This window comes from Galeopterus variegatus, unplaced genomic scaffold, assembly GCF_000696425.1.
Source record: "Galeopterus variegatus unplaced genomic scaffold, G_variegatus-3.0.2 Scaffold634, whole genome shotgun sequence".
Lineage (NCBI taxonomy): Eukaryota > Metazoa > Chordata > Mammalia > Dermoptera > Cynocephalidae > Galeopterus > Galeopterus variegatus.
In genome coordinates this window covers 328,982-401,070 of record NW_007726745.1, presented here as the reverse complement: position 1 = coordinate 401,070, position 72,089 = coordinate 328,982, and the positions used below count along the sequence as shown (strand labels likewise).

Genomic DNA, 72,089 nt, shown 5'->3' with positions numbered 1-72,089 from the left:
AGAAGCAACTCAAATACAATATAAACATTAGAGCATAATGCTTCTCATGGCTAGTAATAGGGCGGGACCATTTTTCATGGAGGCTGCATAGCCAAAGAAGCCAGAAATTAGAGAGATGTCGGCCTCCAAGTTTAAGATTTTTTAGAATAGCTAAATGCTTCCAAATGTGCAAGTTTACCCAGAGCTACTTTGATTTTATTCTGTTCCTATACTAGGAGAATAAGTTTCCAAGGATAGATTAACCCTTTCTTGTGAAAATTCCAATCATCATGCTAAATATCAGGTAAAAAGTATTCTTTAAAAGAGATGGGGTGGTAGTAATATTCTTGAATGTGAGGAACATGAAAATACAAGACAGATCTAATGAACTATTAAACGAACACGTAATAAACAATGTGTTTGAATTGAGAAAATATATTTTACTATCTTTTCGATCTAGACTGATTCAAATGGTAACCTATCAAGAAAGAACAAATAAGTTTAAGAACCGTACAACAAGGGAATTAAGATATAAACCAGAAATTATAGGTAGTGCTGATTGTTTAATGCTGGAATCAGCACTAAGCATTTCTCATGGGTCTTTTTGCAGTGGGTCAAATGCTTGTCTCAAATGGATCACTTCTTTGGCCTTTGTCTTCACATCACTAATATGTGGGGACTCAACTAGTCAGGGACAACAGACTCAAATATCATTATTCTATTATTCTAAGATATTTAATCTAAGTATAGAATAACAAGCCAGATGACATCAAGGTATTGCTTTCAATTATAAGATTGAAATTGTTTGATTTTGTTTTATTTCAACATTGAGACGAAATCATAAAGAATATAAGCAGCAAATTCACAGGAAACAGAGCATTCAATAAGGATGGCTACTGCTCCTTAGTCATCTTACACCACCCCCCATCACCAACCCCTGCAAATAAATTAAATCAGGAAAGGAAAGGATAAAGTGGAAAGAAGATTATTATTTTTCAGCTCTGATTCCCTATCCTTTCCTATTTAATGTTAACAGTACTAAATAACTGGAAATTTTTAAAAAATACGTAAGGAAGGATGTGGTTGTATAAATCGGTTCCACCACTTTGGAGAGTAATTTAGCTCGATGACAAATATCTCTAAAATATTATATTGAGAAAAAAATAGAAATTGCAGGGAGATATGCTTGCTGTGATACCATTTTTATGGTTGAAAACATATGAAACTATGTTATATCTTTTTTTACTGGGTACAAACAAATGCAAGAATAAAAACATGCATGTAAACAATAAACATGAGGGCCGGCCTGGTGGCGCACTGGATAGTGCACCGCTTGGGAAGCGCGGCGGCACTCCCGCCCGAGGGTTCGGATCCCACATACAGACCGGTTCCCGCTCACTGGCTGAGCGAGGCGCAGGAGCAGCACCGAGGGTTGCAATCCCGTTGCCGGTCCCCGGTCCGGTACGGGGGCAACACTGAGGGTTGCGATCCGTTGCCGGACACGGAAAAAGACAAAAGACAAAAACAAAAACAAAAACAAAACAAAAAAAACAATAAACATGAAATCAGAATAGTGGTTATTTTGGAGGAGAGAGAAAAGAGAAGAGTATCCAGAGAGACAAAAGCATAGAAATATTCATTTATGTTTGTAATGACTAATATTTTTACAACAAGGGGTAGGTTTTTGGGTGTTTATCACATTTCTCTACCTTTTGGCATTTCTGAAATGTTCCATAGTCAGAAAGTTTAAGGAAAGCAAGACTATTCAGCTTGAAGCTAGAAAAATGATTTAGTTTTTATGTGAAGCTTGAGAACCAACTGTTTTCGGCATCCATAAATATAATTGAAAATTGGGGTTAAATATAGGCTTACCTTCCCAATTTAACAAGTTCTTAAATATTGCCATAGGTTACAAAGAAAGTTTATGTGGCTCTTTATGAACATCGTGACAGTGACATTGGATTCTTATCTTTCTCAAGGAGCTTGGGTGGCCCTGCCTTAGACTATATCACCTCCCTCCTTCCGTCTGGCTTTTCAGTTCTTATTGTAAGATAATAACAGTTTAAGATTAAGAAGCAGAAGAGGGAGGAAAGAACATTTACGAGGATAAATAGAGTTTAGAGCCCAAAAAGCAGGCCAAATAATAAATATCATAGAGAAATGGTCTCTTCTTTTAGTTTTGTCCTTCATGACTACAAATTTCTAAGCTAACTAGATATATCTTCACTGTCATTTCATTCTGCGTTTTAAATTTTTTGTTTGTGTAGGGAGTCTTCTGGAAAAGACCTTAAAAATATCTCTAAATATTCATCCAAATAGTAGTCAGCAGAAGAGATCTCAATGTTTCACTTTTCCATTTCTATGTCAAATCAAGATTGTCGCAGACTACCCGTGTTCATTACCTCTTTTACTAAGCCAAGATTTATCCTGACCCCACATCTGGAAAAGTGACTTAGATTAGACCTTTTACTTTTGGTATTTCTGGATGAGGAACCACATTCGCAGAATCTATTTTCTAAATATAGAAAGAGCAAGCATTTCTTCAATACCATTTATCAGTTGTTTGTGTTTAAATATATGTCGTGGTGTGACATTCCTAAAATACTGCCTCTTCTATTACATGTTTAGGAATCAATCTAATCGTGTCTATATAGACGGGATGAAATTTGGTTTATTTCTTTCCTCACGAATATTTGCTTACTAGGGCTGCTAGGGGACCTGCCAGTTAGAGAAAGTAGCAATTATGAATCTAAGGCTTTTTACATCGATCCCTTTATATGGACACACTTCCCAGGAATCACTTGTGCCAACTCTGACTAGGGAACTATGGAAACCCCATGGCTGCCAGGATTTTTTTGTTTTGTTCCATGTTATGTTCCTGCTGCCCAAAGTTGGTGTTTAAAACATATTTGTTGATTACGTGAATGGACACATAGTTGCTGTTCATTGATTTATATAGAAACGAACATCCTTTTGTTCTTTTTTAATGTAAATATACAATTTAAATAAAATTACCAGTGGCAAATGGTGATGGCAAAATCAGAACCCTAAATCCAGCACGGAAAACAATCCACCTATGCACGTACTATCTTGTCCCTCACTCGCACTCACACTTTACTGACATTGAAAAGACATAATATTAAATGAGGATGGACTAATTATTCTCACATGCACAGAGCATGGTAGCCTCCTGCCTGGGTCCGACATACTGAAGACATGATTAAGTAGCACGAGCTCTAGCCCAGAAGCCAGAACATATGGTTCTGGCCCTTGCTTTACACATCTCAGGGTTATCAAGAGCAAGATGCTTAATCTTTTGGCATCTCGGTTTACCCATCTATAAAACCTGGCTAACAATATATGTCCTTGTTACTCAAAGGCTGTAGTAAGAATCCAATCTAATTACATATTTTAAAATTCTAAAATGTATAAAATACCAAACAAATGCTAGGCACTGCAACATATGTTTTTTACACAATTTCATGGGGAAAAAGAGTCCCACATAATGAATTCATTTTATAAACCCCTTTGTTTTCAAAACTAAGTGGACACATTTAATCTCAATTTTCTCAGTTTGCTTTTTATTGTCATTGAAAGAAAATGAGCTGAGATGCCAGGTACCGAGCAGGCTTTATTTTTTTATTTTATTTTATTTTTATTTGTTGTTGTTGTTGTTGTTTTTATTTTTATTTTTATTTTTTTTTATTTTGTCAATATACAATGTAGTTAGTTATTGTGTCCCATCACCAAAACCTCCCTCCCTCCTCCCTCTCTCCCCTCCCACCCAGATGTGTCCCCTCCATTTTCTCGTTGTAAGAGCTTCAAAAAAAAAAAAAAAGTTGAGGTTGGTAAGCCAACCGAGCAGGCTTTATTAAAGGAAAAGAATCTGCCAGGCTGAGCTCAAAGTGGAGAGCAGCTGGGGCTGCCCTCAAAATGGAGGACAGCAGTAGGTGTGGAGGTGGGAAAGCTTATATGGACTGTAGGGCACCAAGGGCTGGCTGATACTCTCAAGGAAGGGCATTATGTTAATGTGGAAGCTATGCGACCAGGGTGGAGAACCGCGCTCTTGCAGAAGCAAAAGGGTTAATGTTTCTCAGAAATCATGAGGTTTCTTATAAAGGAAAGGGGGGAGGTGTTGGGGCCATTTTGTGCTTGGCCTTGCCTAAAGTGGTGTCGGTTATGTTCAGAACCTATCAGTCATCACATGTACAAAAAGTTGACCTGTTTTAACTAATTGAAGAAATATAAATAATTAAAGAAATAGAAACACATGTTTTTGCTCACATCTGCTTTGAATCTAGTATAATGCAGGGCTCACTCAGACTATCAAACCAATTCTACAGGTTGAAAAAAAAAATCTCCACTAGTTGATTATGCCAATATTGAGAGAGAGTCTGTATGTTGTGAAGACTACATATTCAAGGACTACTACCTATTTCACTAACAAATAGGGATTTCTTCACAATGTGTTCCCATCACAGATCAATTACATTTATGGTTAACATACTTCTCAATGGTAAATATTTTTTCCTGGCTTCTTAGGTCATATGTCATAATATTTGTTTCTATTTCTGGCTAGAAAACATAATAATTATATTCAATAAGACTACGGCATTTTTTTCAAAACACATATAAATACGTATTTGCAGAAGAGTTATCAAAATAATGAATTCTAAAAATTAGTAATTTATTTTCTGTATATCAATTTTATAGTCAGCTGGGTTTTGGTTAGCTGTGTTTAGCTATGCAAAATTATAACAAACAGAATCATAATACAATATTAGCATGTCTTAATCTATTGATTTATTCCCTCAAAATAACATATTTTCAAGAATGTCTATTACTCTGCTAGTTAATGCTTAATTATTTATTAATGAAAAATTCTGTATAATCTGATTTTTTGTATTTGCATTTTAAGGCAATAAAACTTTATTGCATAGTAACTCACTATGAAATGCCACTAAATATTCTCATTAATGTAACTCATAGTTTGTCTGTAATAAAAATAGTGAATTCTAAAATTATCCCAGGTATCATAAACATTTGTTGAACATACAGAACAAGGGAGCTGCAGATTTCTGTAAGCACGAAGACAAGAGAAATTTGCTTTAGAAGATTGGTCTTCTATATATTTATTCAAACAGAAACATGAGTGTGGTAGCAAGACAAAAACTTTTTCTTATGACTGGTGATTTAATTGCATTTTTAATGTTTCAGAATAATATGGGACAGTTTTCCTTTAAATTAATATAAATTATAAAATGTATGAAAATCTCTTTACATGCTTTGTTTTTTTCTCCTTCAGAGCACAGTATTTCACAGCAATTGAGTTCTTGGAAATTCATATGAAGCATATAATTCTTTTAAAAACAATAAAAGGATTATCTATACAAAAATGATTTTTTTAAACCCATTGAAAAATAGCATTACCTTTTTCTCAGAACTAATAAGCAGATAAAACTAGCTGAAATTACAATTATTGGATGTAAAAATTCTAATCGTAGAGGATTTGAAGACGAATATTTTCCCAAAAGCGTAAGAATAGTGTATCCAAATGTTCTTTCCAGCAGAGAAGAATGAAATAAAGCTACATTCTATAAACCTGAGTACAGGATGTGTTAACTCAAGGATTAGTATGTATTTCAGAAAATAATATTAAAATCAGTGTTTTTATTATTTAGAAAAATTCTCTTCCATAAGTTAAATTTATTCATATCTTTTTATTTATTAAATGCTAAAAGACTTCTCATTAACATCACCACAAATATTTAGCCAAGAGTGCCAGCTGTTGATTATAGGCCTAGGACAGAAAACTTGGCATATTTCCAATCAGATGTCTCTACTGTATCCAAAACAGAGCATTTTCAAATACAGTGCTTCTCTGCTAAAGGATGTTAAATCCCCAAATGAGCATATTTGAGAAAATGCAATCTAAATATTGATGCAAAACCACTAGACCAGGGTGTTAACATGAAGCAGTAAGGCAAGGACATCTCCTGGTGATGTGGCGCCTTTAAAGACCAGAGAAGGTCGCAGATGCACACACAGAAACTCACATGTACTCACACCCAGAATAATGATAGCTAACATTTTTGAGTGCTTGCTCTGTCTAGGCTAAGTGATTTACATAGATTAGCTCATTTAATCCTACGAAGCAGGAACTATTCTTATAACCATGAAATGAAAAAAAAAAATATTGTGGTACATTAGATGTCACATTATTTGTCCAAGATCTCAAAGGCATTCTGATTTTTGAGCCCACACTTTAAATCACTGTACTATGCATTGCTATCTCGCACTCACGCTGGGATGCCAGGAATAAAGATTCCGATCAGACAATAATAACTTCAGATTAGGCATATGTTACTCAGGGAGTGCTCCCTCCAGCATGAAATCAGAAAGTACATTGAATGGCCTTTATCCCACCTAGCCTTTGTCTTTTGCTTAAGCATCACTGTGCCTAGAGTTGACATTTATCATATGGCCACATTTAACTATACAAAACTATCATCCTTTTTTCAATACACAAAAACCTAAAAGCTCAAAGTTGTCTCCAAAAGGTGCTTGTTTTTAAGAAATAGTACTAAAGTCTTTAGGGATAAAGGGCCATTATGTCTGCAACTTATTCTCAAAGTCAGAAAGATTACACACACACACACACACACACACACACAGAGCAAATCTGATAAAATATTAATTTGGGAAATCTGAGTGAAAGTATATGACAATTCTTTGTACTACTTTTGTACTTTTTCTGTAAGTCTTAAATTATTTTTTTGAAATAAAATTTTAATTTAAAACTAAAAAAAAAAATTAATTGAAAGATGCTTGGAAGCTCAAACAATCAAAAATATTTATTATGGAACAGCAACAGGAAAACAAATACTAAGGATACAAACATACCTAGGATGGCATGCCCAAGGTAAAACTTTATTCATTTTTCCTCTGTATGTAGGAGGCTGTTTAACACCACTTTCCTGGAGAACCATTTTAGACACGTATCTTCTTTGCAACTGTAGGGATAAAGGAAATTTTTCCCTTCACCTTCTGAAGGTCTACATTTTTAAGTCTGCTGGAATAAACTGGCAATAGACAGATTAACAGGACAAAAAGCCTATAGATTTGTTAATGTGCACATGTGCGCTGAAGGCACAAAAAATATGACACTCAAAGAAGGGCCAGATAGTTGAAGCTTAAATACCCTCTTCACAGGGGAGAGGGTAGTGGGGGATGTAGACAAATTTAGAGGAAGGGTAGATAATTGGGAGGGGAGATGAGTGGGCTCAAAGAGCAGACTATAGCCTGGGACAAAGTTCCTCTGGGCTCTGGGGGAGGTGGCCACAAGTTATAGCAAGGTGAGGGGCAGAACTGCACTGTGGACAAAGGTTGTCTTATTATGCAGATAAAATCTCTCAGGTAACAGGCCTTGCAAGAACAGTTGAAAGAATAGGTGAAAAGTCTGCCTGGGCATGGTAACCTGGGCATAGAGACTTCTAGTTTCTTCTGCCATACAGGTTAATCTTCTCTGGCTAATGTAGATTCCAGGGAGGGGGTCCCAGACAATTGCATTCCTTATGGGTGAACTTCCCTCGGTCAGATAAGGGAACTTTAGAGAGAGGCTCTTGATGGATTTTGGATGTGACCAACGCCACTGTGCACACAATAAGCACAAAATAGCTGCAGTCCTCATCTTCCACTCCAGCACCAAGCCCCTCCCCCCTTCCCTTTACAAGAAGCCTCCTGACTTAAACAGAAACCCTTTTGCTTCAGCAAGGACACAGTTCTCCACCCTTATCCACATTAGCATAATGCCCCTCCTTGATGGTAGCAGCCAGCCCTCGGCACACTATATAAGCTCCACCACCCCCACACCTGGTGCTGCCCTCCATTTTCAGGGCAGCCCCAGGCTGTCCCCCCCACTTTCAGTGCAGCCCCGCAGATTCTTTTCCTTTAATAAAGCTTGAACAGTACCCTGCATCTTGGCTCCCTTTCTTTCACCTCTCTCTGTGCTTTGGAAGGAAAGGGGGCAGGGGAGGAGAGGTCAGAGAGAAATCTTGGTTCTGAGGCTTATTTCTGGGGCATTTCAATCTCCTTTTGTTCAAAGCACTCGACATGCCAAAGTGCCATATTTCGGGGTATTACTCTCTGAATCCCAACATAATCTAAACTGGAAGAGAAATTAAGACATAGATTATATCTTCCTTTCTATCTAAAGCCTGTATCTCAGCTCTAGTTTTCTCTCTGGGGATTTTTTCCTTCTAGGTCACTCCATCTCTTTTCCACAGGACTGAGTTGCTCTTGAAAGGTTTCACAGAATAAACAAATCAGAACACAAATAGCCCCAAATATCCACAAAAGAAATATAATAGATTCACATTTTACATTGGGGCTAAAATTGAGCTTCAGCACATTAGGTGAATTAGTGTGTAGTTAAAATTATCCTACAACAACTTTTAAATATCCCATTAAGTAGAGGATCATGGATTTGTATAGTAATTCTTATGCACAGTAAATGTTGACATCTGCTGAGCTGAACAAAAGGAACAAAATGAAAATTTACATGCAAATGTCTGAGCATTCAAATGATTTTGCTTTTAAGATAACCATCAAACCCTGAGTAGTATGGGGCCTGTCAGGGGTAGGGTGGGGGATGGTGAGAAAAGAATTTTAAGTGATTCTGCTAGGTGTGGAGTTCATTCCATCTGGTTTAATGTTAAGCCTCTAAAAACATAATAAATGTAAATAGATTTTTGTTGTCAGGATTAAACAAGAGTAGAGCAAATAAATTCTGCTTCCAGCCATGATGGAGGAACTCATATTACAGAAGTTCCCCTGCCATGAGCAACTATAAAACTAGGAAAATACATGGAATCAATGCTTTTAGCCATTGAACAAAACGCAACACATGACTGTGCTAGGAAAAGAACAAATACAGAAAAACTGTGAGTTGAACCCCCAGAGCTAGATGGAGCAGGGAGACATTTGCCTTCTGACCTGCCAAAGTGAAGGGGCCTTATTAAGCATTGCAGACTCAGCAGAAACTCCACCAAGGCCATACCTTAGAAGTAGGGCTGATATAGTCCTAGAGAAGAGGTTACTTTTGACCTACATTAACAACAAAGCTTGAAAAATGTCAAGCTCATCTGCAGGTGAGTTAACTGCCTATGGAATAAAACTCAACACTCTATTAAGGAAGATAATAAAATCTAGTTAACAACGAAGCATCTATACTGTCCAGTGTATAATAAAAAACTACTAAGCATACAGAGAGGTAGGAAAATGGGACCCGCAATCAGAATAAGAATAGTCAATAACAACAGACTCAGAAATGACATAAACGATAAAATGGACCATGTCTTCGAAAGAGCTATTATAAAAATATTGAAGGATTTTGGGCTGGCCCGGTGGCACACTGGAGAGTGCGCCGCTTGGGAGCGCGGCGGCGCTCCCGTGGAGGGTTCGGATCCCATGTGGAGACCGGTTCCCGCTCACTGGCTGAGCGTGGTGCGGGCGCAACACCGAGGGTTGCGATCCCGTTGCCGGTCCCCGGTACGGGCGCGACAGTGAGGGTTGCAGTCCCGTTACCGGTCAGTAAAAAAGAGACAAAAATGAAAAAATATATATATATTGAAGGATTTAAAAGAAGAAAAGAAGATAAAGAAGGGAAAATAGGAAATAACAGGGAAACAAAAACTGTAAAAAAAGGAAATGCTAGAGATAAAAAATATAATACTAAACACTAAAAATTCACCAAATTGGGCTTATCAGCAGATTAGATGTTGCAAAAGAAACTATCAGTAAACTTGAAGATAGAGCAGTGGAAATTATCCAAACTGGAAGCACAGGAAGGAAAAACAGCTGGAAAAAAAAATCTCATTAACTTATGGTACAATTTCAAGCTGATCCAAGAAGCTCAATAAAGCCTAAGCAGCCCACCCTTTGAAAGACCACCCAACGAGGCCCTGACCTATGGCCTTCCGTGTTCATCTTTGCATTGCCCAGTTTTAGCAAAAATCTTGTCAAATCTGTTTAGCCAGAATCCCCCACCCGATCATCTTTGATATTTGATTAAATTCCTCATCCCCTCTCACCCCAGGTGATCTCATTCCCACCTCACCCTTGGTGATGTCTGATCATCCTGGCCTGCCTTCAGCAAAAATCCTGTCTGTTTAACCAGAATCCCCACTTATCTCTGACGTTTCCCTCTTAGTAATTTTCTGTCCACTGACCCCTACCTTGCTTCTTGCTGTGTTCAGAATTGAGCCCAGTTCTATAGTGAGGTTCCTTTTTCCCTGTTGCAATAGTTCCTCAGTTTGTGTTTTTACCACTTTATCTGTTGTCCAGCTCTGGTTTTCTGTGACACTACTCATCAATATAAAGAACTAACTACTGATACATGCAATTATATGGATAAACCTCAAAAAATTATGCTGAGTGAAAGAAGCCAGGCACAAAAAAGTACATGCTATATGATTCTGCTCATCTATGGTGAAAGATATCAGAATAGTGGTTATCTCTGCGTGAAGGGTGTGGATATTGACTGGGAACATTCTGAGGTTATAGGTATGTGCTATATCTCAATAGGGATGTGAGTTTCATGGGTATATACAATTGTCAAGATTCACACTGAATAGGCATTTCACCTGATCTTTGTCATTTTATAGTGCGTAATTGTACTTCTGTGGGTCATCACAGAATACATGCTAGAATTTTTGCTAAATTTGAAACATTTATTTCTTCTTATTTTTTATTTATGCACGCTTTTTCTTAAAAGTTGTAATCTGGGCTGGCTGGTTAGCTCAGTTGGTTAGAGTGCTGCCTTGTAACACGAAGGTCAACAGTTCAGATCCCCATACAAGGACAGCCACCAAAAAGCAAACAAGCCCAAAAAAATAAAAAAGCTGTGAACTGTCTTCAGCAGCTGTTTCCTGTCTTTATAAGTCAGACTTTCCTGTCCAGGCCATACTGAACAGTTCCTATTCTCATGTCCTTGAGCATTTGTTTTGGGACCGCTTACGGCTCTCACTGGGCTCTTCTGATTGATGATGCATTCCAGGGTAAGGGAAGTTACAGAGGTCAGAAAAGTCAAAATGGTCCATAGGATGCATATGCACAACTGCTGCTCAAGTTCACCTACTTGCTAAGTTAAACTGTCTCCTACCAGGCTAAATTCCTAACTTGGCAGTAAAAGTCATCATTTGCAAACAGCCAAGCAGACCTGCGTGAATTATCTAGCACTCATCCTCATCAGCTGAAAGATTCCTTTTGCAGTGGTTGTAAGTTTTACTCCCTGAAGCAGACTAAGAGTTTGGCTTCACGTCCTACTTCCTTTGGCTGCAATCGATGTCCACTAGTCTGAGAGGGGCTGTGAGGGGCTGTCAAATTTCAGAATATCTAATTCTGCCTATAGGTGCCCATAATGTCTCCTTTGCTATTCTTATTTAACCAGTCAATGAAATCAACTTCTATGGCAACAAACAAAAATTGCAGTACTTCAAAGAAAAAATAGTGAGAGGGCTAAATAAAGCAAAAACATTTTTAAAAGAACAAAAACAAAAAAGAAAATTAAAAAGCTAAAAAGAAAGAAGATAGAACTTGTGTGCACATGCATGCACACATATACATTATGAAGGCACCAAAATATCTACTCAAACTTTTTCATTACAAGGTGACTTTGAATAGTTACATTGAATTTTTCTTAAAACATTACTGACTCTTATCCACACTGAGAAATTTAAGCCTATAAAACATACTTCTATGTTTTCACTTCTTTCATTCAAAAAACTTTCTCAAGGGCCGGCCTGGTGGCGCCACTCGGTAGAGTGCGGCTCTTGGGAGTGCGGCAGCGCTCCCGCCGAGGGTTCGGATCCCATATACAGACCGGTCCACTCACTGGTTGAGCACGGTGCGGGCGCGACACCGAGGGTTGCTATCCCGTTGCCGGTCGCGGTGTGGGCGCAACACTGAGGGTTGCGATCCCGTTACCAGTCACGAAAAAAGACAAAAAGGAAAAAAATAAATAAATAAACTTTCTCAAAAACATAGATCTTTCTGCAGAGTCAAGCTTATTAGTAATACATTGAATAAGAATATATTTAAATCATGGCTCTATGTCTTCTTTTAAGACTTTTAGTAAGCCAAAATTTTTGGTGGCTACAGTTATGAGTTTTCAAAAATTCCTAATTCATTTATTTAAATTCATTTGGAATATTTGTATATCCTGTAGCTAGTCCTTGGTAGCATGGGGACCATTCTTACTAAATGCCTCCCAACCAAACTTCTTCTGAACCAGATATTTGTTATTTAAAAATACATAGTTTGAATTTACTAGGTGGGAGGTTTCCATTAGGAAATAAGATGAATCATTTTCCAAATGTCTCCAGGTTTTTTCATTTTCTGAAGTACAATTGACCCTGAACTGTGGTCTTCTTTCTGTTTTGTTCTGTCACTCCTACAACTTAACCTCGTAGTATTGCATTCATTTATAGCTCCACTAAGCTAGAGCTACTCATAACTTTCCCCTTCCATTTGTTTATTAATCTAATAGATGGTCATTGAGTGCTTACTGTTGTAGGTGCTGGGGACACAGCTGCGAATGAGGCAGATGTAGCCCCACCCCAATGAAGTTTAGAGCCTCTTGTCATATAAGTAATTACACAAATGATTGCTTAATTGCAAATACGACAATGTCATGAAGAAAAAGCAAAGGTATGCATGTCAATATATCATTTTACAAATTAATCTGATTGGGAAGTAAAATGTCAATTTAATCAAGGTCTATTCTAGTGCCAGGAATTAGTTTGAATTTTGCAGATATACTATTTCCAGGAACTGATATGTTTTAGTCACATTGACTCCAGTCCATCCTCTTGGTGTTGAACAAGTACTATATTGATTTAATACTTTTGCCCAATATGGAAATATTCTAGTTTTTTTTGGTCTGTATTAAAAATATTTAAAATTTGATCTATTAGTTTAAAGGTTTTTTTCCTCAATAATTGTATACAAAATTAAACTTTTTCTATCGTTTCTATTTTATGAATCAAAAAGTTCACAGTTAAAATACATAATTATTAAATATTAATTAATTTTTGAAAGACAGTATCTTAAGACCTCATGAAAATTGTGATTTTCATTCTTTGGGGGCAAGAAGAATGGAAAAAAAATTATTGGATAAAGTGCTAGAGATTGATATAGTTCTGAGTTTTATAACAATCAACTAATTTTTATTTTCTTATCAAATGAATCATTATTCTTGGAAGTTTTGTTTGATGTCTTTTCGCTGCAATGCAAATTATATGGCAAATGCTTAATTTGAAGCGTAGTACAGTATATAAATTATTTAATTCACTTAATTCTGTTGCCTAACCATATAACTGTATTGCTTAATTATGCAACTATATAGTTAACATTTAACAACAATTTTAGAAAAAAATATTAAAAAGCAAGATTTCACTTTATAAACTGTGTAGAATTCATGAATTTTTCTTCACTTTCAATTTCTATAGTTCTATATATGACAAAGAAGTTGAGTGTCGTATCTAATCTGAGGTATGCCTTGATTAGTAGTTTTAAGTGGCTTTTAGTGAGATTTCAATAGTCATATTCATTTTATGTGGAATTTCAAAGAGAAAAACTTGTAGCATAAAGTGACCACAATTTTTAAATACCCCAATATTGAAATTTATTTTAGAAAACTCAAGATTGCATTATCTTTATTTAACATTGACAAATTCAAGAATAACTAGCTAAACTGTCTCCAGAAAATAGGTTAGTCATTGTATTAGTCTGCTGGGGCTGCCATAACAAAATATTATAGATTAGGTGGCTTAAACAACTCACAGTTCTGGAGGCTAGAAGTCCAAGCAGGATTGGATTGAGGAGGTGGGTTGGGGGTGGAGAGCACTGAAGCTCAAGTCACCTCAGTTGTCACTGCTTATAAAGACACTAATCCTATCGGATCAGGGCCCCAGCCTTAAGACCTCATTTAACCTTAATTACTTCCTTAGATGCCCATCTCCACGTATAGCCACATAAGGGGTTAGGGCTTCAACATGAGAATTTGGGGGAGGACACAAACATTCAGTCCCTAACAGTCATGTACGTGTCAGTTTGGTTTAACTCCACAATCAACAATGCATCGCTTTACTTAACAAAAATGAACCAATCTCTCTCAAAGCTTGAGTTCTCATTGGCAAACTGGGCCATTGGGTCAAACAGAAGTAATGGCATGTTCAAGATGTTATCTAAATATGAACCAAGTTGAATGTCTGAGTAACTATCAATAGAATCTTGTCTTGTTAATAGTACTTATAAAAAGATACTTTAGTACCTTTTGTGCAATACCCAATATGTTAAGGACTTGTTATTAAAGGAGGTGTAATGATGTGATATATAACAATGAGGTCTAACAAGCCATCTTATTAAAGATGGCTTTCACTCACTGTTCTGCAGGAAGAGCAAAAAAAAAAAAGCACTGTATAAAAATTTTGGCATTGTCAACATCAAGTAGCTACTTGAAGCAATTTTATAGACATATCAATAGAAAACTTGTTAAATAGGTAAAGTTGGTTTTAGAGTGAATTAACTTCATAATGATTTCAGCTTGTGCTTTAACCAAGTCCCAGCACAGCTACGGTAAAGTACCAAGGAAGCACAAGTCTCAAAAAGAGAGCAATGGGATGTCCAAACACAGAAGACAAAAACAAGCCTGAAAAATACTGCCCTTGGAGAAATTAGAACTACAAAGAGTTGCTTTCCAAAGTTAAAATTTCTGTGGTAGAATAAGCACCTCATTTTCATGAAAATGATAACTTCTTAGAATGGATACCAAAAAAATAGCAACTGGGTCTAGCTGGACTGCTGCCTGGTTTTTAGTGCAGGAGTCCTGATGCTTTTCAAACAAGAGGCCAGTTGTCATTAAGTTCCACAGAGAAAGAGCTCCCCGGTTCTGGTAGATTCCTCACCCACTTGTGTATGCGCACATTCTAAGTGTAGCTCTGCTCTGTAATTGAGAGCGTCACACAGTCATAACTCTCCTGGAAGGAGGACGAGAAAAGTAAAAAGGAAGAGAACATTGCCTGACAAGTGGATCATCAGTCCAGGCAGCCTTCAGCAGGATTTAACAATGGGCATGCGCACAGGGCCAAATGCGCTAGGTGACTAATTTAGGCATCAAAGGGACGTAAATCAAGAGAATGAAGTGGTCAAAGTCAAATTTTAAAAAGAGGACATTTGCTCACTAATGGCATATTTTCTAGTAGGGAAAGGATATTAAGGATTTTTTTTAACTGATAGCCATTACAAGGAGTTTACATAACCTGGATTGCCAGACTTCTACCTAAAACTTTAGTGCCAGAGCTAGGGTATAATTTTTGTTTGTTTTTCAAAGAGAGCTTCAGTTAGGTAGATCTGGAGGAATGAGAGCTGTAGAAAAGTCAGTAGTGGTTTGATCCAGCCTTCAAACAGCAGTTCCTGAAGTAAAAAGTAGAGTTCTTAACCATAATTATTAGCCAAATTATGAATTATAAGTGTCACTATATGTGAGTCAGCGTCTCATCCTTTTTGACAAAAGTGTCATAAAAATAAATGAATCCAATAAAGAATGATCTTTAAAAAATTGACTGGTACTGCTAGTATGTCATTTAACATAACATTTAATATTTTATGATAGGTAGCCACAGCATAGGAATGCTGCAAAGTTTATAAGACACTTAATAGGAAAGATGACACTCATAAAGCAAGGCAGCCACATGGCAAATTCCTAGACCATGCCTGTCACACAATAGTTTCCCTATAAAGATTTGTTGACACATTGACTGCTTGGCTTAAAGGCCATAATAGTACAGCACTAATTTTTTATGAGGTATTTTCTAAATATTTTGCATTTGTCTTCTAAATTTAACTTTTGCCATATTATCAGACTGACTCTTCTTTTATTGTATTATAACTAACAGAGACACACAGAGTTATTAGCTTAGCTTTGCTCTGCTTTGTCTATTTTCTCTTAAATCTTTACAAGGAGTAGCATGGAAACACCCAAGTTTGCCTCTAAGCCCAACCTATGTTAAAGGTTGGTGGAGAAAGAGCAACAGGAAACTTCATGAAGTATGCCTTCAGCTCAGAGCCAGAGCCTGCATTCAGAACTTTGCTGGGGGTAACAGAAAGACCAAAACTGCAGAGGGAAATGAGACAGGTAAGAAACCTGCAGATCCATATGAAGAAAGCTGTAAGTCTTTGGGCTCTCAAAGACAGACAGACTTGTGTTCTCTGGCTCTCCTGTTTAACCTAAATGAGCCTCAGTTTTTTAATAAAGTGTGGTTGATGATGAGTATGAAGATTCTAGGTTTTAGAATATGGTAGGGGCTCAAAAATGTTACTATTATTATTATTACATTATTATTATTGTTACTACTATTATTATTATTCCAAATAACTTTTAGTGGTGTAAACACATAAGGATACATATCATTCAGGAAATAGAAAGCATTCTGGGTAGCTGATAGTCTAAACCCCACTCCCACAGCTAACCCATGAGCAATTCCCATTGGAGAAAATAAAAGCTAGGAGCCGTTGAGGGCTTGAGTTCTAAGGAAGTAGTGGGAAGCTGGTCTTCCACAGGTCCTACGCTTTGCCAGATCTCTCTGTTGTTCTCAGCATCCCCTGGCTGAGGTCCACATTCAAATTGGGTGGCTCGCTACACCTGTGACACCAGCACCCACCTCGGATTCTCACCACAGTTTAGCAAGTCCCACTACCACATTCAAGCACCTAAATTCCAGATCCCTTGGGGACACAGTGATTTGCACTCCTGGGCACACTTTCCCAATGGAAGAGTATGGCAGTTGGTACAATAGAGCACAAAAGGTAGAGAAAGACTCCCAGCCTTTCAACAAGCTTACTCTCCCAGCCCCATCACTTGTAGTTTTCTCCATCCCTGCACCCCTCCCCCATTGACTCTCCAAGTCTCATGAATTTGGCTAAGGGACTCAGGAAAATTCTCATTGCTGGTGCCCTAAATCTCTCTTTTGTCTGCCAGCAATCTTCTATCTAGAGTTGGAAAAATTTCAATCTCTTTCTAAATGGATTATATTAAACATGAAAATTAGGTTAGTTGCCCACCCTGCAGGTTTAAGAAGGACCCTCACCTATGGGTGTTTAGGTTTCACATCCTAAAGCCCACATTTCTACCTCCAGCAGGTACATGTAATGCTTGTTCCACAATTCAGAATAACCGAACTTTTAGCTGGTTGGCGGTGGAGCTGGAGCTCACATGGGCAGCCTGCTCTGGGGTCTACAGTCTTATTCCCATGCTGGGCCACTTCCTTCTTAAGTGGGGAGAGAAGGGGGCATGGGAGGAGATGAAGCTGGAAAGGTAGGTTGAAGTTGGACTGTAGAGAGTCTTGAAAGCTAAACCAAGGAATTAGAAGCTTTCTATGCAGGCAGTGGGAAATCAAAGAGATTGAACAATTTAATAAAAGTGGCTTTTGAGGAAAATTAATCTGTTGGCAGACTACAGGATTGAGTAGAAGAAGGAAGATATTAGAAGACTGAAAGAATTTCTAGGAGGGTATTGCATTAATCCAGGTTCAACAGGCATAAAGCAAAAACAGGGACACTGGAGATAAAAGTAAGAATGATAGCTATCCTTTCTAGAACTCTCATGCATCTACCTCTGTGCTGAGCTCCTTGCATGTGTTGTTCATTTAATGCCTACAACAAACCTATGAAATACGTGATATTATTATCTCCATTTTGTAGGGGAGGAGGCTGAGGCTTGGAGGAGGATGGGAAGTTGCTAAAGGTCATAGAGTCTGAAAGGCATCAGAATATATCACACCAAAATATGCCACTTTGGCATAAGGATTATTTTGAGCTCAAGGCAATTGAGAAAAAGCAGACACAGGAAGAGCTCTTTGCCTTCCCCTATCTGCCTAAAGCAGGGCATAATTTCCCCTTGTTAAGGTGCCCCCATTCTTCCATATCAAGAAGGGAAAAGTAATCCTTGTCATTGGATATGGAGACAGCACCTAAATTAGTCTATATAAATGAACCTTACTAAATAACCCTTATCTACCATTGAGTTTCCCCCATATATTTACCTCCCCACAATTTAGAAGCCCAGACCCCTTTTCTTTGTTTAGTCACTTTTCTCTTTGTTGAAATGGTATATAAGTCCCCAAGTCTAACTGCTTCTTTGACTTTTTTACTTCTTTATCTGTGAAGCCCCTGTACATGTACAAATATTAAAATCAAATAAAATTTTTATGCTTTTCTTCTGTTAATCCATTTTTAAAATACACAGGTCCCAATTACAGAATATAAGAAGGTATAGAAAAATATTTCCTCCCCTACAAGCCAAAAGTGACAAAGCCAGTATTATATTCCCTTACCATCTCCTCCAAAGCCCATATTCTTAACCTCTATTGACAATGGTATAGTAATGAATTCTAAATTTATTTTTAAAAATCTCCCACTTGGGAAGAGAAGTGAGGAAAAGTCTGACATTGTCTTTCATATAGTGGCTTATTTATTGCTGTAATTTACTTGTCAAGCAGGAATGTTGCTGTGGGTTTATTTATTTGGTATGTGATCCAAAGACGGTTGTCACACATTAATGTATTAAAACGTGAATGCAACGTATTTCCTATAAAAGAGAATTTGCTGTGATTTAGAAAATCTTGAAACCCATCTAAAAAAAAATTTTTTATCCCAAATATAAAGGAAAAGTAGTTTCAAGGTGTAAACTCTTGTACAGAATGTCAGTTTATTATGGCACACTCCATAAAGAGGTCTGACTGTATAAGACAATTATTTTATGCCCAATTAAAGAAAGAAGTTAAAACAAACTAACAGGCCACAGTTATGTCAATCAGAAATGAGTGCCTAGAGTTCATTAATTTGAAGAAACCATCTCAAAAGCATGGTGATTGGTATGCTTGCTTTGGGTGAATGATTTTCACATTATCATTAATCAACTTTGCATTTGAAAAACCCACAGGAGAGAATTATTGGAAGAGTAGGTATCACATTTAATTTCTTCTAAAATATCTTTCCTAGTTTCAAACATGTCTTTTAATTCTGGCCTTCAAGGTTGCTACTACTTTCTAATAACATCAACAACAGGCTAATGAGAATCCTAAGTGGCACTTACTCAGTGGAGTAATTGGAAGCTGTAATGGCTATGCAAATAAATGTCCCTCTGTGGGAAGAAGGAAAGATTTGCTGAAACTGAAGCTATGAAAAGCTGGTGCTGGTAAGTGGAGATGCAGAGACTAGAAGACAGAGAATGGGAATTAAGGTAGAAATAACTAGCAAAGGTTGAGTGTGCATAGCTGTGTTGATGTTCAGAGGAGATATTCGAGTTTGTGTGTGTAGCAGGTACAAATCTTAATCCACAAAATAAAGTGAAGATGAAATGTATTTTAACTTTTTAAATGAAGTACCTTTTAATTTCTATTATGAGCTCTCATTCCACCAAAACAGAAGCATGGTCAGTTGACTGGGCAAAAAGAGCATTCCAGATGCCCGTGTCTAGAAGTCCTGCAGGGGTGTCAGGCTCATTGCTAACTTCACACTCCCCAGGCCATCAGTATTTTACTTATTACCTCTTTAATGGTTTTCAGCTCTTTTTTTTATGCTAATGCTTTTTTACTTGTTACCACCCTCTTGTAAGTGATTTTCAAATAAAAACACATTAATGAAAAAGTTTGATTCATTTGCAAGGCAGAGTTTATGGATTTCTTTTTGCTGTTCATCTTGCATTTTCAGTAGAACAAACAGTGCAATTTTTATCCCTTCTGTTTTTAGAGCAGCAGCTGTAAAAGTAATTAATGGCTAAAGAAGTTCTACCACGTCCTACAGAAGCCACTGTGTTCAGCATGAGCTTGCCTCTGCGTGCTTGCAGTCCTTGAGACATCCTGGGGAATGTTGAAGGACTCCTCTCCCAAACTTGGGATTTCCTCAGCACCCTGATTTATTTTGGCTGCTGATAAAATATAAAATAGTTTTTATATTGTTTCCAATGATGACTTTGGTGCATAGATTTTTTTTTTTAAATATCTGGAATCAACAATGATGTCCTTAGACTTTTGCTGTGATTTAAATGTCCCCCAAAGCTCATTTTGGAACTTAACTCTCTATATGGTGGTGGAAGGTGGAGCCTTTAAAAGGTGATTGGATCTCAAGGACTGTGAATGGATTGATCCACTCATGGAGCAATGGGTTGATGGTTTAGTGGGCATGGCTCTGACAGCTTTATAAGGAGAGCAAGTGAGAAAGTTATTCTCTTGCTCGGCCTATTCTTGACACTGCATCACTGTAGGGAGTCACCACCAAGAAGGCCCTCACAAGATGTGCCCCCGGGACCTTGGATTGCCCAGACTTCAAAATTATGAGAAATTAAATTAATTTATTTATAAATTACCCAGTTTCAGGTATCCATTATAAGCAACAGAAACTGACTGACACAACTTTCTATATATAATTGGTAAAGAAGTGAGACTAGTCATGAATTTTGTAAAAGGATGAGCATCTCTCCCTGATTATTTTTTCTCTTCCTTTTCAATCTTCAGTTTCTTCTTTTTGTCTCTCTACCTTCCTTTCAAATACATTTGGACAAAAAGCATCCCTGCAGTTAGATCATTTCAGGTATAATGAAGAAGCCTTCTACGGGTGCCATCTGCATAGTCAGTGGACCTGATGTGGGACTGAAACCCAGGCCTGGCAAGTTCTTGCTACCTGTGATTTTGAGGAAGAATCTCTTGACCCTCTGAATCCTCAGTTTTCTGATCTATATAAGAAGGCTAAAAATACCTGCCAGTTCTACCTCAAAGTGTCCTTGAGGGCTAACGAAAGTGAATGTGCTTTGTAAACTGTGACATTCTCAACAGATATAAGGAATGATGGTACTGTTGATTTTGATGGAAAAAGACTCTCCAAAAACGGTGATCAGAGAGAAGAAACAGTCTGGATTCCTTTGTTTTATCTCATTGTCCCATCTAATAACACTGAGGCAGAGTCTTTATGAAGCATATTCCCTGGTAGACTGGAAGAACATGCATTTGCCAAATATGGAAGGGAAGATGAGCTTTCTGAACTCCTTCCCATGTCTGCTCTGGAGCTGAGCCCGGCTGCATCTCCAGGAGAGGTCACTGATCTAAGAACAGTCAGACTGTCTTCATTCTGCCTCAGCTTTGCTGCTGCTCCTCCAAAATGCTCAGGGAAGTGGTGTTAGGTTGTTATGTCTGTTGCCCCACCCTTGGGAGGATGCCCAGGGGATGTGGCCCGCCCCCAGGCAGCCACAGGAAGCTGGACCAGAAAGTGCAGAGTCACTGTGTGCCCAAGTGCCAGCGGGCAGGTCTTTCTCCACTACATACATTTTCAGTGGGCTCTCTTATAAATGACTACTGTTTGACATTTGAGAAAGTCGGGAAGATATTTTTTTTTTATTTTATTCACCACTGTAAGAAGATAACATTTATCCAACAGATATTGGGAAAAATTGGTAAAACTTATGACTGCACTGTAGACCTAAGGCCTAAAATTATTCTGATCATGGCCAAGTAAAAACAGTAAAAGTGGGAAATAGCATTCAAGATATTGGTGAAGTTTCATTTTAGGTTTAATTTTATTTCCCCTCCCTTACAAATTTGGGTATGGGAAGAATTAAAGAATTCTATAAAAACTGTAAGAATGCATCTTCTAAACTGATTAATAACAATATTAATGTCACAAAAATGTCTTAAGTTTGTAATGCCTCTAAAACAGCAGTTCTCACACTTCTTGGTGTCAAGACCCAAAAGAATTTTTGTTAATGTGTATTATGTCAATATATATTTATTGTATTCAAAGCTAAACTTGGGAAGTTTAAGAAATATTTATTAATTAACTCATTCAAAATTGACAAAAATAAACCCATTGTCTGTTAACATCAGAGTAATATTGTCATATGTCACAGGGCTACTGAGAAACTCTATCGTACACTCATGAGGGAATGAGAGTGAGAAAGGCAAATAACTTCTTAGTATTTGCTTTTGGAGAACTTTTGCTGTAACATTCTTTGATCTCCATAAAAAAGTATCAAATCAAAATAAGGAACTATAGTTTATTATACTTAGGATTTTTAAGTTAGTTGATCTGAAGAAGTATATTTGCATTGTTAAGATTGTGGGCAATGAGTTTGGATCCTCATCCTGCCACAAATTGGTTGAATGACCTTAAACAAGCTGTTTAAGCTTCTGCGCCTCAGTGTCCTCATCTGTAAAGTAAAGGTGAAAGGAATATACCTATCCCTTGGGGTTGTTGTGATGAGCAAACAACTTAATACATATATATTAGTCAGGGTTCCCTAGAGAAACAGAACCAAAGGGTGTGTGTGCGTGCATGTGTGTTGTGTGTGTGTGCGTGCGTGTGTGTGTAAAATTTATTTCAAGGAATTGGCTCACATTGTTGATGCTGGCAAATCCAAAATCTGCAGTATAAACCGACAGGCTGGAGACCCAGGGAAGAACCAATGTTGCAGTTCAAGTCCAAAAGCCATCTGCTGGCCGAATTCCCTCTCACTCTAGGGAAGTTCAGTCTTTTGTTCTGTAAGGACTTCAGCTGATTAGACGAAGCCCACCCTCATTATGGAGGGCAATCTGTTTTACTCAGAGTCCACCCATTTAAATGTCAATCTCATCCAAAAACACCTTTAGAGAAACATGTGGGTTAATGTTTGATCATGTATTTGGGAACTGTGACCCAGTTGAGTTGACACATAAAATTAGCTATATAAAACACTTTGAATAGGATCGAGCATATACAAACTCTCAACAAATGTTATGTATTGTTAGTATTGTATTGAATGTATTGTTTGTTTTAGGTATTTTTGCATAAAAAATCAAGTAAAACATAAAGCAAAATTTTATTTTTTGTAAAAAACCCATAAAACCCATATGAGAAACATATATGTATATATACACGTACATAAAAGTTTTGAAAAAATTAATAAAGGTTAACTTGGCTTTTTATACTTAAAAATACTTCTTATTTCTGTGTCAATGTATAAGAAGATTCAGACAAATCAATGGAGATAAATATGTATAGCTCAGAAACAGATCTTATGTATATAGTGATATGATATAAGTTGGCAAGACAAACCAATGTGAAAGGTGAGTCAATTATTCAGTAAAATGTTGAAGAAAAGTTGTTCGTGTTGTAAAAAATCACTGTATATCATCACTTTAACTACATAATAAATTCCAGTTAGACTTAAGAGTGAAATGCTAAACGCCCCCCCCCACACACAAATACATATTTATTTATAGAAATCTAGAGACAAATATTTAGCTTATCTTTGGGTAGGATTTTTTAGCTTAGAAGTCATTGGAGATATTACAAACCATTGATACACTGATAACATTAAAATGACCAGTGTTAAAGATAACTAATTGAGAAAGAACATCACACAAATACAACATAAGATGGATGGTTAGTCTATTTAAAATACAATGAGCTTGTATAAATTGATAAGAGCAATCTAGGACCCCATTGGAAAAAATGGCAATGGTATCATACTGGTCTGTCAGCTTCCTTCCTATTACAAGGATGATCGAAGTACAAATTCCTTATTGTTATGGAAATTTATGTAGGATTCCTGGGAATGTGAAGTCAAAGGAGAAATCACTCCTTAAGTAACAGGGTCATCTGGGATCCCACTGTCACCTGAACTTGGATAGAGAGTTGGCTTCAAAGACAATTATGAAAATTATTCAATGTAGGAAGAAAATCTCTTTGTTTACCTTTCATTTGTACTTCATAAAAGCTGAACTTGATGAGGTTGTTTGGTAACACTGGATGGGTTGAAGAAGTTGATTTATGGGAATACATTTTAGAGATTAGTAACACCAACAAATAAAAAATGAATGTTTTCTAGACTTTCTATTATTTTAACTGATATACGATGGCTTGTCTGACATGTTCCAGCCCTAATCCTCCTTCTCCTTGCTTTTTTTGGTTGAGTTTTTATGATCTTATTAACTGCAGTCTTTTCAGGATTGTGACCCCATGGCTGATGAGGACTCACTGTCTATGCTGTGCCTTCACAAATGCATCATACACCCATGTCTCAACGCCTCATAGATCAATTGCCTTGAAGGATTAATTGGTACTTTTTAAAAGGTGTTTGAAGAGGGAGACAAATTCCTGATGCTCCCTTTGCCTTATCATTTCCACAGGAGACATTCGTTAGGTTGACTCATTATCTCTGGTCATCCCAGACCAGAATGAAAGGTCTGGCTTGGCTCATGGAGACTAGCTTAGGCTTCTGAGCAAAAGAGCCAAACCCCAATACTGACTGTTGCATCAGAGTCTTTTGTGTGGTCTAATGGATGGAATACTCCTTTGGGAATCAGGAAATCGGAAATCCGCCCCCGGTCCAGATCTGCTTGGTGGCCCATGAGATTGTGGGCAGTAGGGTGACATTTGCTGGACTCCAAGTGGGGCTTTTATGACCACAGCCTTCACATTTCAGTACTCCTTAGAAAAGTAAGGCCTTTGTATCCACGTACCTGTTGGTTTGAATCTCTATCACTTGTGGGCTTTACCTTTCTGAACCTCAATGTTCTCATTTATAAAATGGAGAAACTACCTATATTGTGCCTCTTAAGTGATTAAATGAAATAATATATGTAGCATTGTACTGTACACAGACAGCTCGGCATATAATCATCTCAGTAAATGAACTTCTTTTCTCTCCCCCTTGGGGCTTATTTCACCATCTTGGGTCCTAACAAACACACTTTTGACTAATTTTCAGAGAGGAAAAGATCATAAAAATTGAACTTGTGTATTATTGGCTGATAAGGCATAGTAAATGTTTCTTCTCAAGCATATTGGCATTTTAATAAGGAAAAATGAGAACTTATGTTATAATGGACGTACTTGAGGCAGTGAGTAGAAACCAATGGGGGACACTGTGTCTGCAGAATCAGGAGAAACTATCCAGGAATGCTTTGCTTCACAGCATTTTAAAATCAATCTTCTGATTTAAGCCTTCTAAAACTTAACTTGCCAATATTTTGAAATGGGTGGTTTATCAAGTTTGTAGTCACAACGCCATGTGGTTCAGCTTTTCAGATCCCTTTTGGGAGGGAAATTTTAGTCTGTGTGTGTTGAGAGGAGGAGGATGCAGTTCATCTAATCTGGATATTTAAGGAATGAAAGGAGAAAGAGAAGATGAAAAATATGAAATAAAACCTGTGCATTGTTCACATGGGTAGCCAGGATCGTTAGGGTAAAATAAAATTACCGGTGTAAGTAGGTACTTTTGCATAAAATGGTTAAAAATGTTAATGTCTGGTTCTTTTTTTTTTTTAACTCTAGTTTGAATTTCTCTACTCAAAGGCACATTTCAAATACCCTTAGTCAGCATTATGATCCCACACTTATTGTAAATTCCCGAAGAAAGTCACATGTCTTCTTCCTATTGAACTATTGCCCTGCACATCCTAGTATTTTCCTAGGATCTCACTGCTGAAGGTTCTATTGCCGTATTTGTGGTAAACTCTATTGTGGATGGTAATACATGACAACAATGCGCAGTGCCTAAAAGCTCTAATGACTAGCAATTCTGTGGTCAGGGGAAGGAAATTATATAACATGAGTTGCCAATATGCTGTTGAGGGAAAAGTCTTCACATCTCCCCAGCCCACCCCCTGCCCCGTCACTTGCCACTAATAGTAGCCTTTACAAATAGGTTGGGGTTAAGCGGACCCTGGAGTACAATTCTCTGTACCCCGAAACCATGCCCAACCCTTCCGCTTGGTCATTTCAACTCAGTGGTGGGCAAGTTTTGGTGTATTTTACTCCCACACAACTTTACTTTGTTCTATTAGAAACTGCGTGTCTAGTATTATCAATCTAGACACTTCCATTATTACTTTATTTCCATAAAACATTTTTTGCAAGAGTAGTGTGACCTAAGATACAGGTCATCATGGACTTCCCCCTCATGTTTGTTTTGTTGGTGGTGGTTTGTCTTTTTGTTTCTTGGTGATTTTTGTTTTTGTTTTGTTTTTATTTTTTGAGCATTTACTATTTCAATAAAAAGCGATGGCTGCAATGGTTGCTAGTTCCTTGTCCCTTTGAGCTCTTCACATGACACCCGCTTCCCCTCCATAGGTAATTGGCTTTCACAACAATTCTCTGCTCATCTCCACAGTGGCGGGAGCTGTCCCCGGGGAGGGAGGCCCAGGTCCTCACCAGCCAGCGTTAGCCGGGCTTGCCCTGACCCGGTGTCTGCCTTGTGTCGTCCTTGATTATGGCTCTTGCTGGCTGCTCAGTGGCTCATGGGATTGTGGGGCAGAGAGCAGAAAAGGAATTTTGAATTACAGGGGAAAAGGATGCTTAAAAAAGACAACAGTATACTGATGTCAAATTTTTTTCACTCTCAGATATTTTCATACAGTCTGTTCTTCATTTCAATCTAGTATGGTTGGTTGCACTTTTAAGATAAAACTTTATTTAGTTACATAGTGTGTTTTGGTGAAAAAAATCAAGAAGATGCTACTGAAAAATCTTATACATGTGCAGCTTTCTTCACAGAACATGTGACAGAATAGATACCTAGGATGTTAATTTTTTTAAAAAAAAGTTAATGTGAAGAATGATATATTTTGCTTGGTTAAAATGTATTAAGCATATTAAGTTATACATTTTGTTTGTAATAATTGGTCATTTAAATTCATTTATGTGATTCTCAGGACAGTTAATCTCTTTATGTGTTTGATTCAGTGCTTAAAAAGCTATAGATACTTAAAAAAATTAATAGTCATTAAATAATTATGTCCATTATTTCTGGTAGTACTCAGTTTTTTTAAAACTGCTAATAATTTTTCTCATTTTATATAGGACTAAAAGTAATTATTGGATTTAATATTTCCAGTAATAAAAAAACTTTAAAACAAAAATTCTGACATGTATATTCCTCAAAATTAATTCTGTATTACCTTCCTTCTGCTTCAACAAGAAGTTTTATCAGTAGGGATGCATTTCCTTGTGTGTTTCTGACTGTGTCAGGCTTGATCCGGTCAGTCAGACTCACACATCTGAGATGAACCACAGGCTGCTGGCAGCTGTGAATCATTCAGGAATGTAGACTTATAAGTAAGCAATTAAAGCAGCCTCTGGAGTCCAGTAAGGCATGTGGCATTCATACTGGGTAACAGGTGATATATTTTCTGTCACTCCTTCCCTTTGCCCCAGATATCTTCTCTCAAAATAGATAATATGTTTTTTCCTACCGAGCATATATATTACCTTTTCCTTCCTAACTATTTTAGTGGAAATAGGCAGAGAATAAACAATAACTAAACAAGAAATCGTAATTGCTAATTATAATGCATTACTGATTGTATGACTTTTAAATATAAACCTAATTGGGCTCCTATTGACTTTGGATCTGTTTTTCCTGTCCCTCTTAGGTTTTGTGTTGACTATTTTCTCTGTTTCTTTCCTAACACTTTCAAAGAGTTCCTTAAAGTGTAGTCTTCATCAAAACTTCTGCCTCCAAATCACTTCTATGTGTTTTCGAAATGTTCCTGGTCTCTACCTCCTACGCACTGCCAGCAGAATCAGATTCTCTGGAAGTGGACCTAGAAAAATGCATTTTGAACAAGTCCCCTTCCCTCATCAGGTGGTTCTTATGCATGTGCAAGTTAGAAAACCACTGAGGAAAATAGGCCTTCTAACACACCACAACACAATTATTCTTCCAATTATGCCTTTTTTTCTGCAATTTTGCCTTTTAGTGTATCATCCATATTCAAGAGGATTTGTGAGCCAGTGCAAACCAGTATTGTTTGGTCCTGCTCACTAACTCTACATCCGGCCTTACATATTATCCATATTAGAAATCATCCAATGGAAAGATCCAGACTTATTCCATAGCCATAAGTCCTGGAAACTGTTCTCAGTCATTTAACACAGTTTTAGAGAAGGCCTTGGTATTCCATGGCTAGTATCACATCATGGAGTACATCGATCCGTTAGCATCATGAATGTCAAAATCATGTTGAGAGATGAAGTGAAATGTACCTGAAATAACAAAAACAACCAAACAAAAGCAACTTCATACTTGTTGAGTTTTTCCTTTTAATGTTTATTTCCAAAAGTTACAGGTCCTGCAAGTGCTCCAGGTTCTGTCGTGTGCCCCCTTCCCAGGAAGCTTTCTGACTCCTCCTTCAGGTTGTAGTTCTTTTTCCTACAACAGTACTCCTATAACATAGTATTTAAATATGTTCTTCTTGTTGTTGTCATTCTCATTCTATTATTTACACATGGAAAACATTTGGACAGTGTCTCACACAGGAGATCTGTAATCTACAAATTTTAGCTATTGTTATTAATATTCTTCAAAACTATACTGAAGTAACATCGGGGGTAACAGAGCATATCACAGAGAAACTGTGAAAGCCCAAAGCCTATTTAATTGATTCACCAATATGCTAAAAGATACTTAAAGGCAATTTTGGAGTTTACTTCATATTAAAATGTATGTTATTGTTACTAAATATCAACTCAAAATAATTAACAATATTGTCACTAACCTAGTGCTTCCTATTCTGGCATAGCTTTAATTCAAAAGATTCTGTCCTACTTTAGTGTATAGCTAGACTATAAAAGATAGCATAATTTTTAAAATTATGTATTTGTTAACTCTGACATTTAGTGGGAAAAGATCAATATGTCTATTGGACTATTAAATGTTTCGTTTGATTCTGAGCAATTTATATTCACCCACCCTCTGACTTAATCCAGCCTATCGCACTTACAGATGCAGCTAGCTCTTCAGGTCTCATTACAGGTGATTTCTCTTTGGATGAACTTTCCTTGACTGCCACAGTCTGGGTTTGGTGGAGCTCGCAGACTCCCACAGCATTCTGCTCTTACCCCAACACTGATATCATTCATCACTCAGTATCATCATTCTCCTTGACATGTATAAGTCTGAAATGTCTTATGTTATAACTGCAATACCAAGTCAAGAGCCTGGGACACAGACTGATAGTTTGATCAATAAATTAATGCAACCCATACATGCAAAAGCAAGCCGTGTATACTGTAGCACCATCTACAGCACTTAGAATGCTCTTTACTTTTATCTGATAAAGCGAAGTGGTCACTCATTCCCTGTTCCATTGGCTCCTGCCTCTTGGTTATGGCATTTGTTTTCCATCCATTCTGCTCCGTGAATTTGTCAGTCAATTTCAGTTTTCCTGGTCCCATTTTCTGGAGCTCTCAAGGGACTCTGGCTCAGGCTTAACCCTCTAGATATTTCCACTCTTCACAGCTTCAGGAGGATCCCCTGACCTTGTTCCAGCCTCTTAATCCACACCCTGAGGGCCCCTTAAGAGAGAGGGCCAGACGCTGTATGTCCTTGTGAGTGTTTTCAGTCTAGCGTTTTAACCTCCTTGAGATCATGAAAACACATTTTTTCTTTGATTCATTTTATCTAAATGTCTTGAACAGTTCCATAAATGGATTTGTTGATAATAACTATGAACATGTTTTCTTTTAAACTATCTCCCTGATGAGTATTTGTGGCTTTACAAAGAGCAGTTTTTGCATATTAGCTTTGGGTGTTAAAATCTGAAGTTTAGATGGGTGAGGTTGATTTTGAATGACCTTACTAAGGCAACATTGTATGAAAAAACCTTACATTTTAAAAAGTCTTCTATTTGATAGGACCACAAAAAGGCTTTCAGCATCCAGAGCTTGCTTTTGGAAAGACACAGGCTTATAGTTCCATACTGTCAATCCCAAATTAATAAACTTTCCATATTTTCCAAAGGTATAGATCTGTATCCTAGGCTTGTCTAGTAGGTGGAGCAGAAGGGACAAGCTCATCATTGACTGAGCACTAAGCTGTTTGGTATCTGGCCAGACCAAAAATATTTTTTGAAGGGGACCTTTCTTTGCCATGTTATTTCTTAGTTTTTGATCAAATTGTCTTTAATGACTATGCTTTGTTGGCATCACAGTGGGCTGCCAGTGAAGAGACCCCAAACTCTGAGCAGACTGCTGGGCAGAAGAGCCCAGAAGAAAAACACAATGAGCTCTTGATCTGAAGGCACTGGGAAAAGAATTCAAAGTGATGAGAAGAGCTACTTCTGCACAGGAGAGCTGCTCTGAGTGCAAGGATTGGGGCCTCCTTCCTGGAACTCATCGGTAAGCACAATGCAGAGCACTTGGTATTCAATCTGTGTGTGTGTGTGTGTGTGTGTGTGTGTGTGTGTGTGTGTGTGTGTGTGTGTTTTAATAGATGAATGAATGTGAGAAGTTTTATTTATGTTAAATCTCTGATCAGGACATGCAACTGTATTTCTGAGCCAAAACCTGGAGAGGAGGGTCAGAATCTGGCAGTTAGCAACCTCATACTCTTCAAGGTCTTCAAATAACTCCTTGAGTTTGACCCACAATTCCAGGAAGTGACCAGCAAAGTCTCCCCCTAACCCCCCCCCCCCAACAACAACTTCAAGGCCAATTTTGTGAAACAACTTATTGTAATCCCCAACCTCAGGCAGTCAGTAGAGAAACCTGTAGCTGAAACCATTGATACTACTGAATGTGAAGTAAGGTCTTGGCCAGGGCCTAGATCTGTCCTGCCCTTGAAAATGAACCCAAGAGACAACTTGGTTGGAAGTGCTGCTATTTGGGGCACCTGATCCGAAGTTGGGTTGAAGCTTCTTTTTTCTAGTGAGATGAAGGGCCCAGATTAAAAACCAGTTCTTAAAAGCTTCCTTGGGGGGTTCAGATGACTTGAACTGTCCTTGCTACACCTTTGCTGCAGATTTGCTTTGGGCTGTTGTTTGTGTTAATAAGGAAAGACCAGTCTCAGCAAGGGGTGAGGAAAGATAGGCCTTGTAAAGTCTTACCAGTTCTCAGAGGCGATTTTGCTGAGGGCAAGACAAAGGAAATTGGAGAGCTAGACCTATGGCTCCTGCTCCATTCTTAAAGTGGACTTGCGCCTTTCATGCCAAGGACTAAAGCTTTAACATAGTACAGTCCAGTGGCTAAAAGTGACCTTTCTGAGGAGTGTGGTGCATCAGGATACTTCCGCTTTGTGTTAATGTTTCTCCCCTTCTAGTCTATTATTTGCAGGCTTACAGATCAATGAATGGCTTTAATGGCTTCACTATCTGAGATTCCAGTTTAGGTAGGGAAGGCAGGAATGTAAACTTGTGGGGAGAAGGGAGGAGCAATCAGCAGCTCTAAGGTGCCGTGGGAGTTGGCAGGAGCTGGACCACAGAATGGAAGGGAAAGTGCTGAAGGAAGCTCTGTGTCCTGTACACACCAGTGACTCTGAGGAGCAAGCCAGGAAGTAGGCAGCGGGCATGTGGGCTGCCAGAGGAGCCAGGTCTGCTGAGAAGACGTGTGTAAGGGATAACTGTTGCTTTACCAGAAGTGTTGACCAGAAATAGATGCTGAAATGTCAGTACAAGATAGAATGAAGGCAGAGTAGCATCGGTCTGTGAATGGAATCACCGGAGAACCTGTGGAGAGGTCAGGACAAAAGAGGGGATGTTGGGAAGTTCATATGAGATCCAGGAGTGAGAAAAAGTTGTTTGCTATGGCGAGTTGACAAGAAGAGGATATCAAAGAACAGCTACTACTCTTCTCTGTGGTGACCAGTAACTATCTTAAAGAGGCAATGTTTGTGAACCAAGCCATAACAAGAGCTGCAGAATGCCACCAAAAGACAAATGTCAAAAGTAAATATAGTTTTATAAAGAAAGTGCACAGTGTGTGTGCATTTTATAAGGTATATTTTAGAAAGTGTAAAGTGTGTGTGTGTGTTTCTTTAATGACTTTTGTTTATGCAACTACCATTCATAGACTTTATTTTTCTCAAACTGTCTGAATAGTCATATTGACTATTTAAAATTCAAAAAGAAATAGATGTATTGGCATGTGTACAACTTTCTAGAGTTGCATCTCTTGGTTCTCTCTCTCTTTCTCTCACAAACATGCACACACACACACACGCACACGCACGCACACGACTGCTAGAATTGTTGTTTTGTAAAAGGTTGATTGTTTTCTCTTCTTGGAAGCTGGGTGCTACCAGTTTGTTCATTGCCACCTGTTCAAATGTGTCCACCTGTCATAGATGAAAATATTGCCAGTGTCCTCTGCTTTGCTGAAAGGCTCAAGGTGGAAAACTGTATTTTATAACTGATGAAAAGTTAGATCCAGTTCTTAAATGCTTCCTTGGGAGTTCAAATGAAAACTTAGAACACGTCCACTGACCATGTTGTCCTAATTAAAATATATTAACATTAATGCCAATTATGACTGTGGGCAGCCACACAAATGAGTATCATCAAAAGAGTGTGTGGTTTCCACATAAATGTTGTTTCCGTCACTATTTTAATTTGGAATGAGATATACAGAAATGTGCGTGAAAATAAAATGCTGTTTCTACCTTTAGTATTCATACTTATCAATATCAGTGCTTTTTCTAGAAATCCTTTAAAGAACTGTGTTTGTCTTTCCATCACTCTCCCCACTCCTCCAGGGTACCCTTTTCTTCTGAACGCCACCTTATGGTAACCCCAGGAGCTACCAGGTTACAGGATCCTGACCCTTCTCTGGCCCCAAGATGGGTCACCAAGGCTCTTCTTTAGTGTTCTGAACTTGTAACCAAAGAGAATATGAGGAAGAGCCTCTCCCATGTCAGAAGCTGTGGAGTATAAATGTTGGAGGGGCCAGTAGGCATAGTTCCTACCATGTATGAAAGTGTTCTAACGTGAGAAAAAATGCGATCGACACACCAAGAACAGCAGAGACAGGACAGGAAAAGATAGTCTTGTCAGTATTCAAGCTCCTGGTTCCACTTATTTCTCTGGATCACTGAGAATGCTGGGATTTGGTTGTTGAACACGTCTTTGGGTTGTATAAGCCAATAAATGCCCACTTGTCTTAAGTAGATATTGCTTGGGTTTTTGGTCATTTACACCAAGAGTCCTATTCAGAAGATTTGGCAAAGTCCTAGGTATGAATATGAAAAAATATCTTGAGGCAGATTATTTCAAGGAACAGTAATTAGGAATGTTAATCCTTAGCTAGACCTATCCATGGCATGATGTATAGTTAGGATACTTACCATTAGCCACAACCCATATATGATGGTTTTAAAATATGTTGCAAATTCTTTGACATTCATCTTCCCTTTGTATGGTGGGATTTTGGGGTGGGGGGATGGGGGCAGATAGTGAAAGGCTGATGAATGGACACAAAAAGTACAGCGAGGTAGGAAAAATCAGCCCTGTTGGTGTACAGTCAACCCAGAATTCTATAATCAATGTTTTACTGCATGTAACCAAACCTCTAGAAGAAAGGAGCTCAAATGCACACATCACAAAGAAATGATTAAGTTTTGTTCATTACTGAGGAGAAATAAAAAGGAAACAGAAACACAAATACAGTGAAATTATAAGACCTGAGAAATCTTACATAGTACTTACACTCAGGGCCCAAATTGTTTATTTTCCTAATTTGTTATTGAGAAGGAGCTTCCTGCCCTTTGCTGGCCTCCGATCCCGCACTGCATTGTGCTGTACTTGGTTGGTTTCCTCTGAGGCTTACATGGCCTCAGTCTTCATGGAGTGCCTTTTTCCTCTGGACACAGCACAAGGCCGTAGTAATGGTTCAATAAATAGTTGTTGAATTAGTAAATGAATGACTTATTTGGCTAATTTTTTACTGATCTGACTGAAGGGTAGATGCCATAAAAACATTGCCAAAGTAAAGGGGTAAGCAGAGAGAGGGGGCAGGGCGGCTGGGGGTATAAATGCAGAGGTCGCAGAGACGGAGAGGCATAGGCCGATCACTTACCTCATAAATGCAAAACATTCTCCGCAGATTTGACTTCCCCACATAGTAATTATGTGTCACAGTGTGTACATACTCTATAGCTTATTTCTCAAAACATATTTGTGGGTACATTTTTGCCAGTGCTGTTTTCATAAGACATGTTCCACATAAATGACCAAGAGCAGGCTGAAGCAAAACCCACCAAGTCCTGTTTTGTTTTCGTCCTCTCTTTGCTAATATATGCACAAATTAAGATAACTGAACTAACACTTTTCCCACCTAGAATAGAATTATCTTATAATTTCTTCCATTAACCTACAAGTAACCTGCCTCGATGCTATGGAGTTAGAAGCCGGTAGAACTGCTCTATTTTGTGTGTGTGTGTGTGGTTACCACTTTCTTGGCACACGGTAAGGATATTTTTGAGTCTCTCTTTGCTGACATGAGCTACAGAGCCCGGTTGAGAAAACCCTCTGAGTGAAAACAAACAAAAACTCACCAGAACAAATTAGGGACCGGAGAACTTGGAAGCCGTGTAAGAGTTGTGAAACCATCAGAACATTAGGATTTAGGGTGCTTCTTTAAAGTTCTTTAGACTTTCTGGGCACACTCCTTAGGAAGTGTTTTGTTTTCATGAAAAAGTTGTTCTGTGCCTGACGGCACGAAGAAGCACGTGAGGACTGGAGACTGTGAAAATGTTTTCAGCAAGAGCCAATCTGGTAGCAAAAGTCTAAAAATTCCATTTTCACAGCTCTGTCAGAATATGCAAAAATTTCTTGTTCTTATCTATTTTATGACATTAAAAATGATATAAGGCAATTTACACTTCTGTTCCTTCCAAGGGAAAAAATAGATTTTGCAGAGTTCTGGCATTTATAAGTACAAGATTGTCTCAGATTATCCTTTCAGCTGGAATACGCTGTTGTTCCAAAGTTTACCTGATATACTTTTGCTCATTCATTCAACAAATCTTTACTGAACTGTCATTAAGTGGCACTCATGGATCTCTTGCTGAGTGTACAGAGCAAAGAAGAGAGCCATGATCAACTTAATAAAGAAGCAGATTTAAATTTTTTATTGAACAACCATATTGTAGAAACACAATGAAGCCAACCCACTTCCAATTCCACAAATTTGAATCTGAAACATCAAGCAGGATAAATTTTAGCATATCAGGTAACCTGGATTAATATCCATTAATCCTAAGTCCTATTTCATATCCTAAATGGAGAAGATTACAAAGATGTTGAAATAATAGACTGAAACAATCAGATGTGGGAAAGAACATAGGTCTCATTTTTTTCTGGATTAGCTGCATTTGGATGCTTGCAAGATGAAGCTTTAGAGGTAGAGGGGGAAAAAAGTATTTGAGTGATCAGGTTACATGAAGAGCAGGTTTCAGCAGATTTTAGTCCCAGCCAGGCTGGGCCAGAATGTCCTAAGATAATCAAGTGCGGCTTTACTGGTACAGAGTTATTATCTTAAAGGGGACCTGCTAGAACAAGCCCATCTGTGCTGTTGTACAGCATGACCCTGGGTAGTTTAACTTTCCTTTTCCTCCTGTAGAAAGAAAGAGCTATAGCTTAATGGATAAGGGTACAGGCTTTGTGGCCAGACATACCTGGGGTTGGGTCCTGCTCTGACATTTACCAGCCAGCCATGTGATTTGTGTGAATTTCATAGCCTGTCTGTGCCTCTGATTCCTGCTTCATAAAATGGGCCTGATGACACTTCTCAGAGTGGAATAAAGCACCTATCCCAGAGCCTGGCTCAGGGCAAGGATTCAGTTCCTACTAGCTAATATCTCTTGCAAGGACACCAAGGCCATATCTTGTTAAAGTGAGCCAGCTGGCATGATAGGTTGGAAATCCCTCAGCAACTGGTTAGCACTCATTATGAACTCTCAAAATTGGTACCCTCAGCATTTAGTTAGGAAGTTATTTGCTACTAATTCTTCCACACTTCATTCCAAAATGGTGATCTGTTTAGAGCAGTGATTGAGAAACAAAGAGAATTTCAGATTTTATAAAGAAGCTTTATGTTGCTTTATTTATTTCAGAAAAAGACAATATCTGAATAGTGTTCTAAGAAAAACACAGCATTTTTGAAAGTACCTTATATGAACTGAACAGTAATAGGGGGAAAGCATGTGAAAAAGTACATTATTACTTTAAAATGCTTTTAAATCATATTCAACGACACAGGCTCAGTATTGGTGTGTTTTTGCCGCTGAGGGACTGCCAGGGCTTATCTTCTTTTCCATCCATAGAGACCCCAACCCCTGCAATTCTGGTAGTGAGGCTCATGGAATTCCCACCTGTTAGACTCACTCTGTTTTTTATTTTATTTTTATTTATTTTTTTGCATTTTTTTTTAATAGCCTGCCAGTGCAAGGATCGAACCCTGGGCCTTGGTGTTACCAGCACCACGCTCTAACCAACTGAGCTAACTGGCCAGCCCCTGTTACACTCATGCTATCGCTTAAAAAACATTTCTTGTTCTTGAAATAAACTTACAATAAGTAACAGATCAAATATCTTGCAATCTAAAATAATTTAATGGAAATTCGGGATGAACATAAAACCACAGGGCCCCATCTTCCCTGGCTGTTTCCCTCAGGCTATCAACATGCGAAGCTCATCCCCAACCTCAAGTGACCTGCTATGACTTGGCATCCTCTCAAGCTGCTGCCGCCTTTGCTGCTCTCCTCTGCTGCCAAGAGTATTTAAGGAGTAGTTCTCCCTGACTGTATCCATTTCCTCCTCTTCCATTCACTGCTCAACCGCCTGCAGTTCCCGCTGCTCTCCTGCGATTGCTCTCTGCCCAGCTAGAGCAGAGCTGGCCGCTTGGAGCTTATGATAGACCTAAGGGAGAGAAACTTTGTACAGCCCCAGTAGGGTTATACATTCTCCGGGGCTGATATTAAAGGAACCCCCCCTTTGCAACCCCAGTAGTGGTCACCCACTCCCAGCCCCTGCCCCCAGAGTAGAAAGCAGGTGAGTTGGGCTGAGCGATGGGACAGGAGCAGGCATCATCAGAAAAATGAATGACATACCTGGGAGTAGTTATCAGGCTCGGCAGGAAACACTGATCATCTTTAATCAAAACCTTGTGTTCATTCTCTGAGAATCCATTTGTATTTTGAACAATCTGAATCTCAAATGATCTGAGTTCCCTAAAGCTACGATGATCGTATTCATTTAATTTCAACGAATAGATAAATTTGTTTGCTTTATAATAGCACTTAGTTTTTCATTAGAAAAATTTAAAGGAAGAGCTCCTCTGTCTTTTGTTGGCTTCCTAATTACACTAATTTTATTTGATTGATATATTAGGCTCTGGGGGAAAGGGAAAAGAGGAGAGGGAGGCTACAATACAATCCCTTATTCTCAGCTCCAGACGGCACAGGAAATCCTCAATTAAATTGTACCACTTCCGTCAGCTCTCAATAAAACACATGCATTATGTTTAATACCTTTAAACTCATTTATAATAATGGTCTTATGTGACAGGGTGAACTCATTCCTTCTAGACCTCCTTTTTATTACTATTGCAACATCATACATGCTTCTTGTGAAAAATCAGAAGTTCAGAAGAATGAATCCTGAAAAATTTGTTTCCTCCTGTCTGCCTCAGGTTTTCATTAGGAAACTTCTCTGTAACAGTTTCTCTCAGTTTGGGGAGGTAGACAAGAGGACATCTCACTCACAGCCAGGAAACTACACATTAAATATCGTGCTGGGACTTCTTCTTGACAGGGTTGAGAGGGATATAAGATTCTCCAAACCCAGGGGGGAATATTAGTGTGGTAACACAGCATCTCCGACAAGGGGGAAAGTCTGGCCATGGCCATGGTTTTGCTGTAGAATTTTTTCTTCTGATGCTAGGTCTGACTGAGAACAATGTCTTCCTTGTGTGTGCCCTTTCAGGAAGAGTTGGCTGGACGCTGACAATTAGTAGCTTGGCATGTAGCCTTCTGAGTTTGTGGCCCAATAAGGGTCTGAAATGGGTTTTCCTTCCACCTCTGTTCCTCAGCCTGGCCTGGGCCACCGTCCAGGTGAATGTTAGCTGAGGAAGAGCTGTTTCCTCTGGGAGGCCTTTCCTTCTCCATTATCCACGGCTGAGCAGCAAGCCACCTCGAGGCCCAGAAGGATCACAATTGGGGGGTGTACATCTACTCTGTGGTGAATATCTGAGAAGTGTCATTCCCACCCCCAGGAACTGCTCAGCTCCTTTTCAGAAGGTGGACCCACCCCAACTAGTTCCCCCATTCTCTATCCTGATCCTTACCTAGGGGTGGGCACTTCCCCCCAAACTGTGAGTGTCTGTGACCCCTGTGTGCCCTAGAGAGGTAGGTATTAAGGTCTCTGATCTGGTCTTTAGTTTCTCTTACGCTCAGAACATTGTGTTATCTTTGTTTGTGCTTCTACAACAGAATACTTGAGTGTGGGTAATTTATAAAGAACAGAAATTTATTTCCTCACTGTTCTAGAGGCTGGGGAGTCTAAGATCACAGCACCAGCAGGTTTGCTAGTCTGGTGAGAGATGTTCTTTGCTTCCAAGATGGTGCCTTACTCCTGCATCCTCCAGAGGGTAGAGACACTGTGTCCTTACATGGCAGGAGGCAGAAGGGCAAGCTCCCTGAATGCTGCCTGAAGCCTCTTTTTAAGGACCTTAATCCTATTCATGAGGGAGGTGTCCCCATGGCCTAATCACCTCTTAAAGACCCCACTTCCTAAACCATTACATTGGCAACTCCTGAGTTTTGGAGAGGACACATTCAAACCGTAGCACTGATCTGTGTTATCCAGGTCATTGACATCAGGTCTAAGCTGCCCATAGAGAAAGGTAGTAGAAATTTATCTTTCTTGTGCCCTTTGTATTACCATTGCACCTCGTACGCTGTGAATGTTCAATAAATAATTAACAAATTAGGAAGGGCCACTTAAAGTTTTAAGTAGTCTTAGACCTGATTCGTTAGTGATTTAACCTTTAGACTTTGCTTTTGTGTTTAGAGAGGAAATAGAGGAAAAGCTACGCTGTTTGGAGAAAAGTAGCTCTTGACCTTAAATCCTAACTCTAACTCATGTGATTTTGGACAGGTTAGTAATCTCTCTGGGATTGTATCTGCTTATCTACAAAAGGCAGATAATGATACTACTATCTCACAGAGTTATTAAGAGGATTGACTGTTATCACATATGAAAACACCAGCACAGGATATATTCTGAGTGTGTAACAAACACCATTCCCTTCCCCTGACCTTTAGGTGGTACGATGTGTATATATTTGTGTGAATATATGCATGTATATATATACACATACAGAGTTATGGTTGTTCATTTATACATCCCTCAATCCATCCATTGAACTAATAACAAACACTTTCCAAGTGCCTAAATCTTCCAAACATGATGCGAATCAATGGTGTTTACAAAAAAATGTAAGACATGATCCCTCCTCGGAGGAGAAATTTACTGATTCTCTTCACTGCCACCCTCTGCTTTCCAACTGTGGAGAGACAGGAGAGGCAGATAAAAGAGCTGGGGAGAAAAAGGTAAAAACAGAGAAAAATCTGTCTTTGTTATATTCTTGAAAACCAGTTGGTATAGAAATGAAGACTTGTGTAAAAAAATTAAAAAGTAACAGAAAATTATGCTGTTTATAGTGTCCCAGAGAAAATGTGGTATCACCTTCTGTCTGTAGGAGTTAAACAAAGTTAAGTTATCCTTTCGTTTTAGAAATATACTCTGAAGCTTTCAGCAAAATGAATAATATTTTGCTGCTTGTCCCGGTCTATTTTTCCATATGTTTCTTTGAATTGTTCTTGTCTGAGTTGACAGACATTTTCCAGGATATAATGAGTCCATATCATTCAGTTCATAAACTCTTCTTTTCATCATTATGGTGAGTAGTACCATGTTCCTTTGCACCAACTGGTTGTGTTACTATTGAAGCCAGGACATGGCCAGAGTGAGGGCTTTTTCAGTTTCCTTTACATACTTTTGCTACCTTTTGAGAAAGTGTTTTCTCAGCTTTAAATTTTGCATTAGGAACAGAGCCTGTATCTCTCTCAGGCATACCTGCTACTGACCTGTTACTGAACAAGAAATATTTGGACTTCTGTTTCTGCCTAACTTGGAAGGAAGGAGGAAGACATACTCATTAGATTTGCTTCAGAACGTCGAAGAGGATGGCATAGCAAGAATATTCCCCCAAACTCCTCTCTGCTCCCTCTACCACTTCTACAATGTGGGAGGAAGCTTGATTCTGACAGTTGTGGGTAGGGAGGAATTTTTTGCCACTCTTACCTGTAGTTATCTGTCACTGTTGGTGGCATGATTTTTGAATATGGAGATGGTTTCTTTTTAATGGGGAAAAATCCTCTATATCCCAAACTTAGCACATATTTTAGTGAGAGGAAAGAAGAAAGTCTGATAATGAAGGGTATCGTTGGTTTGGGACCCTGTCCTTGGCCCTAGTATTATCCAAGCTGATCCCAAAAGGTCATTCAGTCCCCAATAAGCTGCTTTTCCTTTCCAGAAAGTGCTTAGAGTCCTGCTGGGGAGGCTCAACTGACTTTAATCTGGGTAGTAGTGGGGCTGAAGAATAGCCTTTGTGCCATGCTCGAGGTCACAACTGCCAGCAGCCCCAGTGGCCTTTGTGGAGTATTCCCTGCCCTGACATTTTTAGTTTTAGTCTCTTGGGTACTTATGCTCCTGCCCCTCAAGTTCTTGGCATGGGGTCTTCAAACAAGGGCAGTTCTAAGTGATTCCTCACCCAGTGACCTGAGATCTCCTTTCTCTTCTTAGGTTCAGAACAAACAAATAGCCAGGATGAAAATGTATCAGAAAATAACTTCAGTGTATCTGTTGCTCTTACAGCAAGCTTGGGCATTAAAATAAAACACACAAACCAACAACAAATAAGCAAAGCATTAAGTAGGGCAGTTATTCTCAATTTTTTTAATCATCAAGGATCCTTTACTTTTATTTTTGTTAGTGGATATAATTTTGAGAGATGACATCTGCAAAGCAAACTCCATATTGCATTAATTTTTACTACCTCTTCAGGTTTCTCTTCATATCACACAAATATTTCCCTCTTTACTATAGTAATAAATATGTTTTCTGTTTTTCTTATTTAATAACAAAAGTAACAATCCCATAGAGCCTTAAACAGCACACTGTGGTGAACAGGGATTTGCTAAGTTGATAATGCTCCAGCCAAAAATAAAGAACTTCGACAATTTTGTTGATCTGTGAAGACTTATCATTTCAATTTAGCATTTAAAAAATGTAAAATTGCTGTAGGAATTCCCTTCCTCATTACTGTTTTCCCTAAACCCCAGGTTTCTGAGCTCCTCAAGATGGGATCCTTAATTAGAATTTGTCAAAAATAGATTTAGGCTTTTACCTTCCCATTTCCTGTAGCAGCTTCAATTTCCACGGTTTGGTGTTCATCGAGCAGTCAAAAAGATACAAACACAATGTCCCGTGATCCCAACACAGGGGTTTTCTATTGTGTCAAGTGTGCCAAGATTCTTGTAATACAGAGCCTGCAATGGAAAATGCGAGAGAAAAAAGGGTCAGGAAGAGAAGGACCCGAACCAAAAGAATGAGCGAAATTTAGCTTCTCCCTATAGATTTTCTCACTGTAAGCACCATTCACAGAAATTCGGTCTCCGTGGAGACGCGTGGGGGACATGGTGAGACTGCATATTCTCTGCAGATACCAAAGGCTATCTATACAATCTGGCGCTACATTTAGGAGTAGCAGAGGGAAAGCATTTGAGAAAAGCATTGAATAATTAATTGAGTACCCATCATGTGCATGGAACTATGATTTGTACATGAAGGATATAAAATATATAACAAACGATGATGAATAGGGGACCATTTATTTCCATGTGGGAGTCTTGGCAAACTTTAGCATTCTGCCTTTTCTTAAATCTGTAATATTACTTTTGAAAATATGAGAAAATGTCTCTGTTACAGATTTACATTATCCCGTGGTTAGGTAAAAAACAAAATGTTGTCGAATAGGAGATGGAATTTTCCTGAAACTTATTTTATAATAGATGATAAATGAGAAATCAAGGATTCCCAGAAACTGAATAAGAAATCATAACAGCCTTGCAGGCTGGTGACCAGAAATGAGGCAAAATTGGAGAGAGAGAGAAATAACTGAGAGAAGTGAGTGTTCGACGGTATGTTGATTTAATCAGGGGTGAAAGAGCTGCCTCTGCAGAAAGAAAAGAATGTGTTCAGAGGAAGAGAGAGAAAGGAACGATCTGGAAACAAGAACCCATTCAAGGAAGTTGACGTAGGTTATGACCAGGAACAGGAAGTTCATGGCGATGTCTATGAGAATCAGGGGAGACGAACCTATTGGGATGATAAAAATTCACTGTGCTGCAATTCTGCCTGAACTGGGGGTAAATCATTGAGCAGCCAGCTCAAAAAACTTTGCTTTCTTAACTACCAGTGGAATTGTGTGAGCAAGTTCTAGCATAGCCCTGGGGAATAAGCTTGGGTGTCCAGAAAATGATGAAAAATGAAAGAATTAAAAGCTTAACATTGGTTGAATTGGACTCAGGAAATGATATACTTGAATCGATTTCACAGCTTCTTAATAAATTAGAAAATTATTGGCCCCTGCTACTTACTCATTAGCCAGTCCAAGTGTGTAATGTTGTGTCCCTTTAACTTCTAGCAAACATGGACTGGGTGGAAAAGTCAGTGTTGATTTGAGATCACGCAATATGGGAAATGTGGGGTTGGCTTGTGCTGTGGCAACAAACAGGCATGGGAGAAAATGCGAGAAAAAAATTGACAACTCAAGAAAAAAATGCCTCCTTGTTTGCAATCTCTTGCTGAAACATGTCCTGTTGACAAATGTCTACCTCAATAAATAAGGTGAAATTACCATCCTAGGCATTTAAATGCCATATGTGTATGTCTATGAGTTCACATGCTAAACATTTGAAATGGTTTTCAAGCTACAGAATTAACTTTACATGTGACTCAACACAGTTTGATTCAAACTTTTTAAAAATTTTCACAAAAAATGTCAGTTGTAGCCAACATCGAAGAATCACACCATCCCCAAGCCACTCCATTTGACCCTTTCTTCAAACTAACGTTCAGGGTTGCCACAATGTGCTTGTAAACCCAAAGAGAAAAGTCATCCCACATCTTTGAGGTTTTTGACAGAAGGATTCTGGAGTATATATGGGAAAGGCTCAGCCATTTCTAGGTGGACCTGATGATATTAAAAGTTGGTCATCACTCCAGTCATGAAGCTGTGGATGCAGACCCTTGTTCTGTTTCTTAAGCAATTGGTTAAAGCCATTTAATGACATTGTGGTCAGAGACCTGGAGGGAGTAAACTGCCCCCTGCTAAGCTCTGTTTCTCAGCGAATATTGGTGAATATGTAACTGGCTTCATAAGAAGTACCTATTTATCATTTTACTGTCTATACCCACACTATACCAATTCTGCATGTATTTCTATTTTTCTTTGGAGGTCCCCCAAAAAATACAGAGGAAGAGTTTCCTGCTGCTAGCAACCCTCCCTGAAACCTAATGTCTTACAGCTCTCCTAGGTGGAATATCTGTCCTACTTCCCCTGCCCATTAAAATCTTTGTCTTCCTGCAAAATAAAAAGCCTCATGTCTTGATTGCTCAATAAAGTGTTGAAGTTCTTTCTCCTGGGTTTACATAATTTGGATTCCTAACACAGTTTAACTGCTGAGTTATTGGGTATGCTGTGGTGAGGGCCTCTTTTTAGTCTCTTTGAATTATGTGCTTGATTTACATATAAATTCTCCATCAATTCCATTTGCTCATCAATTCAGTCATTAGACAGCTATGTATTTTTTTTTTTTTTTTTTTTTTTTTTTTTTTTTTTTTTTTTTTTTTTTTTTTTTTTTTTTTTTTTTTTTTTTTTTTTTTTTTTTTTTTTTTTTTTTTTTTTTTTTTTTTTTTTTTTTTTTTTTTTTTTTTTTTTTTTTTTTTTTTTTTTTTTTTTTGGTCTTTTGTCTTTTTCCGTGTCCAGCAACGGATTGCAACCCTCAGTGTTGCCCCCGTACCGGACCGGGGACCGGCAACGGGATCGCAACCCTTGGCGTTGCCCCGGCGCCTCGCTCAGCCAGTGAGCGGCTGAGCGGGAACCGGTCTGTATGTGGGATCCGAACCCTCGGCGGGAGCGCCTCCATGCTTCCCAAGCGGCGCACTAGCGCAGTGCGCCACCGGGCCGGCCCGACAGCTATGTATTGATGACCTGCTAAATGCCAGGTGCTGTGCAAGGTGCTGGGAACACACTGCTCAGCTATTTAGATTTAGTCCAGTCGCCTCATAAAACTTACTACCTAATGGTGGACTATTACTGAATACTTATGAAAGCCGTGTATGTATTTCCCAAAAATACAGGTAGTGTATTTTCCTGCTCACTAGAAGACCCCTAAAAAATAACATGTGAGTTGAAACTCTGTTAAATAAAGTGTAGGTTTTAAATGCTGTCATGCCGTTTGCTATTTTAGGGAATCCTGGGAAGTTAATAATCAAATTCTAATTTCAGACATGAATTTGAACCTTTTCACTGATAATTTTTGTCATGTTGACCAATTTTATAATAGCTCAAAAAACTCAAGCATTTTAGAAAGTGCATAAAAGGAAACACTTTATAAATGGCATTGCTATTTTAAATTCCCTAGGGGTAATTCCTATTTAAAAGAATTCAAATATAATATTGTAAAGAACATAATTAGCCATTAACTCATTTTTAATAAATTTTGACTTTTAAATTATAATTTCCATATTGCAGAAAGCAAAACCTTTTATAATATAAAAAATTAAATAGATAAGGAAAAACAAAATGTAAATTATGGGAAAACATGCATTGTTATAATGAAAAGGAAAATCCAAGCAGTCCAGTACACAAAACACTTTACCTCTTCTGTTCTGCAGAAGCAACTTTGCCCAGACCTTCCCTTGGGATCTGTGTTCTGGCATGTATTAGTCTGCTTGGGTTGCCATAACAACATACCCCAGACTGTGTGGCTTAAACAACAGAAATTTGTTTTCTCACAGTTCTGGAGGTTAGAAATCCAAGATTAAGGTGTCAGCAGGTTTGGTTTCATTTTGAAAGCTCTCTCCTTGGCCCCCTTCTCCCTGTGTCTTCACACGGTCTACCCTATCTACCTGTCTGTGTCCTAATCTCCTTTTCTTATAAGGACACCAGTCATATTGGATTAGAGCCCATCCATATGACCTCTTTTTACCTTAATTACCTCTTTAAAGACGCTTTTTCCAAATACAGTCACATTCTGAGGTACTGGGTGTTAGGACTTCAACATATGAATTTGGGGGGGCAGGAGAGAGAACACAACTCAGCCCATAATATAGCATATCTCTAGACTAGAAAAATTCCAGTTCAAAAGTAAATAGCTGTAGGAGTCAGACATGATCTTTTTTTTTCTTCCTCCTATAAAAACTTTAGTGTAGATTAGGTTATCAGGTAACTGCTATGTTCAGAATAGGCACTTTCTAAAGATCTGCTGATGAAAATAAATGCCCCCAAATCAGTTGCATTTATATTCTCCAACAATGAGCTAACAGAAAGTGAAATCAAGAAAGTAAGCCCATTTACAACAGTCACACAAAAAATAAAATACTTAGGAATCAATTTAACCAAAGAGGTGAAAGATCTCTATAATGAGAACTACAAACCACTATTGAAAGAAATTAAAGAAGACACAAAACAATGGAAAGACATTCTATGTTCTTGGATTGTAAGAATTAACATTGTGAAAATATCTATACTACCCAAAACAATCTACAGATTCAATGCAATTCCCATCAAAATACCAATGACATTCTTCACAGAAATGGAAAAAGCAATCTCAACATTCACATGGAATAGAAAAAGACCCTGAATATCCAAAGCAATAATGAGCAAAAAACATAAAGCCAGAGGCATAACACTACCTAACTTCCAATTATACTACAAAGCTAAAGTAACCAAAACAGCATGGCACTGGCATAAAAATAGACACTCAGACCAGTGGAGCATAATAGAGAACCCAGAAATCACTCCTCAGGCTTACAGCCATCTGATATTTGACAAAAGGAACAAAAATCTACATTTGTGAAAAGAGTGCCTCTTCAATAAATGGTGTTGGGAAACTTTGATATCCATATGCAGAAGAATGAAACTAGACATGTGTCTCTCTCCATATACTAAAATAAATTCAAAATAGATTAAAGACTTAAGTATGAGACCTGAGACTGTAAAATTACTAAGGGAAAATATAGGTGAAACACTTCAGGAACTAGGTCTGGGTACAGATTTTATGAACATGAGACTGAAAGCACAAGCAACAAAAGAAAAAATAAACAAATGGGACTATATCAAACTGAAAAGCTTCTGCACAGCAAAGGAAACAATCAACAGAGTGAAATGACAACCGACAGAGTGAGAGAAAATTTTTGCTAACTATATATCCGACAAGGCATTAATGTGCATAATATACAAGGAACTCAAGCAATTATACAGTAAAAAAACAAATAACCCAATTAAAAAATGGGCAAAGGAACTGACTAGACATTTTTCAAAGGAAGACATACAAATGGCCAACAGGAACATGAAAAAGTGCTCAACATCACTAGTCATCAGGGAAATGGAAATTAAAACCACATTGAGATATCACCTCACCCCAGTTAGACTGGCTATAATCAAAAAGAATGAGAATAATAAATGCTGGTGAGGGTGTGGAGAGAAGGGAATGCTCCTACTCTGCTGGTGGGACTGTAAGTACAACCACTATGGAAAACAGTATGGAGGTTTCTCAAACAACTACAGATCGATCCTCCATATGATCCAGCAATCCCACTTCTGGGTATACACCAATCTCAAAGGAATGGAAATCATCATGTTGAAGATATACCTGCACTCCCATGTTCATCACAGCTCTGTTCACAATAGCCAAGATATGGAACCAACCTAAATGCCCATTGATGGACGACTGGATAAGGAAAATGTGGTATATATACACCATGGAATTCTACTCTGCCATAAAAAAGAATGAAATTCTCCCATTTGCAACAACATGGATGAGCTTGAAGAAATATGTTGAGGGAATAAGCAAAGCACAGAGGGATAAATGCCATATGTACTCTCTCATAAGTGGGACCTAAGAGATAAAGAAGAAAGGAAAGAAAGTCCACAGTGGAGCATTGGACCTGAAGAGGGAGAGAACATACCTAGGGGTACAAAGTGGAGTAGGGAAAGGGGGATGGGAAGGGAGGTCAGGGATGATTGAGGGTATAATTGGGTGGGGGACATGAGGTATAATCACAATTTGTGGTAATGGACATGCTGCCAGTATGGATCTGGCCAGCACATCTTAGGAATGAGTGGTCACAATTTGCTTTGTACCCCATGAATAATCATAACCAATAAAAACAAACCAAAACGTTTAAAAAATAAATAAGTAAATAATAAACTTGGAAAAAAAATCAGTTGATGATATAACAGCTCCCACCTTGGACAGCAGAGAGTAAAGGAATGGAAAATGGACCCAGAAAATGGGTGGAAGAGTAAGGCTGGAAAATCCTGCGTAGGAACAGCTTCAAGAAGGTGTGCTCCCAGATAGCTGAACAGAGGGAATGGAAGGGCTGCAGAGAAAGCCTCCCAATGCCACAGATGGAGAGGGAACTCAGGAGTCCAATTACACAAGTGGAAGGGGGCAACCAAAGCTGAATTGTGATTTACAAATTTGCCGTGATGGAGAATGACTGATGATAAGCATTAAATGGTAGCATTCTTCTTGTTTTCCAATTTCTTTTCTATTTGATTTTTTTTTGGCCATGATTCTGAGCTAAATTAGCACTTTGGAGACATGGTCCTAAGATAGTCTGTTGATTTGGGAAACAGTTTTAATGAATGATGAGGAGGTGGTAGAAGGAAAAGTAAAAATAGTTTGAAATATAAAGCATTTTAAATGCCTAGGAGGAAAATCCAGTAGTAGGGATGAATATTTTTCTCTCATCAAATTTTAAGGAATTCATTCTTAATGTGTTTGGTTGCTGATGATGTGTTTTTGCTCATAGTGGGCATTCTATAAATATTTGTAAATATTATTTACTTTACGCTTGCCAATAACTTTCACGTAAATGAGTAACAATTCGATTTTCAAAGGGATTAAGATGTGCTTTCGCTGCATCCTCTCCTATTGCCAACAGGCAGGAGGATTTAGATTGGCAGATAGGGTTATAGTGAAGCGGAAAGAAGAAGGTGGCATAAAATGCAGCATCTCAGTTGGTTACAGCACAGTGTTTCTATACCACCAACATCAAGGGTTTGGATCCCCTTACTGGTCCAGCAAAAAATAAATTAAAAAGTAAAACATAAAATAAGATAAAATATAGCATCAATTGACAGAACGACGAATTGTTAGGTAGATATGAAAGGGTAGAATATCCTTTAGGATATTCTGGGCATCAATAGCCAGAAGGGTCAGGTCCAGGACTTGGTTTGAGAAGAGCGCTGGGCTTCGGGACTCTGTACCGGGAGAGAAGGGCTACGAGAGATGACGAGCTGCCCCAGAGCCCACTGAGGGAGTAAGAGATTAAACATGTATTACCTATCAAAAGTCTTAAAAATTCTGAATGTTGAAACCCTGGTTGTATTACCTTTAAAAAATTTCATAAAGTCTGAATTCTGAAACCTGGTCCCAAAGGTTTCAGATAAGGGACTATGGACTTGGACCAATTTCCACTCCCACCAGCAAGAGGTGGTGGTGGCCTTGGCTCCATATCCTCATCCAGACTCTCTAATTTAGAGAAACTTTCATAAACCTGATGGAGATATATTAGTTTGTAATAGTGTACCTTAATTATTTTCTATAGATTGAAATGTCTCTCAATCTATCCCATCTTTTAACTTTATTTATAATGTCTTAGATCATACAGAAGACTTTAATTTTGATGTAAGCTGCCTTATCAAGTTTCTTTGTGGCCTTTGCTTTTTGTCTTTTTTAGGAAGATCTTCCCTACTTTGAGGTCATTTGTATATCCAATCATATATTTTCTAACAATTTCATAGTTTTGGTTTTTCATGTTTAAGCCTTTTATAGAATTGCAATTTATACTCGCATAATGTCCTTTGGAGTGAATCTGAGTTTCATGTGTTTGGATGTTGTATTTTGCAAATGGCTGGCCTTGTCCTAACGTCATTTACTAAGTGGTACATTCCTTCTCTACTCATTTAAAGTGTCACTTTTATCATATACTAAATTTTGGTATATATAGTGATTCACTTTTGGACATTTTTCTCTTCCATTGTTTTATTTTTTTATTTATTTATAGCTACACTGATAATGCAACATTTTAATTTCCATAGCTATTTAACAGCTTAAAAAGGTGTTCTTCTATTTCCCTTTTAACAGATTTAACATTGTCAGCTACATTTTACATCCTGAAACACAATTTTTCTTGTATTCTGTGATACCACATTTTTTTCCTCTTCTATTACCACTCTTTTTCCATATTTTCTATAGGCTTCTCTACCTTATCCTATCCTGAAAGATCAAAGTTTCTTTTGGTTTTTCCCCAGACCAGCTTTCTCCTCACTCTAGGCTTCCTGAGCTCACATAGCATCAACATGATGCTACTCAAAACTTCTTTTCTCGCCCAAGTTTTTCTGCTGAATTTCATAGCAATCCATCCATCGCTGCTTAGATGTTAAGTTTAAAATGGAACTTATCATTTTCCCTGCCAGACCTAATTCAATAAATGGCACCCATTTGACATGTCTGAAATGTGGGTGTCATCCATGACTGTCTTATCTCTTATTCTCATCCCGTAGTAAATCCCTCACTTTCTCCTTCAATCCATCACCGAATCCTATTGCTGACATTTTCTAAACGACTCAAACCTGCTCATGTCTCCTGTCCACATTACTTCCACCCTCACTCAAGCCACCATACTTTTCCTCCTGGTCTTCCTGTCTTCAGACTTCCCTCCTCTGGCCCCCACACAACTCCTAAAGTGATGTTTTAAGATGCAAATTTGACCGTGTCCTTTACTGTTTAAAACTCTTCAACATCCCTGCCTTTCTCTTAGAACAAAGTTCCAATTCCTTATGTGATTAGAAGGCCCTGTCCTGTCTTCACTTTCTACAACTCCAGCCAAACTGAGCTTGCTCTGGTCTCTGGAATGAGCCATGCCCATCTTCACTTGTGTGCCCTTGTGACAGATGTCATCTCAGCTTGTAAAACTTTTGCATCCCCAGTACCCTCTCTTTTTACTGGAGTATCTCCTACTCATCTCAGGTATCCCCCTCTTTATCAGAGGACCTCTTACTTATCCTTTACACCTCATTTCAGGTGTTACTGTCTTCAGGGAGAAGCCTTTGTTGAACTAAAAATCTGGTTTCCATTTCTCTCCTATATGCCCCCAAATCACCATGAATTGTCCCTATCACATTGCTTGTCCCTTTGTGTTGTGATCACATGTTTAGTTGTCTACATCCAGCACTAGACCATTTTGCCAGTGGGAATATAGTACTGCTATTTCAATCCCCTACTTGCAAACCTTCAATAATCTCTCATTCTCTAATGAGTAAAGTTTAAATTCCATACTTAACTTTCTATCATTTTATACTAAACTGCCATATGGAGAAAATATATTATTCCTTTCCCATATCTTGTATTCCCATCATACTGAACCAACCAGTCGGTTCCTCAATATAACATGTGTCTTCCTGGTTAAGGACAAAGGAAATCTCCTACATTATGCAAAATCTTCCCAAATTCCCCCAAGTGAAAGTAATCTCCCCTTTCTCTGAATTTCCACTGTGCTTTTTCCACCTTTAGAGCTCTTGTTGCATCTTTCTTCTTATTACTATTATTGTGCTGTCACTCATAACTGGGAGCTGAATCCATAAATAAACAATAGAGAGAGAGAGAGAGAGAGAGAGAGAGAGAGAGAGAGAGAGAGAGAGAGAGAGAGAGAACAATCACAATAATACATCAAACTTTTAGAAGGAGAGAAGAACTGTGCTTGCTAGAGGTGGAAAAGGGGAAGGCAGGGGGAGAGGGAGAGGGGTTAACAAGAAATTGGTTAACATGTGCTAAGGATGATTATGTAATTTAATGATGAATAGGCTAACTCTCCTTATTTAACCATCACACATTATACACAACTATTGAAAGTCAACTCTGTACCCTACAAATATGTATAATAAATTATCCATAAAAAAGAATAAAATAAAATAAAATATTTTAAATTGTATATATATATGTATATATATATATATAAAACTATTATCAAAACATGTGTCTTATATTTGCTTCCAAGTGTGTGATTTTTGAAGGTTGCGACCACATCTTATTGATCTCTGTCAACCCCAATAGTAAGTTGAGCAGTTGAGCACACACCACTGGATTCTTCTAGTAACATATACTCAATAAAAGTGTAGTGGATTGAATTATGTTCCCCCAAAACTCGCTAAAGCTTGAATTGTGTCCCCCGAGATTTATGTATTAGAAACTTAGTCCCCACTGTGACTGTTAAGAAGGTGGGAAATCCTATTATGATAATCGAAAGGTGGAGCTCTGAAGGGGTGATTGGATTGTAGGACTGTTCAGTAGTGAATGGATTAAAAATGGTGGTCAGGGGCGTGGTTCTGAGGGCTTTAAAAGAAGAGGAGAATCTGTCTCTCTCTGCTTCCACCATCTTGCAATTTGAGACCCCTGGGTCACTGTCGCCACCACCAGATAGACTTTGGACTTCGCAGCCTCAGAAACTAAGCAATAAATTTTGTTTCTTTATAAACCACACAGTTGTAGGTATTTTTTTTTTATAAGCAACGAAAACAGACTAATATGATAAGTTTTTTTTTTCCAATGAATATTTCTTCAATGAATTTAGTGCCTGTAAGGTCATTGAGAAATTTATCATCCTAGAGATGCAGCGAGGGAAGAATTGTATTTTCTATGCCATTAGTAGAGAAAATAGGCAGTTGAATTGGAAAAGAAAGAAAATGACTAACAGTGGTAATTTCTGAGTCATAGGTCATAGGCTATTTTTTAAAAAGCAGATTTAGGAAGAAAATGAAGAAGCTGAAATAAGGTTGCTCCTCTTAGATTATTTTCATAACTAATAAATTGCAGAAAGTGTGATCATTTCAAATGCTGTGCTTAAAAGAACACTCCAAAGTATGTGGTGAATAATGGTACCTCTGCAGACAAGTTAGTATTTTAGACTTGGTAGTCTTAGATGAACATAGACAGAGACATAGATAGAGATGTAAACATAGATATCACCTTAAATTTTTCTCAAGCTGCAAGTGGTGAAATATTTAGATCAGGGAGGAGATAGTTGACAGTCACCTGTAGGAAACACAGACACTGTGTATTAAATTTGTTAGGACTCTTCCTATGATAAGTAACAGAAAGCCAACTTAAATGACCACAGGCTAAAAGAGAATTCATTGACTAACATAACTAACTGCATTAGTCACCTTGGGCTGCCATAGACTGGGTAGCTTGTACAACAGAGATTTATTTTTTCAGAGTTCTGGAGACCGGAAGATCAATACTGACTGTTGGAATTTGACTTCTAAGAGATCATCATTGTGGTTGTGCATGTACTTCTGTGGCCACTCCTTCCTGGTCTCCTTTGCTGGATCCTCTACAATTTCCCAATATCTAAACATTGGAGGACCCCAGAGTTTAGCCCTTAAGTCTATTCTAATTCCCTAAGATCTCATGCTCTCCCATGGCTCTCAATATCATTTCATTCATCTATGGCTCTCCAGAATTGTGTATAAACTGACTACATGATATTTCTATTTAAATGTTTCATAGATAGTATAAAGGTAACATGCTATCTGGTATCACTTTAATTTACAGCAATTAAACTCAAATAGGCCCCAGTGCTCTTGGCCATCAGATCACATACTTTTGGGCTCTTTACTCTCCTAGGTGACTATTTTATATATTCTCTCCTCAAACCTCCACCACTTTCCCTACTCTCTCTCTTAGTCAATACTCTCAATGCCAATGTGAATACAACCTTGCAGCACCATTGCATGCCACCTACCAGCGCCTGTACCATTTACTCTGCCTTCCCTTCTGTTCCTGTGGATGGACCTTCCATGCTCCCTTCCAGAGCCGATAACTCTATGATAGTTTTCTATCACTGCTGAAACAAATTAGCACAAAATTTATTAGTTCACGTTTCTCTAGGCAGGTTTGGATAGGTACTCTGCTAGGAGTCACACAAAGCTGAAAGTAAGGTATCAGCAAGACTGAGCTCCTCTCTGGAGGCTCTGGGGAAGAATCCTCTTCTAAGCTCATTCAGACTGTTGGCCAAATCCAGATCCCAGCAGTTGTAGAACTGAGGTGCCTGTTTCCTCGCTGGCTGTCAATTGGCAGTGGGAGGGGGGGCACCCTTAGCTACTAGAGACCTCTCTCTGGTCCTCACTCATGGGCTGTATGACCCAGAGCCAGTAGCAGTGTGTTGAATCTCAAATCTGGAATCTCTCTGGTTTTTCTTTCTGCTGTATCTCCCTTTTGCTTCCAGCCAGAAAAAGTTGTCTGCTTTTAAGGGGTCATGTGCTTAGATTGGGTACACTCAGATAATCCAGGATAAGTCTCCCTACTTTAAGATCCATAACCTCTATCATATCTGCAATGTCTCTTTTGCCATGTAATATGACATACTCTAAGGTTCCGTGGATTAGAGTGTGGACATCTCTGGAGGACCATTCTGTGTATCACACACTCCATTTGTGCTCCAGAAATTTCCCCCTCTCTCTTCTGCGTCACTAATCATTCCTCTCAACTGGGTCTTTTTCATCAGTACACAAAATGCTGACATTTCTCCCTTGTTAAAAATGTTCTCTTGACTCTACTCTCCCTTCCAATTGCTGCCCCTATTTCTCTGCTCTCTTTGGGGAAAAATACCTTTGAAAGAATTGCCTGTACTCTCTGTTTCCAATTCTTCTTCCATTCTCCATATTTCATCCTTCCTACCACACCGAACCTGCTTTTGTCAAGGGCACAAATGATTACACATTCTAAGTTTAAGGGCCAATACTCGGTCTTCATCTAACTTTCATTTTACACAGGTGATCATTGAAATATCTCATTGCCTTGCAAGATTCCACTGTATTAGTCCATTTCTGTTGCTTATAACAAAACTGGAACAGGTGATTTATAAAAGAAAACAAAATTTATTGCTTACAAGTTTTGGAGGCTAGGAAGTCCAAAGTCCAGGGAACACATCTGGTGAGGGTCTTGGTGGTGGCAACAATGATGGCAGGATATCACATTGTGAAAATGGCAGAGCAGAGAGAGAGTGGCAGACTGTCCTCTTCTTATAAAGCCCTCAGAACCACGCCCCTCGCCACCATTTTTAATCCATTCTCTACTGCACGGTCCTACAATCCAATCACCTCTTCAAGGCTCCACTTTTCAATTACCATAATAGGATTTCCCATCCTTTTAACAGTCACAGTGGGGGCTAAGTTTCTAATACATAAAACTGGGGGGACACAATTCAAGCTTCAGTGAGTTTTGGGGGGACATAATTCAGTCCACTACAACCACCCTCTCTTGGTTTTTCTTGGATCTCTTGGAGGCTCATTCTCAGTCTTTTTGCTGGTTCTCCCTCATATTCCTGATGACTTAATCATGGATTGCCTGTGGCTTTTCCATCTGCACTCACTCCCTTGGTAATCTCATCCAGTTTCATGGCTTTAATACCATGCATATATAATGACTTCTAAATTTATATCTATAGCCAGATCTGCCCTCCTGGACTCGAGGCTTATATATTTAACTGCCTATTCAACATCCCCATGTAGATATCTTAAAGTCAAAGTTAACATATTCAATATGAAACTCTTCATCTTTCCCACAAAACCTGCTCCTCCCACTGTCTCTTGGTCAATGCCAGCTCTGTTCTTTCACTTGATAGAACCCCAAATGATGGAGATGTCCTTGGCTCCTGTCACTAATCTCCCTCCCTTATACTTAAAATCCAATCCATTTAACAAATCCTATTGTTTCTAACATTATAATACAGCCAGAAGACAATCACTTCTAGCCACATCCACCAAAAGCATCCTGGTTAACACCACCATGATCTCTGGCCCGTTTGATTGCAAAACACCCTTTATTATTCCTCCTTCTTCCACCCTGACCTCCACACAGCTGCCAGAGGGGTCCTGTTAAAATTTAAATCAGATCACCTCACTCCACTGCTGATAGCCTATTTCATGCCAAAGGAAAGCCAAAGTCCTTACAATGACCTAGAAAGCCCTGCATGATCAGCTCCCCCTGGACCCACTGCCATCTCCTCCCACTTACCAGCCAACTCACCCTTCAGAGCCTTTGCACTTGGTGTTCGCCTGCCTGTGACACTCGTCTCCTACTCTTCCCTCAAAAGCTTCAAGTTTATGCTCAAATATCACCTTGGCAGTGGGACCTTCTTTGCATACTCGATTTAAAATTGCAAGCCCCCATGTGACCAGTGACCTTTCCCTGTCATATTTTTCCTTCACAATATTATTATCATCCAATACCATATATTTTTCATTTGTTGTTATGATCTCTCTCTCCTCAGAAGAACCTAAGCTTCACGAGGGCAAGGAATTGTGCATGTGTGTGTGTGTGTGTGTTTCAGTGTGTGTGTGTTTGCATGTGCTGCCTTATCTCCAGCACCTAAAGTAGTGCCTGGTACAGAGTAGATAATCAATAAATGTCTGTTTCTGTGGAATGAAGGTCCAGAATTGCTCTTCATTCCACCTCAAAACCAGGTTCTTCTCTCAGTCTTCCCCTAATCAGTAAACAGCAGCTCTATTCTAGTTTGCTCAAGCCAGGATCCTGTGGATTGTTCTGATTCCTCTCTTTCTCTCACACCTCACATCTTCAAATCCTGCCAATTCTATCTACAAACAGACACCCCCATCTAGAATGTGGCCCTGTCACCTTCTGCACAGCTCTCCCTAAGTCCAAGCCACGATGGTCTCTCACCTACATTATCGCAATGGCCTCCTCACAGGTCTCCCTGCTTCCACCCTTGCTCCCCAGGAGTCTATTCTCCAAGCAGAAGAGGGACAAATCCCTTTGGAATGTGTCAGGTCATAGTCTCCAAACCTCCAATAGGTTTTCCATCTTGGCATACAGTCTAAACCTTTTAGGTGGCCTACAAGACACTTCCTGATCTTGTCTTAGACACACCTCCATGGAAATATTTCTTCCCTTCCGTCATTCTCTTCCAGCCACCGTGTTCCCTTTTCTGTTCCTTGAATATGCCAAGTATCTGCCTGTCTTAGGGCCTTTACAGTGCTTCCTCTGCCTGGAAAGCAAAGATACACGTGGTGTGCATCTTCTCTTCCCCCAGGCCGCTGCTCAAAGTTGCTTTAGCAGAGTGCCTCTCTGATCATCTTACCTAAAACAACATGCACACGTGCACACACACACACACACACACACACACATTACTCTGTCCCCTTACCTTTCTTTCAAAGCTCTTATCACCACCTGACATTCTATATTTACTTATTATTATTACCTGTCTCCCGCATTCTCCAAAATGTAAACTCCATGGGAGAAAAGACTGTTTTGTTTACTGCTGTATCTTCATCAGCAAAGATGAACCCCAACAGCTACGAGGTTGCTTAACCCTAGCACCTAGGATCTTAAAGAGATACAAATATGTTGTTCTTCAAAGAATCAATATTAATATTTTATAAACGGCTCTGGACTTTTTTGAGTGTAGTGCCTACCCCTAAAATGTGTTCTGTGTCTAGAGCCATGGAGAAATTTGATTGGCCAGAGTGGTGAGTCACATGCCCCTTATGGTTCTGTTGTGGTGGGAAGGCTATGCAATCCACAGGTAGAGGAAGGAAAGTCCCCCCCCCCAAAAAAAAAGATTCTGTTAGCAGAATTTGGAGTGGGGATGGGGGAGAAGGGGGAGGATCTGGGGGAGGCAGAAACAACAGATGGCCACCATGGAGATTTTCCAGAGTGGGAAGAGAAACACAGGGATAGCTGGGGCCCTGGTAGAGGAGATAGCCCTAAATAACTGTACCTTCACACACTTTGGGAGAAGATGTGCTGATGCCCCAGGCATGCCTGCATGGCATCACTATGCCCTGCTTCTGGAATGACTCCCTTGGCGATTGCAGGAGGGATCTCCCTAGCATAAATAATCCTGAGGCTTCTCCACAGAAACTGGAGGAAAGACAGAAAAGCAGAGACCAGCAGCATGAACCGATGCAGGATTTCTATTTTTCACTGCACATAATATTGCTCACTGGCTCATTTGCACAATTCTGCATCCACAGCTATCAGGATTAATTAACCACTCATTTTTGGGTAAGGGTAAAGGGAATTAGTTCAAAAATAAGCAACAGCTGTGAAGTGGGCATATGCATATACACTCACATACAAAAACAAAATAGAAATCTTGCTGCTATTATTTAGCTTAGGGCTTTTTGTTTATTTTTTATATATATACCTATCCACAAGGTATTTTAAATTTTTAAAATTTATTCCTGAATCTAGAAAATGTTTCTTGGGTTCTCCTGAGAATGGGGTGCCCAGGCTAACCACAAGCACACACACATTCTTCCCATAGTACAGTACTTTAAAATTAATAGCACATGCAGAGGAAAAACTAAACCCTTTGACGTCACTCTCGAAATGAGGAAACATAAACAGAGAAGGCTCCACTCCAGTAAGCTGCCAGAGTTGAAGCCGATTGGTCTCTGCTTTTCCTTGCCTGTGGCAACTGACAGCACCTCCCAGCCTCGCAGGCCGGCTGCCTGCTCACCCAGCCAGTCGGTCGGTCTGGGCACTGCAGCAGGCTCGGCTCTGTCCCAGCACTCGTCTGGGAGGAAAGTGGTGTACTCACCCAGAGGAGTCTCTCTTTCTACCTTCCTTCTTTCTCAGTCTGCATGCTTTTATGTTTCTTTCTTTTTTTTTTTTTTTTTTTTTTTTTTTTTTTTTTTTTTGACTTACTTATATTCCTAATCCTGGATGAAGTTGCTGGATTCTGCAGCACAAGTCTTCATGAACAAGCAGCACCGCTCAGAGATTTCACGGCATTCAAAGGTCACAGAACTGCCACTATGGTTAAATGTCTTGTTTAATGGTTGAGGTATGTACAAAAAATTTAAGCGGCAAGCTCATTTTTCTTAAGAGAAGAGTCACAGAGAGATGGCAGGATTTTTATTTAAGATGAACCTGTACATATATATAGATATATATATTTGCCTGATTGTTACTACAGCAACCAGCTTTTGAATTTCCTTCCTTTTTCTGGGCAAACTGACTAAACATTATCACTTATCCTGAATTAACTGTTTGAGGGCAACAGGGTTTCATTCCAAGTGGTGTAATGAGAGACTCAGGCACTTTCACTGCCTGTGGAGCCCTCAGTAAGGAGGGGGTTGCTGTTTTTTATTTTGGAATGAGTGCAATATTTCTTCTGCAACTTAAATCTTAGAGTTGGGTCATTTTTATTTTTGGTGGGACAGGATAGGAAAACGTTGGTAAAGGGATTGGTGAGGGCTGTGGAACAGAGGAGAAGAAAATCAGTTTTTTTCTTGAGTTTGTCATGTTGGTTGATAACAGACCAAGATGAAGAAATTAGTAGGAGGAAAGGAAGAAGCTGGTAGTGAGACAGGGGGTAGAAAATTCAATAGAAAGTGTCCAAAAAAATGCATTCTTAAGGACAATTTGCTTTACCACTTTGTTGCATTAAAAAAAATGTTTTGTATTTAGAAGTCAACAGGGGAAATGCAGGTACTGAGTTACATGATCAGTGATTTAGAACTTATTATTTATAAAAGAAAATAAAAACTTCTTTATTACCACTGCAAATTTGCTAATTATCTTTTCCCACAATTGTTGAAAGCAGAGTCAAATATTTAATTAAGGACTTAAGTGATTGAGCCTGGGGACTAATTAATCATCTAAAAATTCTGTTCTTCATGTGCTCTATCCAGAGTGACTATTGCAATGTTAGAGTAAACCTCTTTGCACCAGAAAGCAGGCATATGCACTCATATACAGTAAACACATTAAATACTGCAGAAAGCAGGGCAATTAAACACAAGACTAATGTTGTTTTCAGTGGCACATTGTTATGTGTCAAGGGGGGCCCCTCCTAAAAATTATTCCTATCCAAAGAGTCAATTTTTGTAAAAGCAATTCAAGTACTATATAGTTAACATGGATTTCGTTATTACTCTTCTCAAAGTTATGCAATAGCAAATAAGACAGAATTATTTGAAGCCATTACCCTGTTCCAAAATTTCTTGCTTGATTTTCTTAAAGTTTCTATCTTCAACACTGAGAACCAGAAATCCTTAAAAGTGGGTCATGTTAGCAGTAATATTCAGCAAGGTATCAAACACAAAGTGCATTTCAAAGGGTTAACAAAATTAACTGCATAAGACTGTAATGTACCAAGTTAAGAACTGCAAAAATATTAGCTCTGAAATGCAGAGGATGTGCTGTGAATGGACAATTGCTTTTCTGCAGTGCCTAGTGGGAAAACAAGGACTTTGTGTGTTGCAAATGCATAACTGCAGCTCCTCCATTTCCTCTGCTTTATCTTTTATTACTGGCTGGTAAAACAAAGACGGGTGTCAGTCTTGATTGACATTTTCTGTAATAAAATGAAGTCACTTTTTTTCTCAAGTAGAAGCCCAGAATTCACTAGTTGCAACTCCAAAACCTGTATCCTCTTTATAAGTATTTTTGCCTGACACTGTAAGCTGTCTGATTTCAGAGCGTACTCACTCGACTGAACAATATGTGACAAAAGCAGTGGTGACTATATGACAGTAAATTAGCTGTAAGAAACTCCTCTTTTAATCAAGTTACTTAGGACGAGGGTAGAAAAATCCAAGATGTGTCAGGAACAGACATAAACTTAGGGAAAATAATTACACCAATGTGTCTTTTAATGCCTGACATGGTGTTCAGTACAAAGCTACCCATTGTCAGTTCTTGATTAAAAACCTGGTCAAAATGTTTGAGAATTTACTACCTTTTGTATGTTGTAAATTATATAAATAATTTTCAAACATGGCCTTTTCAACTGTCTTTGACAAATGTTTTCGGTGTTAGCCCAGACTAAAATGTAATCTAGAAATAAAGTCAATAATACAGAGGAGGTCATTTCAAACATTGACTTGTGTTGTTTTCAGCCAAAGGATGTCTTAAATGCAAAAGTAAAATGACCAAGTTTCCTCAAAGTGGGAATGTACCACTCGGAAAATGCCTCCACCTAGCAATTATTCTTCCAAAGTCTAATTTGTTGTTAGCCAGGCTCAAATCACAGGGGAAGCTGCTTGTTGACTCACAGAACATAGTGTTGGAAGGAATTTATTAAGTGGTAAGCTGTTCCCAAGCAAGACCAAAAGGGGTTCGTTATATTAGAGAGAACTGTCAAATACAAGCATCAGAATAGACCTTGGAACATGTAAGTGCAGAAGCGAACAGGTATTCCAAGTGGCTCAACTCACATTTCTGAGGTGTGTGACTTATTAGGGATCCTCTATGCATAGAAATTTTTATCCAGAGAATCTGTGCTGGTATTCAGCTCATGTATCTCAGAGAAGTCTGTAGACAGGAGTCTGTCTTCCAGATGATACACGACTGAGGAAGAAGAGAGGTGGCATTTGGTAAGTTACCAGGTTCCGCACACAGTGATGAGAGCATCTCTATCAGCACCTCCTCTGGTTCCATCCTCATTTCTCCTAAGAGTGTGTTCAGGGAGCACTTCCATCATCTGCATGAAAACAGCCTTAGGGTCAGTACCACTGGCTTCTATAAGCATCCTGGTGTCTCATCAACATCCTCACTTTGATGCATGAGATGGTGCCTTCTTGGTATATTAGCAGTTTTTCAAGAGTTTGATATGCAAATTTAAGGAAGGTGAAAAAGGGATGTAGAAAACCAAACTGAGTGCCTACTGTGTACCATTGTTAGAAATTTCAATGCTGAGAGTGAAATGTGTCACAGTTCTAGTGCATAATCAAGGCATTTATACTTTTCTACTTTCCCAAGAATCACTGAAGTATCAAAATGATTTACTTTGTACTTAGAGGTTGCATGGAGTATACCAAAAAGGGCAGACAGAGCCAGAGAACCAGGGTGGACATCCTCCTTGAGGTTCTGGCTAGCTGGGTGACTCTGAGCCACTCTCTTACTCTTGACCAGTTTCCTCATCTGTAAAAGGATTATTTCTAACACCTCACTTAGATCAAACTTTTTGAAGTATTTTTATTCTCAAACCAGAGTTTGTTTTTAAACTCCATTTATATATAAATGTGAAAATTTCAAACCTTTATTCAAAAAACATTACTACGTGCTTTCAACATGTCAAGGGCTATGCTTGTTGAGGTGAAGTGAATGAAAAGATAGGTAAGAAGTGATTCCCACAATTAGGACACTTATATTTTGGTTAAATGGTAAACAAATGAGTGGAGTCTGTACAGAGAAAGAGAGAAATAAAAGAAGTTTGGGAGGGAGATGGCAATGAGGAAAAACTACATAGAAGAGGTGACTCTATGCAACTCAGAATTCAAGAAAAAAGTGAAATTTTATGTCTGTCTAGGTATTTATTTTTATTATGATGATCTTTAACATGATCGATTGAAGACATTGTTATTCTTTTGAAATCATGTATATATAATAGTGTTCTTGAAAAATAGAATGCTAAAGAGAGCCAAAGTTTCCCCATACGTTGATTTGCTACTGTCACAGGCCTGAGATGGCAAATCAGGGCTGTGCATTGCGTTGTAAACCCTGGAACTTAGAATCCTAGGAGTTACAGAAAGCAGGAGTCCTTAGGGAATAGTGAAAGCAGCTCCAGATCTCAGCGGGAATTTGATACAAGCAAGGAAGGATCACAGCTGTAATGAGCTAGAACATTAATGCAACATGGTGCCAATGTGGTGGGAAATGCCCCTGGTGTCAGGGAAACTCTAGTGGTGGCTCAGAACTTCCTGAGATTACCTGTGCAAGTTAAGGCAAATTTCTTAAACACTGGAGGCCTCAGCTTCCTTGTCTTTAAAATAAAGCCGTTGGATGTCTTTTTCCTTTCTAAATTCTGCAATTTACCCTCACTAGACTAAGTAGCATTTATTTTTATTCTTCCACCTCTCGCATTCCTTATTTCCACAACTTTTCTTTATAGTTTGCTTATTCAGTTATCCAGATTTACATAATTTCACCTCCAAGATAGTCTCATCTCATTGCTAAAAGCTTAGCAGAACAAAACAAAAATGCCCTGAGTTTGGAGAATTTCTCCCCAGGGAACTATCGCTCCCCTGAGAAGGTAACTTCTTACCCCATTTCTCTTGTATCCAGTAGATGCGCTTCTTAGTGGCTATGGCACCCCTCGAGACAGCGGAGGACGTGCTTTGTGTTCACTGTAGCTGGGGACTTTAATGTTATGTATCTATTAAGCAATATATAATTCTTAAGACTGTTGTAAAAATATGCTAATATTTAAAAACCTAAATTCTTTCATGAATACTTTATACATTTATTTGCATATTGTATAGTAGTATGAAAAAAGTAGCCACAGCCAATATACCAGTAAATTTACATCACGCATTTAAACTAACTTCTTTCATTCCTTCCTCCCCTCCCTCCCTCTCTCTTTCTAATTCTTTCTTTCTCTTCTTTCTTGAATCTATAAGGGGAGGATAGAAAAAATAAAAATTAACAATGAGGTTTTGATGAGTTTTCCTTGTGTAAAATTTGAAGTAATGTTTGTTTTAATTTTTCCATTTTGGTGGTTGGTGAGTTTGCATAAAGTTTTCATTAAAACTCCTGTTCAGATTTTTTTCTTATTAATACCTTCTGTGTTTTACATGGCCAAAATTAACATATAAATAAGAAAAACATAAAATGCTCTTTCTACAAAATGAAAAATCAGCATTACCTGCCCATGGCTTCAGGCACACACAGACAGGATTCTGTACAAACATAGAGTTTATATGTGACTTAAATATGGTAAAGAATATTTAAGAGTTTTTAATCTCTAAAAATCTTCTTCTTTTCCTATGGGAGGTATGATCCAGAGCTGGTCTGGTGTGAGGAATTTTTCCATGGGTCCAGGTGTGGACATGGAGAGACTACCATATGCCTGAGTTGGTCAAAACTTGATGTCTGAAGATACAAAATGGTCAATATTTTGCATGCTTTTGGCCCTAGCAAATCTTAGTCTAAGAACATCTATCATTATTTATTTCTAAACTGTTTATAATATAAAAGTCAGAAACCACCTGAGCCTAACAATAGGTGAATTGTTGAATACATTATTTAAAAATCCATGCTATAAAATATCATACAGTTATTTAAAATAATGAAATATATCTACACGCAAAATCTTTGAATGATTTTCCAGTTATATGAAGTGGAAAGTAATGTCACCATATCATTTTTTTAAATCCATACACACATTCACACAGACTTATAAAAAATTTTGGAAATTCAAATAAAATATTGAACAACAGATGCCTATGGGAGGAGAACTTGGAATATGTGACAGGAACAAGAATTACTTTTTGTGTGTATAATTTAGAATTGTTTAACTTTTTCCCATATAAATTTATTACATTTACAAAGGGAAAAAATAATACTGACCTTTGTTTATTATTGTGTGATATTTTTAATTGAGAGAAAAATTAGAAGGTAAAAGAAGAAAAAAATTCCGTTTTATTTTAAATTCTTCATTAGCTTCTTTTCCCATGTTCTTTGGACACTGCTAGGGAGCAAAGAATGGTCTAGAATTGAGAGTTCTGGGAGCAAGGGGATAGAGTCAGTCCATCACTCTTGCTTTAGGAACTTGGGGCCCGTCACCCCTCTGGGCACCACTTTCCTCATGTGTAAAATCAGGTGCTTAGTCAAGCTCGAAGTTCTTCCAGCTTGCATATATGTCTAAGAAAACTTTTTGGCCTGTTGCATATCAAGTTATTGCAGCCCTTTCTCCATAAACTGAATATACACATCTTACTGTACATATTCTGGTTGGACCATTTTAGCTAAATTTTCTGTATTAGAACTGGCCAATTTGGTTTAATTTTTCATATTGATTAAATATGAAAAATTTATATTTATCCATATAGTAAACCACACATCATAGAGTTTTAAAATAAAATTATACTATAATATTAAATATTGACAAAACAGTAGAAAACATTATTTATACTAAGATGTGTAGTTTGTGCAGTTATGCAAGCAACTAATGCTCCTTTAGTTTGAATATAATTTATATATTACTTGGTTTTCTAGGAGGAAAAAAAAAAGATCTTCATTTCCCTAGCTCATTATGCCACTTGCCAGCTGTGTCCAGTCAGATGAAAGAACTCAGTCATTCACAAAAGTGTAGAAAGCGTTCTTGTAAGAGGAGATGCTGCAGTAATACAGAGGTCTAAAGAATGCCTTGATTTAGAAAAGGTCATTAAATCTAAGAAAAAAGTTGTTTTCTATGTGATAGAAAAATAGTATATTTCCATGTCTTAAGACTAGTGTTCTTGCTTTTTTCCTTAAATAAAAACCAATTTCAATTTGATTTTTAGTTTGATTTTTAAAATGTAAATATTAGTCATTTAAATATTTAGTAATTTTTGTTTTCTGTTTTTCTAGACCTTTATTACTATGCATAGATTAAAGGATAATCTTTGAGTTATAATAAAACAAAGGGATAAACATAAAACAGATAGGAATATATGTGGTAGCAGTTTTTAATGAGTGGTACTAACATTGTAAACTTTTCTCTATAAATCTCTTTTAATTATTGAAAATCATTAAGTTATAGAAAATATTTCAATGGCTTTTTAAATAAAATAATTAAGAAATATTGTTCTCTTTTTCATTGAATATGTTGCCCCCAGTACATGGGTGTGGATGTGTGAGAGATTATGGGCAAGTCCCATTTTATAACAGGGACTTGAGCATCTGTGGATTTTGGTATTTATGGGGGCCCTGAAACCAATCTTCTGTGGATACTGAGGGACAATTCTGTAACATATATTAGTACTTTTATCCCTTTGTGGGAAATTTGAGAACCTTAGAATGCCTTAACTACTTTTGTACCCCTCCTGAATTATATTCTACTGTTAGTTATTTAATTTCATATACTTTAAATCCTTCAATAATAATTATTATTGTGGTTTTATACAATCATATATATTCTTCATTCCTTGCTGCATCTCAGAGATTATATATAGGATTTCCCTTAGTGTAGAGATGATTTTGTTCAGATTTTGGTTTTTGGTTTTGTCTGAAATGGCTTTGTTTCACCTTTATTTCTAGTGTATTTTTCCTGGGAATAAAATTCTAGATTGGTATCGTGCCACCCACTTTAAGATACTACTATGTTGTCTTATAACTTTCATTTTTTCTGCTGATAAGTCAGAAATTAGTCTTTTAAAAGCAATCTGCCCTTTCCTCTGTTTGTAATAATTTATTTTCACCTTTGTGGTGTTAACATGATTGCTTAGGTGTGGTTTTCTTTGCATTTATCCCAGTTAGGGTTTGTATGGTTTCTTGAATGTGTCTCGATATCTTTCAACAGTTTTGGAAAATTCCCATTAATTGTCTCTTTTAATATTGTGTCTGCACCATTCTCTCTTGCCTTTCTCAATGGGACTTCAATTACATGTATGTTAGAGCTTTGAATGTCCCTACCCCCATTGTTTACCTTTGATCTCTTTGTTCTTCATTTTAAATATTTTCTTTTGATCAGTGTTTTATTTTTCTAATCCCTCCTTCAGCTGTATCTAATCTGTCACTTACCTTGTTAAATGATTTCTTAACTTAAGTTGTAGTATTTTTCAGTTCTAGATTTCTAGGTTTTTTTTTTCTAGGTCTCTGTCAAAATTCTCAATCTTGTCTATCACATCCTTGAACATATTCTGCATATGATTTTAAAGCTTTAGTAATTTTATTTAGATTTCTTGAGTGTCTATATCTATTGTCTGCTGGTGCTTCTGGTTGGATCAAATTATCTTGATTTTTATATGCCTGATTATTTTTTTTAGAGCACTAAACATTGTATGTAAAATAGTATGGAGATAACTTGAAGTCTAGATATTCTTCAGATCGTTTTTACATTTGCTTCTGTGAAGTTACCAGTAGTGGCACTAACAATCCTAATGGTCTTAAGCTGATTTTGTGTTGAATGAATATATATGAGGTGCTTAAAACAGTGGCTGGCATTTAATGAAAGGTATGTAACTTTCCCTTTTTTTCTTTTATTGTTTTCTTCAAAGGATATGGAAAGAGAGTAAAGGAAGAAAGCATTAAAGAAAACATATATGGTATTAAAAGATTCCAATATCACCAGAAGTAAATTCTCAAATGTTCTTGAAATAAATTTAAAAATGGAAAGTTGTATTCATCAAAATCATGAACTGAATAAATAGCAATTAATAAGTATGTATTCATCTGCCATATTTCACTGTGGCCACCATAACACTATGCAAAATTTTTAAGAAAAGAATTACAATTTCACCAGAGTAATTACCTTATTTTATAATTGTTATTTACCAGTAGTTCTTTGACAAGTGTTATCGTTTTTGAGATTGCTAATATGCTAGAGAGATCTGGGTCAAAGCACTACACTTGGCTTTCTGTATTTGTCGGTTCCACATCCATAGATTAAACCAATTAGGGATCAAAAATATTGACTAAAAAAATTGCATCTCTACTGAAGATATACAGACTTTTTTTTCTTGTCATTCTGTAAACAATACCGTATAACAAATATGTACATAGCATTTACATTATATTAATTATTATAAGTAATCTAGAGATGATCTAAAGTATACAGGAGAATATGCATAAGTTCTATGCAAATACTATTATGTTATTTTATGTCAAAGACTTGAGCATCCACAGATTTTGGTATCCATGGGAGCTCCTGGAACCAATCCCCCATGGAAACAGAGGAATGACTATATTTGTTATACAGTCTGCTTTTCATCTGTACCTCACATCTCCAATCAAGGGTATCTACCAAAATATATCATTTAGTTCCTGATTTATGGCTTTCATGCATGGAAGTTAATGTTGTTTTATATAGTAGCTGACATAAATTAGCTAAAATGAGCTCTTAGCAACTTTCTTCATTATCCAAATTGTTTCACGGTTTACAGTTCCATACAAGGGAATCTAATGTCTCTGACAGAAAATGATAGTCCATATGTGTTATAAACACATAAAAAAAATCATGTACTAGCCATGTCCTGGAGAATTATAAAATTAATTTTTTAGATGGTTACAAGTAAAACTAACCCTGGAGTAAGCTTAGGTACACTGTAGTCAAATTCTGGTCTAGTTGTGTAAAATCAGGTCTTTAGTGTTCTGTATTTATCTATTCCCTCTGGCAGTTTGTTGGCTTTTCTTGGGTGTTTGTGTTTTCCTAGTACAGGTTTTCCCAGTGCTGGGGTACCTTTGGAGCACAGGTGAACTTGAAGCTACACCTAATAAATGCAAAATATGCTAAGTTCTTAGCCTAGAATAGGCAATTAAAAAAAGCTTGAGTATATATATGAATATATACTAGACAGTTTTTAGAGTGTGGTGTCGGTGACACCAAGGTCAAGGGTTTGGGTGCTTGGATTGGCCAGCTGCCAATAAAATAAAATAAAATAAAATATATTACTAAGTGTATGATAAAACAATTAAATTGAAAATATTAATACATGGTAAGTTTTATGAAATGTCACTATTTTCATTTGATAATGTCATTCCTTACAGGTAACAGTAGAAGCTAAGGAAAATCAACTTAATATTTAAGCCAAAGGACTAGGTAAATTCTAAGTGTTACTCCATGAATTTTTTTAACTTAGAACAAATTTTAAACTTTAGCACCTTATAGAGTAATAACAAAAAGTTACTACAACTAAGATTTAGCAGTAGAAACTATCAGTTATATACAGTTCTTAATTGCCACTTCCTTTTCTTGTGAAAAGGTGCATGAGTTGTTTGTTTCGCTTAATACAAAGAATATTTATAGTGTTTCTTCTTTAAGGAAATGCAAAAAGGTAACTTAAAGAGTCCATAAATGAAATTTTTAAAGCTCTTGTTATGTATTGAATTTAACTAAAAAAAAAATTATAAACTTATAAACCTGGTAATTTTGACCTGCATTTAGGTTATTCATACAATTTTGAATAAGCAAGGTGACTTTGATTATTTTCTGACTATGAAGTACTTCCAAAATTATGACATCCATTTCCAAAGAGATCTGAGATCATAGCTTTTTTTAAAAAATTAGGTTTTCAGACTAGGAGAAGTTTTTTGGTGTGGCCAAGGTGAGTTTCAAATTCCACATAGAGGGTTCTCTGAATCTTTGCTCTTGTCCCGGACCATTGTTCCACTGGTAGATGCCAGGACAGCCATACCAATCCTTCACTTCTGGTCGAGCTAGTGGTTAAATATTTTGACTATCTCCCTGCCATTGTTTGAATGTTTGTTCCCTCCAAAGTTCATGTTGAAACTTAGTCCCTATTGTAACAATATTAAGAGGGTAATCTGACTATGGTATTTGAAAGATGGGACCTCTAACAGGTGATTGGATCATGAGGACTACGCCCTCATAAATGGATAATCCGTTCATGGATTAATAGGTCAATGGATGAGTGGGGTTATCACAAGTGTAGACTGGTGGCTTTATAAGGAGAGGAAGAAAGCACATTAATATGCTCTTACCCTCTCACCATGTGATTTCTTTTTGCTCTGCCTTGGGACTCTGCAGAGAGTGACCACCAAGAAGAAGGCCCTCACCAGATGCACCCCCTCAACCTTGGACTTCCAAGCCTCCAAACCTATAAGGGATAAATAACATTTCTCCATAAATTACCCAATTTTAGGTATTCAGTTTTAAGTGACAGAAAATAGACTAATACATACCCTTCCAGTGCCTATATTTTATCAAGACAATAGTGTGACAACTCAAAATGTGAACACAATTTTTAAAAAACATTGGTTGTAGGGGCTGCCATGAATTGTCATTTAATGAAGCTTCTCTAACTTTCCTCATAGTGCTCAAGTAGCATCAGAACTGTGTTCAGTATTAAATCCAAGTGAATTCTTACACATGCTTAACTGAAATTGAGTTTTAGGCCCAATATTTTACATTGTCTTGTTTAGTTTGGCTTAGATGCCTTAAGTATGCTGGTTCAATTATTTTTTTACTATAAGAATCTCAGATAAATAGCCAGATAATTCTGTTTCCTGCTACACAAGGTTTTATATATATATATATATATATAAAAAATTTATATATATATATATAATCTATATATATATATATATATATAGAGAGAGAGAGAGAGAGAGAGAGTTATATAGTTATATACTCCCACGTGTGTGTGTGTGTGTGTGTATATATATATATATATATATATATATATAAACATATATATGTGTGTATACATGTACACATATGGGAGTATATAACTAGATGTCTGGTACATAATATTATTCCTTTTATTAATAAAATCCAAAATTATAAGTAGTTGTGTTAAATCTTAAAACTGGGATTGTATTAGCCCATTTTGGTTGCTTATAACAAAATACGTGGAACTGGGTAATTTATAAGAAAATGAAATGCATTTCTTATAGTTCCCAAAGTCCAGGGAGCACATTTGGTGAAGGCTTTGGTGGTGGTGGCAGTGACTTGAGGGTCTCACATGGCAGAAAATGGCAAAGCAGAGACAGACTAAGCTCTTGTGTGCTCTTCTTTTTAAAGCCCTCAGATCCAAACCCCAGACCACCATGTTTAATCCATTCACTAAGGTGTGGTCCTACAATCTAATCACCTCTTCAAGGCCCCACCTTTCAATTACCATAATAGGATTTCCCACCTTCTTAACACCGTCACAGTGGGAGTCAAGTTTTGGAGGGGACACTCAATCCAAAGCATTCTACCCCTGGCCCCTCAGAATTCATGTCTTTTTCACATACAAACACATTCCTTCCATCCCCAAAGTCTTAACTTGTTTCAACTCAAAATTCAGAAGTCCAAAGTGCTATCTGGGAAATCAAAACAAGTTATCTACTTCCATGATACAATGGTGGGACAAACGTGGGGTACACATTCTTGTTCAAAAAGGGAGAAATAGGCCAAAAGAAATGTGTAACAAGTTGTTGTCCAAAACCCAGCAGGGCAAGCACTAAATCTCAAAGTTGGCAAATCATGTACCTTAACTCCACGTTTGGCATCCTCTGCACACTGGTGTGGGGGTTGGGTCCCCAAGTCCTCAGGCAGTTCTGCTCCTTTAGCTTTCCTGGTCTCAGGCTACACTTCAGCTCTCCCAGTCTGGAGTTCCACTCTGGTAGCTCGATAAGTCTGGGGTCTCCATTGGCAGTCCTGCTCTCACGACTCCACTAGATACGGCACTGATGGGGTTTCTCTGCTGCAACTCTGACCCCACGTTTCTGCTCAGCACTGCTCTAGCAAAGGCTGCCCCATGACAAATCTCTTCTTGGGCCCCAGGCTTTTCCATACATCCTTTGAAACAGGGGTGGAGGCTCCCAAGCCTCCACAGCTCTGGCACTCTGTGAACTTGCAGACTTAACATCACATGAATGCCACCAAGGCTTCTGGCTTGTATTTTCCAAAGCAGTGGGACCAACCACACCTGGGGCCAACTTAGCCATGGCTGGAGCAGCTGAAGCGGCCAATGTGCTGATGTAGGGAGCAGCATCCTGAGGTGTCCCTGGGAAGCAAGCCCATGGAGGGCACCTCAGGCCTGTTCCCCAAGACCATTCTGTCTCCCTAGTCCTCTCGGCTTATAATGGAAAACACAGTCTCCAAGATCTCTGAAATGCCTTCAAGGTCTTTTTTACCCTCTCTTGATAATCCCTTTCTTCTGCACTAATCTCCTTAGCCAACGGTTGTACACCATTCAATTGTTATTCTGAAGATGCTCTCTGTTTCTCTACCACATGGACAGGCTGTGCATTTTCCAAATCTTTACATTCTGCTTTCCTTTTAATCATAAATTCTGGCTTTACATCATGCCTTTGCCGCCAAAACTCAGCGTAGGCTGTTATAAGTGGCCATGCAGCTTACTTAATGCTTTTTTGCTTAGAAATTTCTTCTGCCAGATACCCTAGGTCAGCACCTGAAGTTCCACATTTCATAAAGCTTTTAGGCATGAACAAAGTACAACCAAGTTCCTTACCGGTTCATAGCCAGGGTGATCTTTGCTCCAGTTTCCAGTAGTCCCTTCTCATTCACATCCGAGACCTCCTTAGAATGGTCTTTACTGTCCATATTTCTATCAGCCTTCTGCTCACCACCATGTAACCAGTCTTTAAGACATTCCAAACTTTCCCTGGTTTTTTTTGTCTTACTAAATAGCTTTCACTAGCATCTATGCTTTTTCTAGCCTATTCCTCCAAATTCCTCCAGCGTCTCCTCAACACCTAGTTCCAAAGCTGTCTCCACATTTTCAAGTATTTGTTAAAAGCAATGCCCCGTTTTTCCGGTACCAATTTTCTGTGTTAGTCCACTTCTGTCGCTTATAACAAAATACATGGAACTGGGTAATTTATAAGAAAATAAAATTTATTGCTTAAGTTTCAGAGGCTGGGAAGTCCAAAGCCCAGGGAATACATTTGGTGAAGGCCTTGGTGGTGGCAACAGTGACTCAGGGGTCTCACATGGCAGAAAATGGCAGAACAGAGACAGATTAAGCTCTAATGTGCTCTTCTTTTTAAAGCCCTCAGAACCACACCACTGACCACCCTTTTTAATCCATTCACTACTGCATGGTCCTACAATCTAATCACCTCTTCAAGGCCCCACCTTTCAATTACCATAATAGGACCACCTTCTTAACACTGTCATAGTGGAGTCAACTTTTGGGAAAACACTCAATCCAAGGCAGGGATGATATAGAATTTTTGATTAATGTAAAACTAAATATTTGCACATATGATAATCAGCCCAATATGTTTGTATATTATATATCCTAAATATATGCATTTAGGATATATACTATTCATTAATAGTATATTATATATATATAGTCTTGAGAAAAGTTCTGATTTCTGCTTAAATGTCTCAAATAGCCTCAGAAAATCTCCAATATTCAGATGTAATTGTCTTCATTTTGAAAAGCAAACTCAGACTCCCATTGGTTAAATAATTACTATAAGGTAATTTTGCTTCTAAGTGACAGAGCCTGGA

The 72,089-nt window shown here is 38.1% G+C and overlaps 1 long non-coding RNA gene across 1 annotated transcript; it reads right to left on the bottom strand.

Moving 5' to 3' along the window:
- Window positions 1–36,274: 36,274 nt before the first annotated feature.
- Window positions 36,275–57,996, bottom strand: LOC103588986. Its single transcript, XR_550354.1, has 3 exons — window positions 57,878–57,996; window positions 41,254–41,395; window positions 36,275–36,701 (listed from the first exon to the last, which is right to left on the bottom strand). It is a non-coding gene; the product is annotated as an uncharacterized LOC103588986 (long non-coding RNA).
- Between the last annotated feature and the right edge of the window lie 14,093 nt (window positions 57,997–72,089).